At 42.1% G+C, this 72,089-nt stretch overlaps 1 protein-coding gene across 1 annotated transcript; it reads right to left on the bottom strand.

The window, feature by feature from the left end:
- Positions 1-39,365: 39,365 nt before the first annotated feature.
- On the bottom strand, positions 39,366-67,461 carry LOC140724651 (extracellular calcium-sensing receptor-like). The gene is made up of 5 exons (XM_073039076.1): positions 67,295-67,461; positions 58,242-58,533; positions 50,942-51,169; positions 40,357-40,480; positions 39,366-40,273 (listed from the first exon to the last, which is right to left on the bottom strand). The coding sequence occupies exons 1-5, from the start codon at positions 67,459-67,461 to the stop codon at positions 39,366-39,368; spliced, it is 1,719 nt and encodes a 572-aa protein (XP_072895177.1).
- Positions 67,462-72,089: the final 4,628 nt, after the last annotated feature.

The following is a 72,089-nucleotide window of genomic DNA, read 5'->3' as shown; positions in this document are numbered from 1 at the left end:
TTTCCGCCGAGATCTTCCCTCTAGGTCAAGTAGTTTACCTTCTTGTTGATTTAGTATTTTTATCGTCTTACTTAGTATCCGTTCCTCGTTTTGAACGTGATCTTCCACCTTCTCATTTTTTTGCCAGCGCTATTTTTTGATGAACGTTGGCGAGCTCTGACTTAATATCATGTAGCTGCTGTTTTTATATCTTTCTGAAACTCCCTTATCTCTTTCAAAATTTCGATCATATTTGCCGCTTCGCCTGAACGAGGCCCAGCGTCAGCCTCACTAGCACGCAGTCGGGTAGGAGAGCCGCTCGCTGCACTCCTCTCGGCCTCAGTCTCCACAGTGTCGCTTTTTTATTTCCATTCTTTTTCCCCATTATTGCCCCTTTTATCAGTTCAAATACTTTTCGAAAAATACTATATTTGATGGGTTAACGGGGCTTAATACGCGTTTTTCCGGAGGAGCTAGTGACTTAAGCTGGCATTCTCGACGATGACGTCACCGGAATCCCCACCTCAGACCTTTCCTGAGTCTCAACACAAGTTTCAGTATCCTGTGAATCCACAGGCACTTCAACAACCTGAGCACAGGCAATCGTGACATCTGCCTCTTCTAGGCTTTCAATACCAGTCCCAGTTTGTAATTTCAAGTTCCCGTGATTCTCCCAGCTACTCACTGGGCAACTCCCATCCGGAGTAAACTCAACCTTGCCGGTTAAAACAACCTCGGCTGCTAACCCAGCAGACTCCCTCAAGGTAGCGGCATCGTTTTCATCTCGGAATGCCCTTCCATCACGCACTTAAATTCCACATTTGCAAACAGCTCTTTCAAGCTATATAAATCATTAGTGTCAACACTGGACCTTCCAGCTGCCACATCTGTTTCTCATCTTTGCTCTGTTCCTAGACAAATTTTTTCCTTAACAAAGATAAATCTACCTCATCAACCTTAATCTCCTCGGTCTTACTATCCTTTAAATCCTGTTGGTACAGGGACGGTAATAAAGAGCTCGGATAGATCAACGTTTGTCTCGGCAGCCTTTTTCGCCATGATTCTGGTTACTGCGCAGGCGGGGTTAACTTCAGAATCTATGAGCGGGTCCTCAGCCCTTACAGGTTATTCGTGAGCTGAACTGTTGGGAACCCCCCCCCCCCCCAGCCAGGTCATTCCCGAGAAAGACATCTACATCGGGTATTGGGAGTGCAGACCACACCCCTATCGTGACTTGTCCAGATAATCAGTCAAATTTCAAAAATATTTTATGCAACGGTACAGCCTCGGTCCCTTTTCCAATCCCTTCTATCACATTCACGTTACCCGGCCTCTGTCTCAGCACTAAATTCCAACACCTTGCTTAGGATTAAGGACTGAAAAGCCCCAGTGCCTCTCCAGATTCTCACTGGAACTGGGGTTGACCCCTCCTGCACTGATACCAACCCGGGCGAAATAAACCTCTCGCGTCCTTCCTGAACTCGGCTTGACACCTCCTCCCTTAGCGGCATTTCAGCTGGCTTAATACAGGCAGTCGGGGCTGGCGCCTTTCCCTTTCCTTTATCTCTTTTAGGAGCAAAAGACTTAGATGCCTTGTGACCAGCTTTCCTACAATTATAACACGTCAAACTGGGGAACGTCCCTCCAGACTGCTTCTCATCCTCCTTACACTTTCTGCTAGTCCCCGGCTTACTCTCTGACTTAGCCGGTGGGATCTCTCTACCATCCCTATTAACCTTCTGGTGGCTCTTAATTGGAGAAAACTTTACCTTGTGGGTTAAGGCATACTCGTCTGCTAACTTGGCAGTCACGGCAGAGTTTCTACCTCTTTCTCGTCCAGGTATGTCCTTATACCCTCAGGGATGTCAGTCTTTTAAGTGTTCAATCAGCATCAACTGTTTTAGTTTGTCAAGATTCTCACTGGACCCTTTCGAGGCGCACCAACGTTCCCAGTACATTTGCTGGTAAACTCTCACTGGTAAACTCTAAAAACGTGCGGTCCCACGGCGTCCTCAAATGCTGGAACATAGGCCGTTATGCCTCCGGAACCAACTCGCAATTCCTCAGTATAGCCCCTTTTACTTCATCATAATTCTTTGTCTCATCCGCAGACAACGCCGAATAGGCTTGCTGGGCCTTCCCCTTAAGAACACTCTGTAACAAAACAGCCCACTTCTCCTTCGGGCCAGTTCTGATTCACAGCGACTTTCTCAAAATGCAGAAAACACCTATCGACATCAATTTCCTCAAATGGGGCAACCAACGATCTCCTGACTCACCTTGAACCTACTGACGGTGTCTATCATGTGCCTCCCTGCCTGCAATGCTCTTATCCTATCCAGCTCAAGCTGCCACTCTTTTTCCCTTTCTTACCGCTATCTTTCCTTTTCCCTCTTTCTCTCTCTGTCTCTGCCTTTCAGCCTCTTCTCTTTGCTTCTCTCTGCCTCCAGCTTCCTCAATAGGAACTCATCATCCCTTCTCTTTTCCTCTGCATCTATTCTTAATTACCCCATCCGAAAGACTGGGCCTCAAACCCGCTAGGTTTACTTTCAGGAAACAGCTCCAACTCCTCTACCTGAAACAACTCCTTGGATACATAATACTCAGCTATGGCTCTCTGCATTTCCGACCTCCTCGTTGTCTGCTTCACCTTCGAAAATTTCAACCTTTTCGCAATGCTCAGCAGCTATAACTTCCAGGCATCCTCTAATTGCCTCCGAAGTTGGCTCCGCCAAAAATGTATCAATGTCCATTTCTGCTTTTCTTCCACACAAACAAATCAATTAAGGAATTCACCCCAATCAATTCAACAGCCCCCCCCAATTTGCCGTTCAAAATTCCGGACAAAGGCCTCAATTATCACATACCCCGTGAACGGGTTACCAAACCAGCAAAAATGGAATACACGTTGGAGTCTGGTATTACTGTAACTAATAGTGTTTATTAGTAAACTAAGTAATGCAATACTATGAAATGCAAATATATGAAACAGGTTAACCATATAACCATATAAAAATTACAGCACGGAAACAGGCCATCTCGGCCCGTATAGTCCGTGCAGAACGCTTACTGACATAGTTCCACTGACCCGCACTCAGCCCATATCCCTCCATTCCATTCATGTCCATATACCAATCCAATTTTACTTTAAATGACAATACCGAACCTGCCTCTACTGGAAGCTCGTTGCACACAGCTACCACTCTCTGAGTAAAGAAATTCCCCCTCGTGTTACTGTTAAACTTTTGCCCGCTAACTCTCAACTCCTGTCCTCTTGTTTGAATCTCCCCTACTCTCAAAGGAAAAAGCCTATCCACGTCATCTCTATCTATCCCACATGATTTTAAATACCTCTATCAAGTCCCCTCTCAACCTACTACGCTCCAAAGAATAAAGACCTTACTTGTTCAAACTTTCCCTGTAACTTAGGTGCTGAAACCCAGGTAACATTCTCGTAAATATTTTCTGTACTCTCTCTATTTTGTTGACATCTTTCCTATAATTCGGTGACCAGAACTATACACAATACTCCAAATTCGGCCTTACCAATGCCTTGTACAATTTGAATATTACATCCCAACTGATACATACAATGCTCTGATATATAAAGGCCAACACACCAAAAGCTTTCTTCTCAACACCCTATCCACATGAGATTCCATCTTCAGGGAACTATGCACCATTATCCCTACATCACTTTGTTCTATTGCATTCTTTAATGCCCTACCATTTTACCATGTATGTCCTATTTGGAATATTCTTACCAAAATGTAGCACCTCAGACATCAGCATTAAACTCCAACTGCCATCGTTCAGCCCACTCTTCTAACTGGACCAAATCTCTCTGCAAGCTTTGAAAACGTACTTCATTATCCACAACGCCATCTACCTTAGTATCATCTGCATAGTTACAAATCCAATTTACCACCCCATCATCCAGATCATTAATGTATAAGACAAACAACAGTGGACCCAGTACAAATCCCTGAGGCACACCACTAGTTATTGGCCTCTAACCTGAAAAACAGTTGTCCAGCACTACTCTCTGGCATCTCCCATCCAGCCATGTTAAATCCATTTTACTACCTCAATATTAATACCGAACGATTGAACCATCCTAACTAACCTTCCGTGCAGAACCTTGTCAAAGGCCTTAACTGAAGTCCATTTATACAACATCCACAGATTTACCCTTGCCAACTTTCTTCGTAACCTCTTCAAAAATTTCAATAAGATTTGTCAAACGCACAGATACATTTTGACTGTTCCTAGTCAGACCCAGTCTATCTAGTTAATTAAGTGTACCACCTCTACAAATACTTTCCATTAATTTACCCACCACTGACGTCAAACTGACAGGCCTATAACTGTTAGGTTTACTCTTAGAACCGTGTTTAAACAATGGAACCACATGTGCAATCCGCCAATCCTCCGGCACCATCCCGATTTCTAATTACATTTGAAATATTTCTGTCAGAGCCCCTGCTGTTTCTACACTAACCTGCCTCAAAGTCCTAGAGAATATCCAGTCAGGACCTGGAGATTTATCCACTTTTATATTCCTTAAAAGCTCCAGTACTTCCTCTTCTTTAATCAACATAATTTCTATAACTTCCCAATTTGTTTTCCTTACCTTACACAATTCAATATCCTTCTCCTTAGTAAATACCGAAGAAAAGAAATTGTTCAAAATCTCCCCCATCTCTTTTGGCTCCACACAATCGCTGTCCACTCCGATTCTCTAAGGGACCAATTTTATCCCTCACTATCTTTTTGCTAATAATATAATTGGGGAACCCCTTCGGATTTATTTACTTGCCAAAGCAACCCGTATCTTCTTTTAGCTTATCTAATTTATTTCTTAAGATTCTTCTTACATTCTCAGCAATGGTTATCAATGATATATACAGAAGTGTGGAAATAGAAATCAAAACCAAGCTCTTTTAAAGTCTAAGGGTAAATGAATAGTCTTACGATGGTGCAGAGTTAAGTTCAGTTCACTTCAAATCGGGGTAGTTGCTGTTGTACCGTTGGAGAGAGAGAGAGAGAGAGGAGAGGAAGAGAGAGAGAGAGAGAGAGAGAGAGAGAGAGAGGAGAGATGAGAGAGAGAGAGAGAGAGAGAGAGAGAGAGAGAGAGAGAGAGAGAGAGAGGAGAGAGAGAGAGAGAGAGAGAGAGAGAGAGAGAGTTGCCGTCGAACCTTCGGTTATTTTCCTGTCCTGTTATGGTCACCGACTGTGACCAATTACGACCGTTCTTCAGTGGTAGGTTTGTCACCTAGGCAAGGGTGGACACAGAAACAAGCCCCCACCGGTCGCACCTTCACACACTGTGAGCCTCTGATCGATCCCCCCCGAATCGCTCTTCCAGACCCCCACCTTCACGTGGGTGAAAAAATCTCTTTCAGTGGCCCGTGGTGTGTCTTCGCAGACCTACTTTTTATCATCACCTGCTGGACACCGGCCATCCATCAGGCCGTCCTTCAAGTCGGCCCCGCTTCGCTGTCTCTGCAAGAATCCACACAAGCAGGCAAAGAAAGTGTCCTTGAAGCAAAGGTGAACAATCAGCTGAAGCCATAATATTAAATCACGTCTCGCTCTCTCTCTCTCTCTCTCCTCTCCTCTCTCCTCTCTCTCTCTCTCTCTCTCTCTCTCTCTCTCTCTCTCTCTCTCTCTCTCTCTCTCTCTCTCTCTCTCTCCTCATCTGCAGCAGGATGCCCCCCTTCTTCTCTCCCCCTCTCATTAGCAGCATAGTTCACAGGGGGGTCAACTCTGGACCCCATCCGGGCCTGGTTTACCTCACCACAGGAGGGACATGAACACCAGATGTTTGGTCCGAGAACTTTTCTCAAGATTGGGCATAAAAGGCACAATATTTTACCTGGCTACAAAGTCGTAGGGCAGCAGCATTTCGAATTCTAATGGTCGTTCTCGACCCGAACTACTCACTGTTTATTCTCCTCCATAGATGATATGTCTGCTGCTGAGTTCCTCCAGTATTTCGTGTGTATTGTTCAAGATTTTTAGCATCCACAGAATCTCTTGTGTTTTTTGTGACGAGAGTAGAATGTGCTCAGGAGGTAAGATGTTCTGTGGTCGCCCTGTAGTTGTCCGTTTATGGACAAAGAAGGACTGGAAACTTCCAGAGAGATATTATATTCCGGTAACGCTGAATACAAATCTTACGAACACAAATAGATAGATAGATAGATAGATAGATAGATAGATAGATAGATAGATAGATAGATAGATAGATAGATAGATAGATAGATAGATAGATAGATAGATAGATAGATAGATACTTTATTCATCCCCATGGGGAAATTCAACTTTTTTTCCAATGTCCCATACACTTGTTGTAACAAAACTAATTACATACAATACGTAACTCAGTAAAAAATATGATATGCATCTAAATCACTATCTCAAAAAGCATTAATAATAGCTTTTAAAAAGTTCTTAAGTCCTGGCGGTTGAATTGTAAAGCCTAATGGCATTGGGGAGTATTGACCTCTTCATCCTGTCTGAGGAGCATTGCATCGACAGTAACCTGTCGCTGAAACTGCTTCTCTGTCTCTGGATGGTGCTATGTAGAGGATGTTCAGAGTTATCCATAATTGACCGTAGCCTACTCAGCGCCCTTCGCTCAGCTACCGATGTTAAACTCTCCAGTACTTTGCCCACGACAGAGCCCGCCTTCCTTACCAGCTTATTAAGACGTGAGGCGTCCCTCTTCTTAATGCTTCCTCCCCAACACGCCACCACAAAGAAGAGGGCGCTCTCCACAACTGACCTATAGAACATCTTCAGCATCTCACTACAGACATTGAATGACGCCAACCTTCTAAGGAAGTACAGTCGACTCTGTGCCTTCCTGCAGAAGGCATCTGTGTTGGCAGTCCAGTCTAGCTTCTCGTCTAACTGTACTCCCAGATACTTGTAGGTCTTAACCTGCTCCACACGTTCTCCATTAATGATCACTGGCTCCATATGAGGCCTAGATCTCCTAAAGTCCACCACCATCTCCTTGGTCTTGGTGATATTGAGACGCAGGTAGTTTGAGTTGCACCATATCACAAAGTCCTGTATCAGTTTCCTATACTCCTCCTCCTGTCCATTCCTATAGCACTTTACACTATTGTTGCGTAAACACACAATGAATCTTAACAGAAATGCAATAAATTCAAAAGATGCTGCCAATCCAGAGAAATACGCACAGAATGCTGGATGAATTTCCTAGGCCATCCAGTAATTTAAAAAAAATAAATCCGACTTTTCGGCCAAATAAATTTCATCAACACTCGTCATAACATAAGTGTACTTGGAATCTATCAGTAAAATTCATGCATATTTCCGAACGGTGATTGAATACTTAGGTAAACTAACCTCTTCGGCCTAGGCGATGTCTTTATCCCTATATTCTCTGGACCGCCATGTGCAAATCTAAGCTTTTAAATGTTGTATGCCCCACCCCAACCCCAAACAGCGCATTCCAGTCTAAACCATTCTCTCAATAAATAATTTATCCGCACATCTAATTTGAACTTTCTCCCCTCACATACCTTAAATGTTGCGTTGTACTAAACATTTAATAATTATTTGATAAGGTACCCCATACAAGGCTTATTGAGAAAGTAAGGAGGCATGGGATCCAAGGGGACATTGCTTTGTAGATCTAGGACAGGCTGCCACAGAAGGCAAAGCTTTGTTGTAGATGGGTCATATGCTGCACGGTGTTCGGTGACCAGAGGTGTGCCTGAGTGATCTGTTCTAGTACTCTTACTCTCTGTGATTCTTATAAATAACCAGCATGAGAAGTGCAGGGATGGATTAGTAAATTTGCTGATGACACAAAGATTGGCTGTGTCGTAGATAGTGCGGAGGGCTGTCAGAGATTACAGTGGAACATTGATAGGATGCAAAATTGGTCTGAGAGTGGCAGATGGAGTTCAACCCGCATAAGGGTGTGCTGGTTCATGTTGGTTGGACAAATATGATGGCAGAACATACTATTAACGTTAAGACTCTTGGCAGTGTGGAGGATCAGAAGGATCTTTGGATTCGAGGACGCCCAAAGCAGCTGCGCAGGATGACTGTGGTTAAGAAGGCATATGTTACTTTGGCCTTCATCAATCGTGAGATTGAGTTTCAGAGGCGAGAGGTAATTTTGCAGCTATATAGAACCCTATTCAGACCCCACTTGAGTACCGTGCTCAGTTCTAGTTGCCTCACTACAGGAAGGATGTGGAAATGATAGAAAGGGTACAGAAGAGATTTACGAGGATGTTGCCTGGATTGGGGAGCACGACCTATAAAAACAGGTTGAGTGACTCGGCCTTTCCTCTTTCGAGCGATGGAAGATGAGAGAAGACCTGATAGAGATGTATAAAGTGATGAGAAGCATTGATCGTGTGGATTGTCAGAGGCTTTTTTCCCAGGGCTGAAATGATTGTCACAAGAAGACACAGGTTTAAGGTGCTGGGGAGCAGTTAGAGAGGAATCGTATATATATATATTACGGATTGATTGGTGAGTGCGTGGAATGGGCTGCCAGCAACGGTGCTGGTGTTGGATACGATAGGATATTTTTAGCGACTTTTGGATGTGGTACATGGAGCTCAGAAAAATAGAGGACCATGGGTAAGTCTATCAATTTCTAAGGTAGGGACATGCTTGGCACAACTTTGTGGGTCGAAGGGCCTGCATCGTGCTGTAGATTTTCGATGTCTCTATGTTTCTATTTCTCTCCTTGGAACATAATACGATCTGTCAGGTAGTCAATTCAACAGGGAGTTGAAACATCAATGCTAACTGAATTGAGAATCTGTCACAGTCTGACAATTCCGCTTTTACACTCAACTCATAAAAGTATCCGCTCTGATAGAATCATGGTTGGGTACAGCAACTGCTCTAACTTGTTAGGTATAGCAACTGACTGCAAAAAAAAAACGCAGCCTGTTGTCGACATTGATGAACGTATAGAATCTACTACTCCCGTCATTGGTACAGTTCCCGCTCTTCCGTAAAGGAGAAACCAGAAGGAAGGACCAAGCCCACTTTTGTTTTTTGTAGCTTCCTACTTGGTCCCCGTTCCCAAACCACCCAGAATCCTTTTCACTTAGTTTCACTTATCACCTGTCAGCTGGTGCTCCTTCCCATCCCCCAAATTCCTATTCTTGTTTCTTTTACCTTCGCTACGAGATATCGAAGGGACTTAATGGGTCCGGTTGGATGTGGACCCATTAAAATGTTTCGAATCAAAACGTTGACTCTTTATTCTCTTCCACATATTCTGAATGACCCGCCAGATTCTTCTGGCGGTTTGTATTTTTTTAGTTTAGAAAAAAACGTCCATATTTTATCGTCTGCTGTCATTTACTTTCCCAATGATTATATATCTCTAAGAATACTCAAGATTTTTTATGAAATAACCAGGAGTACAATATTTTGTATTTCAGTGCAAAAAAAAACTGGTGCAGAAACGACATCGTAAACTCCATGCCTAAAGCACGTCACTGAATTCCCCTTTTGTCTACTTACAGATTTCCGAATCCGGCGCAGCGGTACCTAGATTGCCACGATGCCCAGCGAAGGTGGAACGCAAACTAAAAATATACATACTTTTCCAGGATCATTGAGAAGGTGAAAAGTAACAGGATTACTATTCCACTAACACCAGATTTTTAGCGATTTTTTTTCTTTTGTTAATCGCAGAGAGGAAAACAAAGTGATGAATAACAAACAGCTAGGTTTTTGAATCCGCATGAGACATATTGCGAACGTTAATTCAACAACTTCAACTGGATACTCTAAGTTAAAATTGCTACCACAACATACTAAAACAGCAGCACTAAAGTATGATAAAAATAAGCAAAATTCCACATGATTATTAGCTCTCCAATAAGAACAATTTCTACGGGACAAAAGGTTTAAGGATTGCAACTTTAGAAGCGGTAAACTCACGTTTTACACACAGTAGTTTTCGAGGAAGTGCTAAATGAATGGAAGTCATGAATTAGATCCAAATGCAAGGTGAATATTCCGCCGAGGATGATATCGCCATCCTTGGACAAATCGGGCATATTATGTTCTGTTTGACGTTTACAGAGGATTCCATGTATTTCTGGTGTTGCGGCGAACAACAACAAGGACACAAAAGGAAACATTGATCCGATGCAGGGACCTGTTATGAATAAGTGAAAGAAGGTGGATTTATATTGTCCGATTGAGGATCTGAAGATATCCCAAAGGAGACTACAGCTGCTACAATTTTTGCAATGTAAGAGCTCTCCGATGATGACACGCTACACGAGGGGCTCATATACTAATATTGGTACATCTGTGTATCAGCTGGGGAATTTCACTGAGAATAAGTATTAAATCCAATAATAGTAAGAATATTTTTACTCCCAACAGGGAAAAAAGACTTCCTAGTACAATAAGGGTTTCGACATTTTGAGTTTTGTACTGCTAATAATTGACACCTGATATGTAATTACGCCGCTAATCACCTGGTCCCATCAGGGGTAACTAATATAATTTCTAAATTAAATACTAACGACAGAGTACATTTATACTTACTTATTACATCATTGGAGAGACTGAAGTTCAACTTAAAATTTGTCTCTGCTTTTCAAAGGAAACAGAATCTCCGCAACAACCAATCCAGATAACAGCATCCGCAAACTCTTACATTACCAAAGGTATCCAGGTAACAGGAAGACATGAAAATGCAAGATGACCAGTCGTTTTGAGGAACTAGAGCGTGAGTTTGATACGGAATACGACTACTGCTCTGGAGGTAGAAAAATCTCGGCCAGTACCACTCTCAACAGAGGTGCTTCGGAAGGTTCTTCGGCCTGTACTCTATTCGTAGAGACGTAGAACACTACAGACCGTAAACATACATTACGTCCCATCCAGTCCAGGCAAACTATTAATCTGCCTAATCCCAACTACCTGCATTTAGACTAGAGTCATCCAGACACCTCCCAAATGCGCACCTAGAGCTATGGAGTCTTAGAGCAACACAGCACAGAAATAAGTCCCTCAACCATCAGGTCCACCGCTAAAAATATATTCTGCCTACTGCTATCGTTCTTATTCAATTCCAGCATAATTTCACATCTCCTGTACTTAATACATTGATTTATGAATATCAACATGCAAGAAACGTTTTTTCTTAAGACTCTATCAACTTTTTACGCCACTTTCAATGGATCACGGATTTGGTTTATCTGTTCTACTTCTCAGTGCCCAATCACTGATCTTGTAAGTGCTACCATGATTAGACCTCCCAAAGTGCAGCACCTCAGACTTCACTGCTTTAAGTGGCATCTGCTATTTTCGGTCTAATTTAAAGCTGCTACAAGACCTCTGCAAGCTTTGTTAGTGTTCATCGCTGTCCAGTACACCCACAAGCAGTGTCATCCGCCGAACTGCTAATCCAGTTTACTATACTGTCCTCCAAATCGATGGTATAGATGACACATAAAAATAAATCCAAAACCAGTCCCTGCGGCACAGAACTAGTCAGAATTCGCCAGTCATCGAGACAATGATCTACTACAACACTTCGTCTTCTCCCACGAAGTCAATGTCTAATCGAATTTGCTAACTCATCTTGAAATCCACAGAACTAAACCTTCTTAAACAAACTTCCATGCGGTACCTTATCAACGGCTTGCTGTACATCATCCACTGTCTTACCTTGAAAACCTTTCCTGGTAACGTCCACCAAAATCTCTATACATTGGGTTAACCACCACCTACCACGCATAGACCCATATTGAATATCCGTAATCAGTCCATGTCCATCTAAATAGTTATGTATCCGGTCCCAATAATGCCTTAGAATAGCTTCCTCGCAGCTGATTTCAGGGTCACTAGCCTATATTTTTCTGTCCTATTTGTAGAACTTTTCTTCATGAATGAAACAGTATTATTTATCTTCTGATGTTCTCGTACCTCATAGACATCTAATGATGTTTTATGTGTTTCTGCGGGGGCCCCTGCAATTTATCTATTAGCCTCCCATGGAGTCCAGTGTGACACAGTGCCACCCACTGGGTATTATTCAGACCCAGTTTTCCTAAAGATAGGCAAGACCTCTTTTCCTGTAATCTTAGTATGATCAATGCACTGGCAGCGGTTCTGCCTAACTTCTATAGACTCTGTGTCCGCCTGCAAGAATTCCATTACAGACACGTCCCAACTACATCAGGTTCACACACATATACCCATTCTCATCTTCCAGAAGATAATTTCTCAACCCTATTCTATCTTTTCTTTTCTAAATGCGTAAGAGGCCTTAGGACTCTTCACTTGACGGCTTAATTAAAACCTTGCTTCATTTTGACTATCCTCTTACTTTCGTTAACTGTCATATTTCATGTCTGATAATACTCCACAAGTGTATTATTTGTTCCCGTGTGCTTATATCTACTATGCACTTCCATTTGTTTCTTAACCAGGGTCTCAATAAGTCTCGCGTACAAAGCATACATAAACTTGATTAAGAACACGAAACTGTACACATTTGACAAGCTATATTCCACCCATCCATTTTACAGTTTGGGACTCCCAACAAATATGTTAAAAGTTAGAATCAACTAATATCTTAAAATTTCTTATGACAATATCTGAACATATATCTCCGACAGATTGCAGAATAGTATATAATGTAATCCGATTAATTTCTCCATCAATTTCTTATTCTTTAATTGCAAAAAAATAGCCTGTATATGAGCATTCTACGTAATCCGGTCTGAGCACATCTGTGTCATTTTCCAGGAATGGTAATTTCAACCCTTGACTTTTCATCGGTCCAGCTCTATACTCCAAAAAAAAACAACGGAATCCTAGAATATAACCATATAACAATATAACAATCACAGCACGGAAACAGGCCATTCCGGCCCTCCTAGACGGTGCCGAACTCTTAATCTCACCTAGTCCCACCTACCCGCACTCAGCCCATAACCCTCCACTCCTTTCCTGTCCATATACCTATCCACTTTTACCTTAAATGACACAACTGAACTGGCCTCTACTACTTCTACAGGAAGCTCATTCCGCACAGCTATCACTCTCTGAGTAAAGAAATACCCCCTCGTGTTTCCCTTAAACTTTTGCCCCCTAACTCTCAAATCATGTCCTCTCGTTTGAATCTCCCCTACTCTCAATGGAAACAGCCTATTCACGTCAACTCTATCGATCCCTCTCAAAATTTTAAATACCTCGATCAAGTCCCCCCTCAACCTTCTACGCTCCAATGAATAGAGAACTAACTTGTTCAACCTTTCTCTGTAACTGAACTGCTGAAACCCAGGTAACATCCTAGTAAATCGTCTCTGCACTCTCTCTAATTTATTGATATCTTTCCTATAATTCGGTGACCAGAACTGTACACAATATTCCAAATTTGGCCTTACCAATGCCTTGTACAATTTTAACATTAATATTAAGCTGCCAGACCTGTTCCTCCTGTCAACAGTCTCACTAATAGCTATATTGGCACAATTCACCTTGATAATGCATACTCTCATCAATACCTGCAATACAGATGCTTTGAAATGTACACAAATCAGAGCAGTAGTTCCACTATGTTCACCTACTTGGTTCATGACTTTGCCTGTTGGCTTAAAAAAATCTCTCCCCAAAAGCATAACTATATCTGATCTGGCACTCTGGCTCCTTTCTCCCTGTAAATCTAATTTAACCCGTCTGCATGCAGTAAAACAAAAAAATATATCCTCAAGGATATTACTCCGCTTCTAGTTGAAGTAAAAACCGTCCTCTCTCTACAGGTTCCACATTCTCTAGAAGAAAGCCCAAAAATCAAAAGGTTTGAAGCTCTCCATCCTACACCAGCTCCTAAGCCACGCGTTAACCACTGTGATAGCCCTACTTCCGGCCTCATTGAAACAGGTCACGGGAAGCATTCATGTCAGCAGAAGCCCGAATTTCCCGTCCTTAAATTTAGCATCTAGTTACCTGAATTCAGCTTGCAGGATTTCATCACCTGTCCTACCCACATCTTCCATACTGACGTGGAACCCACCATCTGGCTGTTCAACCTCTCATGTAAAAATGATTGCCCATGGGCAGAGCAAATGGAAAGAAACATGCCATCTAGTTCTCTTCCGCAGAATCTCAGTGCCAGAGACCTGACTGCGAAGGCGTCCCTCTGCAAAATCATCCCACCTCCCTTACTTTCCAAAGCTCTGTCCCGTTGATAATGGGAACGACCTCACTCTACTGGCGGCCCTCCCCACTCTCCCTTCCTAATGATCATGTAGTTAACCGTCTCCTGCACACTGGATATAGCTACCTCCATCTCTGTACTGTCGATGCACCAGTCAACCTCACGAATAATCCGGAGTTTGTCCATTTCCAGCTGCATGTCCTTGACACGTTCGTAAAAGAGCTGATAACTTACAGCTGCAATAATTAGGGACACTGGAAGTCTCCCTGACTACGTCAGGGCGAGAGAGGAGAGTTCCACTATTCTGTCCGACTTATCACTGTACGAAACTGTGAAAAAATAAAGAAGGAAAAGTAAAGTGAAAAATATCTACCCACTCCCTCCGCCTTTCCTCGAGAGAGCCTCTGAGCAAAACCCTGAAAACCTTGGCTCATTCATACAATGTCCCCTGAAATAATGGCCACTCTGCTTAAACGATTTACTTTTATACAATATTGCCCATTTCATAATTTCGTAATGTCGCATAGTTCATAGTTTCCTTGGGTGATTAGATGGGTGGAGAGCCTCCAATGCCCTGCTTAATACCTTTGAACTCCCTCCTGCTTAGCAAACCATCATCTGCTAGGGAACTGTGGCACACAGAATGTCTGCTCTCCTCTCGGCATTCGCACGAGTCTGACGGCTGTCTCTGCTTTAACAACAGTTGCAAGTTTCAGATGGCACATTCTTACTGAGCTCTGTCTCAAATAAGGAAGAGTCGTCGTACAGAACAGGGGAACACCAGCGAAGGAGGAGCCAAATTGTGCGGGTTTCTGAAACACACAGTCTGGTGTTCATGCTCAGAAAAACAGAGTGTTGACTGTCAAAACTGTTTTGCTAGGACATCCCAAAGACAGGGGAACAGACACGAGATTTTCTGGGCACGAGAGAGACACCAAAGTGGAAAGTTAAGTTCCTTGTGCCAGGTCCCGGGATGTCGCGGATCGTGTCCATATCATTCTTAAGGGCAAAGGTTAGCAGACAGATGTTTTGATACATATTTGCATCAATGACATAGGTAGACAATGTGATGAGATTCTGAAGAGACATTTTAGGAAGCTTGGAATATAGCTGAGAAACAGAAGCTCAAGGGATTTGTTCTCCTGACCCGCTGTGGCAGCTGTCAGTAAGGGTAAGAATAGGATGCATTGGTAGGTGAATGTGTGGCCAAAAAATTGGTGCAGCAGACAGCTGTTTAGATTCATGGATTATTGGAACCTCGTCTGGGGAATGTATGATCTGCACCAAGAGAATGTGTTACACCTGAAACTGAGGAATTAAAAATCCTTGCAGCCTGGCTGGAGTTCTTCAGGATGTTTTGATGAATTCACCAGGGTGGTGAGAACCAATGTGATAGTGCTGAAGATAAGATGGTTGGATGACTGGTGGCAAAGTGTAGTGAGTGACCGACGTCAGGACAAAATTTCAGTCAACACAATGAGCTGCACTTAAAAAAAAGGTCAAATTCGAAGAGTTATATATCAATGCGCGCAGTATAAGGACGGAGGTCAATGAGCTTGTAGCACAGTAAGATATTGGCTTGCATCATTGAATCGGCGCTGAACGAAGATAATTCCTGGGATGCTTCTTCCAAGCACACACATTGTATCAAACGGGTAGGCAGGGAAGAAGAAAGCATAGCGTTGTTCTTTTGTTAAAAAAATGAAACCAAAATATTTAGAAGTATCTAACATAGGGTCAGAAGGTGATGATTTGTTATAGATGAAGTTAAGGGTTAATATACACAAATGGGAGTTTTATGCAGATATCCGGACAGTAGTATGGACGTGGTCAAAAGGTTATAACGGGAGATAGCTAATCCATACATAAAAGGCAACCTTCACAATAGTCATGGGGATTTCCGGTAAGAAGGGAAATGAGGTTGGTGATCGATTCAAAGAAGCGTGGTGTGGGGTGGATTCTGGAAGGTCTACACGGTAGGTTTTAAGAGCAGGTCCTGGTTGAGCCCATTGGCGATCAGCCATTCTGCAGTGGATGTTATTCAAGGAAACGGAATTGATTGGAGTGCTTGGCCGCAAGTGATTATAATATGTGGGAACGCACCCTGAAATTTCAAAAGAATGAGCTAAAGTAAGAGCTATCTGTATTACCGAACAGTTAAGGAAGTTAAAGTGGACATGACAGAGGAGTTGGCCACAATTGTCTTGAAAATTACAAAACGGCTGAAATTTCGGAAACAATTCGGAAGGAAGAGGCCGTTTACATCCCAGAGAGGAAAAAGTATTCTGAAGGCAAGATGACCCAACGATGGTTAAAAAACAAGTCAAAGCCAAGATCAATGCTAAAGATTAGGCATATAATGGAGAAAATATGGTGGGAAATTGGGGGTATAGAAAATTGTTAAATACACAGATACAGCAACTAAAAAGTTATGCAGAAAATAGATTTATAATTCGAAAATAAGATTTCTTATTATATTCAAGTGGATACCAAAATTTTCGTCAAATACATAAAGTAAAAAAGAATGACGAGTATGGATATTGGACACTTGGCACATGATGCTAGTCAGGTAGTAAAGGGAAGGGGCCGAAGACACATGAAATTAATAAGTACTTTGCGGCAGACTTCACTGTGGGAGACACAAGCATTATGGTGGAATTTTCAGGTGTCTGTGGTACTGAAGTGTGTGAAATTAGTGGTGCTAGATAGAACGCTCTGAAGAAATTGAAATGCATGAAGGCAATGATGTTAATTGGACTAAATTGTGGATACCGCAAGATTCTGAAAGAGATGTATGTGCAGATTGTGATGATTATGAATATTGCATCGATTATTAAGATTTAGTAAATTCTGGAATGGTTCTGGAAGTCTGCAAAGTCGTAAATGGCAGTCCATTCATCCAAACAGATGACGAAGAAAAGAAATGAAACATTACGCAAGATTGTCTGACCTCAGTGGTTGAGAAGTTTTTGAATCGACTGGTAAGTATGTGCTTCCGGTGCGTAGATGCAGATGGCGAAATAGGCCACAGTCTGCAAGGTTTCCTCAACTGAAATTATTGACTAACAGATCTAGTAGAATATGCAAAAATCAGGGTAGACATCGAGAATCAGTTGATTTTAGATTTAGGAAGGAAGTTGATCAGCAATAGCTTAAAGTTAGTAATCTCGGCATTGCTGCCAGTGCCACGTGACAATGAGTGTAAGAATAACGTGTCAGTTAAATGTGTAGCTGAGTAATTTCTGTATAATTAGTATCTCCTCTGGGGCGTGTGTGACCTATACACATGTGACGGGCTGCACTTGAATCCGAGAGGGACCTATCTCGTTAAGGGTAAGTTTACTAGGGCTGTTGTGAGTGGTTAACATACTACGGCAGTAGGACGGGAAGCTGTATAATAGAGCTAAAGATGGATCTGGATCTGGATTACAAATAGATGGTGTGTGTAATATGGATGCAATGAAGGAGAAGCCAATGATCGTCTACAAAAGCAGACGAGCAAACTGTTAAATTGTACACAAACAAAGCAAGCAAAAGAGAGATTAATGCAACTGATAGGGCCGTATTTAGATGCTCTCAACATTTGTAACAAGGTCGACGAAAGCGTGGCGCAAAGGCATTGGTTGATATGACGGCGTAGGCAACACGGAATCGTGCCTCGAAGAAGGTTATATCTGGGAGCTTCACATCAAAGAAAATACATTCAATGTATCTAAAGGAATGGCAGGAAGGCATAAACGGTTGTGCCGCTTTGTTGGTAAGAGATAGAATTACATATTTAGAAAGAGGTGAAATCAGGACAGAGAAAGTTGAATTTTTGTGGGTAGGTAAAGAGCATGCAAGGACAAAAAAAAAACACTATTGGTATCATATGTAGGCTTCAAATAGTAGTTAGGTGTCGAAACTTACAAAATCATATATATATGTGTGTGTGTGTGTGTGTGTGTGTGTGTGTGTGTGTGTGTGTGTGTGTGTGTGTGTGTGTGTGTGTGTGTGTGTGTGTGTGTGTGTGTGTGTGTGCGCGTGAGCGTGTGTGAACACAAGAATTGTTCCATACGCGATTTTAGCTTCGAGTGTAAATCCTTAAATCCCCCATTTCTCTCACCTACGGAGGGCTTTCTGCTCCTTTTCCCAACATAAGATATATGATTTTTTAGTATCAACAAGGTTAAGTTAGACGATCATAGAATACAATTTTATGTATCCGGTGATGTTGTTACAAACATATTACAAAATAAGCAGAAGTATATACATTAAATGCAGACACAAGCAATATCTACACATTACTGTATCCCAATTTAGTCAGAAGGTTCCCGTGTACGGCGGAAAAAAACACACGATTAAACCATTCAAAACGCAACAGCTCAGTTTAGGACCAATCATGAAAATTAATCGGGGATGACATTGAAGTGTGTAAACTCCGGGCAACGGACGGAGAATGATATGGCAACGTTTGTGTTTGTGTGACTCTGCGTTGTAATGAGTGCGTTTGCTGAATGTTCTCCGTCTTCCCTTTCAACATTGAATAGGATTCAATGAAACCTGCAAATCCCGCCCTCACACTATACCCACCCGTCACACATTCTTCTGAATTCCACTGAATACCGACCCACAGCTATCAAACGTTCCTCTTATGATAAGCTCTTCAATCCGAGACGCATTTGCGTGAAGCACCGTTTAACCCTCTCCAAAGACTGGATATCCTTTCTTAGATAATGAGCAGAGGCTGTTCGCAATACTCCAAGTGAAGCATATTACTGCCTTACAAAGCCGGAACATTGCATTCTTGCTTTTAATTTCTCGTCACGTCGAAATGTATCCTAATATTGCACTTGACTTCCTCACCATCGAATTAATTATAGGGAATCGTACACAAGTACCCATTTGCACCTTAGACTTTTGAAAATTCTGGCCAATTACAAATACACTCCGTTTTCATTTATTCCAGCAAAGTGCATGGCCATACACTTGCTCACACTGTATTCCATCTGCCACTTCTTTGCCCGTTCTTCCAAACTATCTAAGTACACTCTCTACTTCCTCAAATCTGTCTGTATTTCCCCCGTCTTCGTACCGGCCACAAGTACGGCCACGAAGCTATCGGTTCTATCAGCCGATAGAACACTAAACGGAAACGTAGCCGTCCCAGCAGGTAACCAAATAACCTCCGGCAGGGACACAGAAAATGCTCACTTATTTCTCATTCCTTGCTGCCTGCCATACAGTTACTGCTCTATAAAAACTAGCTTGATTGTCTGTTTGTTGTTTTTCTTTAATCCAGTGTCATCATGAGAACATGGGCAATTAACTTCTCAAGCAAGGTGCATATGCAGCGTTTTTTAAAAAATCTAATTATACAACATTAATCGATTTAACTTTTTCTATAATGTCTCTTGATTCTTTAACGAATTTCCATAGATCTGTAGGCAAATATATTCAACTAAGAAAAACTTTCCGACTACGCCCTGTGTAAGTATGTGCCATCAGGTGACCTGAAACGGCATCCCTAAAAATCCACTCTAACATGTTCACAACCACCAAGTTAAGACTATCTGGCCTATAATTTCTTGTTTTCTGCACTCTCACTTCTTGAGACGATGAGTAAGCTTAGCAATATTCAGTCCTCAGTAACCATGCGAGAATATCTTCCGTCCTGAACAATCATTACGAGAGCCTCCACAATTTCTTCAGCCACCTGTGTCAGAACACTTAATTGTAGATAATCTGGTCCAGACGACTTCATACCTTTGATTATCCCAAGAAACTTCTCCTTCGTAAAGGCAACTTCATTCACTTCTTCTGCCGGGCACATTTGCATGTTGCTAGTGTCAATACAGTCAAGATTGATTCAAAATAAGATTCGGTTGTTTTGCTGCTTATTTCCCCCAATTGATATGTAAGAAAAAAAGCTTGGACAGGGATATCGATGAGGGGGGTTTGGACGGATATAGCCCAGGTGCAGATCAGTGGGACTAGGCAGAAAATGGTTCGGCACAGCCGAGAAGGGCCAAAAGGCCTGTTTCTGTGCTGCAATGTTCTATGGTTCTATCATCATTCCAGTGGTGCGATAACTACACCTAATATGCTTTATATGAGAAGAAACTGTTGGTCTTTAATATTATTGTCTAACTTAACTTCATATTCTAGAGTTAACTTCTTTATGACTGTTCAGTTGCATTCCGTTTTTTATGCTTAAAAAATCTCCAGTTTCACGCTAAGTTTTGCACGATTATATGTCTTCCCTTTGGATTTCATTTTGGCTTTGACTTCTTTTGTCAGCCACGTTGGTTGCATCATCCTGCTGTTACCATATTTCTACTTTGTGATGTATCTTCCATATGCCTTCCGAGTTGCTCTGCCGTTATCGCTGCAAGTGGCAACTCCAAACTATTTTGATTAGCTGGACTCTCATGCATCTGTAATTCCATTTTCTCCACTGTAATACCAACTGATGCAAATACACTTCAATGTGCATGTACTAAAAAAACTTTGACGATATAATTTTTGACTATATTAGAGTGCCTGACCGTTCTACTGTTTGCGATCGAGCTGTCACTATTTCAAGTATAAATGTTCTCTCTAATCACATTGAAGTTTGTGTCTAATTTAAAAGTGACCAAGTTTAATTAAATTCCCATGGCATAGTTGTTATTTTTTCAAAAACACTGGTTTACCTTAAGTGTCATTTATTTAAAAAAACTGAAAAAACTTTATTGAATAGACTTTATTTCTCACATCCTTCACATAAAAAAGGAGTAAAAACCTTTACGTTACGTCTCCAAATAAGCGTGCGATGAGCATCATAGTAATTTATAATAACGTATATATAATAGAACTGTCAGGGTAACAGATAGATACACTCAACTCACCATTAATTAATCAGTCTGATAGCCTTGTGTAAGAACCCGTCCCGGAGACAATTGGTCCTGGCTTTTATGTTACGGTACCGTTTCCCGGATAGTAGCAGCTGTAATAGATTGTAGGTTGGGACACTCGGGTCGCTAGTGATCTTTCGGATTCTCTCACCTGTCTGTACAAATGTCCTGAGTCTTAGGAAGTTCAGAGCTACAGATGGGCTGGACTGTCCACACCACTCTCTGCAGAATCCTGCGATAAAGGGAGGTGCAGTTTCCAAACCATTAACTAATGCAGACAACACACACAAAATGTTGTTGGAACGCAGCAGATCAGGCAACCTCTATAGGAAGAAGCACTGTCGACGTTTCGGGCCGAGACCCTTCGTCCGAACTAACTGAAAGAAAAGACAGTAAGGGATTTGAAACGAGTGGGGGAGGGGCAAGTCCGAAATGATAGGAGAAGACAAGAAATGGTTGGGTGAAGCTAAGAGCTGGAGAGGTGATATGCAAAAGGGATACAGAGCCGGAGAAGGGGAAAGGTCATGGGATGCCTAGGGAGAAAGGGAAAGGGGAACACCAGGGGGAGATGGAGAACACGCAAAGAGTGATGGGCAGAGAGAGAAAATAAAGGAGGGGGGGGAATAAATATATCAGGGATGGGGTACGAAAGGGAAGAAGGGCATTAAGGAAAGGTATAAAATCAATGTTCATGCATTAAGGTTAGAGGCTACCCAGAGGGAATATACAGTGTTGTTCTTCCAACCTGAGTGTGGCTTCATCTTGGCAGTAGAGGAGGCCATGAATGGACATATCAGAATGGGAAAGTGACTTGGAATTAAAACGTGTGGCCACTGGGAGACCCTGCGTTCTCTGGCGGACAGACCGTAGCTGTTCAGCGAAACTGTCTCCCAGTCTGCCTCGGATCTCAGCAGTATATAAAAGGCCGCATCGGGAGCACCGGGAGAAGTATAGCAATCCAGCCGACTCACAGGTGAAGTGTCGCCTCACCTGGAAGGTCTGTCTGGGACCCTGAATGGTGGTGAGGGAGGTATTGTAAGGGCAGGTGTAGCTCTTATTCCGCTTGGAAGGAAAAGTGCCAGGAGGGAGATCGTTAGGAAGGAATGGGGGGGGGGGGGAGTGACGAATGGACAAGGGAGTCTAGTAGGGAGTGATCCCGACGGAAAGCAGAAAGAGAGGAAGGAGGGGAAGATGTGCTTGTTAGTGGATCCCGTTGGATGTAGCTGAATTTACGAAGAATTATACGTTGGACCCGGAGGCTGGTGGGGTGGTAGGTGAGGACAAGGGGAAAACTATCCCGAGTAGGTTCGTTAGCGGATGGGGTAAAAGCAGATGTGCGTGAAATGGGAGAGATGCGTTTGAGAGCGGAGTTGATAGTGGAGGAACGGAAGCCTCTTTGTTTAAAAAAGGAAAATATTTCCTTCGTCCTGGAAAGAAAAGCCTCATCCTGAGAGGAGATGTGGCAGAAACGGAGGAATTACCAGAAGGAGATGTCACACTTGACTGGTCCCGTTCTCCCATGTCTCATCATCTTGCTGGTCACATATCTGTGGAATGACTTGGGGCTTTACTTAGCCCTAACCACCACGGCCTTCTCATGGTTCTTTCTGGCTCTCCTAATTTCATTCTTATGCTCCTTCCGACTAGCATTATAATGATTGTTATCCAGTTATTTGATACTTTCCTTATTTTTACTTTTCTTCTTAACTAGATTTACAACACCATTTGTACACCAAGGGTTCTGTACCCTATAATAATTTCCCTGCCTCATTCGAGTGTACCAATGCAAAACCCCACGCAAATATTCTCTGAGCATTTGCCACACTTCTTTCATACGTAACCTGAAAACATCTGTTTCCAATTTATGCTTCCAAGTTCCTGTCTGGTAGCCTCATATTTTCCCTTACTCCAATTCAACATTTCCCGAATGTTTCTGTTCCTATCCCTCTTCAATGCAATGCTAAAGGAGATAAAGTTCTGATAACTATCTCCAAAATGCTCTCTCACTGAGAGACCAGACACCTGACCAGGATCATTTCCTAATGTCAGCTCAAGTACAGCTTTCCTCTTGTAGGCTTATCTACATATTGTGTCAAGTAACCTTCCTGAACACACCTAAAAAACTCCACTCCATCCAAACCCCTCACTCCAGGGAGATGCCAAAAGAAACATATTGGGGAAATTTAAATCTCCCTCCAATAACAACGCTGTTATTATTGTAACTCTACAGAATGTCTCCATATCTGCTGCTCGATATTCCTGTTAAACAACACCCCGTGGAGTTATTGACCCCATCCTTCCTAACTTCTACCACAGAGACTCCACAGACAAACTTTCCGTAAGCTCCTCCTTTTCTGCAGTCGTGACTCTATCCCTGATCAACAGTCTTACGCCCCCTCCTCGTTTGCCTCCCTCTCTGTCCTTTCTGAAGCATCTAAAGCCTGGCGTTTGAAGTAGTCATTCCTGCCGCAACATCATAGCTCCAAGTGCTGATCCACGCTCTAACCGCATCCGCTTTGTTCATAACACTCCTTGAATTAAAATAGACATATACTAAACCATTGGTCTGAGCACGCAACTTCTCTATCACCCGCCTGTCCTCCCTTTCGCATTGTGTCCAAACTTACTCTATTTTTGCCAAACTCCCTTTCTTCGGTCACATCAGTTCTGTTCCCAGCCCCCAACAATTCTTGTTTAAACTCTCCCCAATGGCCTTAGCAAATCTCCCTGCCAGGATATAGGTCCTCTTGGGATTCAAATCCAGCCCATGCTTTATAAGTCGCATCTGCCCTAAAAGAGGTCCCAATGATTACAGAATTCTGAATTCATACCCTCTGCTCCACTCCCTCAGCCAGTCATTTATTCTCCACCGCACGTCTGATACTACATCTCATGGTTTTATGTTCTTATGGAAATTAAAGCCTGAACTCTCAGATCTAGATCGATTGTTGTCGATAGTTATCCTCAAATTTCTGGCATCTCTATTGTTGCTAAGTATGAATTAAAATATCAGTGCTAGGATGTGGAAATCACATTTGTAAATCTTTAGTATATAATTGATGTTAGGAATGGAACGGCTGGTGAGCCACGACAGATGTGTGCGACTGGAGGCAAAGATGGATTACCGCAAGCGAAAGCTCGAGCGGGTACAGACACACCAAAAGCGAGACAGCCGACAAGGTCATACAATCGAATAATGCATATGAGCCACCTTATAAATTCATATTATGTATTATTATAATTGTGTCCTTTATCTTGTATTTGTGAGCTGCACTTTAGCCAGACTAACGATTATTTCGTTCTATACTAGACTTGTTTATTGCAAATGACATTAAATAATCTTGAATCTTTGTTATGCTCTCTCTCATTAAATTCCTTGCCGTGTGATTTGTTTCGACTTTACACTTTCCATCTTACCGTTCCATCTCAATGCAAATCATTCATATTTGCTTTTGCTCTTCTTCTCATTTACATGCTGATAGAAGACGTTTATGTTTGTTTTGATTATTAGTTTACACACCAGTTTTTTGTAGCAGTACTTCCTTGCATCATTCTTCATTCCTTCCGTCTGGGTATAAAAAATAATCTTAATCAAAGTTATTGAATATTGATGATGCGTTATTATATATACAATTTATTTAGTTACTGAGTTATTTAGAGATGCAGTTTTGGGCTTGTACTCACTGAACTTTACACGGCAACACGAGTATCTCATTTAACCATACCGAATTTTGAAAGGACATGGTAAGGTCATCGTGCAGAGGAAGTTTCCAAAGATTCGGGTATCAAAAACTAGAGGGCACAGTTTCGGGACTGAGTGAGATCCTTTAGAAGATAGGGAAGGATGATTCTTTTTTTTGTTTGACAGACTGCGGAAGAGGGCAAATCCGTGGGTATAATTAAGGCGAGAGTGGACCCCTTCCTTTCCGAAATTTCCGTGCGTGAACCTCCTCTGGTTTCTCTCCAATGCCATTTGGAGATATAGGGCCCAGTGCTGTAGATTACATTCCAGGTGGGGCATGACTAGGGTCTGATGAAACCTCAACGAAATGCTTTTAATTTTATATTCCATCCCCTTTGAAATAAATGCTAACATTGCATTTTCCTTCTTCAACACAGATTCAAGTTGTAAATAACCTTCTGGGAGCCTTGCAGGAGTACTCCCAAGTCGCTCAGCTCCTCTGATACTTGTCCCTTCTCCCCACTTAGATAATAGTCAGCACTATTGCTCCTTGACCAAAATGTATCATCATATTATTTGCTAACGCTGTACTCCATCTGCCAATTTTTGCCCATTCTTCAAATTTTCTAAGTCTTGGTTCAATCGTATTGCTTCCTGAACACGCCCCACCCCTTCGTCTATCTTATTATCATTATATAGAAGGTAAAATTAGTACTTATATCCAGTAAGTCGTTGAGGTGCAAATGTATAAATGGACTTACATGTCAGTACAAAGCAGCTGAGGGAAAACCATCTCACAATTTATTTGACAGATACTTTATAGCCCACATGGTCCTCCGTACGTTATAACCTTCACTTTTCTCATCTTGTTTTGCATATGTACTATGCAGTAAGAGCCTTATTAGGTAGATATTGCCAATTAAAAGGCAGTGTACAGTGTTACCATCTCTGAAATTTCACCCTTCTTTTCCGAAATTTCTGCCGCAATTCCCAACTTTTTGATCGTAAGTTCATCTCCGTAGATCGGTGTCTGCAACGGAGCCTCATTCTCTGGGGTCAGTGGTTGCATGTTCAGCATTCTTCTTCATCGTCGTCTGATTGATACATATTGGCTTTATCTCCAGGGAAGATAGAAAGCGGGCGATTTGTTCAACAAGGCAGGATTGCACAAATGAAACCGATAGCAAAACCCCATATCAATATTAAAGTGATAATAACTCCAAAATGCAATAGTGTTCCGAACCAACCACTAAAGATGGTTTGAAACGGCCAGCAGCCTCCTGGACGATTCTGGAATTCTTCTCCGATCTTACTGATCTGTTTACACTTTTCTAGATATGCTTCGCTAAGTGGGTTATGCTGTCATAGTCATCAGGAACATACCTACAGCATTCCGGCCCTCTAACGGCACATATTTCTCCTTTCTCAGCCAAAATAACATGTAAAATCATCCAGTTTTGCAAAGCCAAATTTCGAGTGACATCATCAGTTAAACCTCCAATCTGATTTTGCGTATTATGGCGGCAGTGTTACTTGCTGCTTTCTCAAGGGCTGAGGTGATATTAGTCAGATCCCGTGCCGTTTTCGCTATACTATAACAAGAAAAGGCTATCATCCACAACCTGACCGTGTTCGTAATCGCCTGTTTCTTACACAAAGGGTGAGAGGGCTTAGGTCATCAGAGTAATGCACTATCGTCACCCCAAATGATGACATCCGTTCCTATTAATATAATTCGAGCAGTACCTCGATCCCCACATGTCCGGTATGTGCCATTTAGTAACCACGGAGATTTTTCAAAATCGCTATTGCCACCCCACCATGCAGAAGTTTCCTTTCAGATCGTATTGATTCCCACGAATCAAACTGTCTTATCTGTCTGACACCGACCCATCTCAGCTGTTTCGGTAGCTAACATAATGATTGTTAAATTATAGTGAATCGCGTATAGTGAATTGGAACAATTGCACCCAAACACCGATAGTCCATTAAGCTTCTTAGCTTGATCTGTTATCCATTCTTTCCTTTCACCTGGCCAGTAAATATGCAGCCAAGGCCTTGGTTATATCCTGGAAACATTCCCGTTCGATTTCACTGAAGGTAATTAGCCATAGAGGTAAACACCACCTACATGTGAAGGACTCCCCATAAAAATCCACTGATTTGACATATGATCTTAAGATAAAGGAGAAACAGTTGGCTATTCGGCCCATCGAGGCTGCACTGCAATTCGGATCATGGGCTGATCCAATTGTTCTAGTCATCCGCACTCTCCTGCTTTCACCCGATACAAATTGATGCCGTGGCTTATCAAGTACCTATATATCTATGCCTTAAATCCACCCAATAATAGCCAGCCACTCGTGGCAACAGATTCCACAAATTTACCACCCTCTGACTAAAGTAATTTCTCTGCATCTCAATTCTAAATGTACGTCCTTCAATCCTGATATCCTGTCCTCTTGTCCTGCATCCCCTGCATGGAAAATAACTTGGCCATATCTAATCTGTTCATGCCTTTTAACATTTGGATCGTTTCTATGATATCCCATTTCATTGTCCTGTACTCCTGGGAATGCAGCACAAGAGTTGCCAGACGTTCCTCATTCGGTAACTCTATCATTCCTGGAATCATTCTCGTGAATCTTCTCTGAACACTCTCCAATGACAGTATGTTCATTCTAAAATAAGGGGCTGAAACAGCTCACAATACGCCAAGTGAAATCTCACGAGTGAATTTTAGAGCTTCAAAATCACATCCCTGCTTTTAAACACTATACCTCTGGAAATGAATGGCAACATTTTGTTCGGCTTTTTCTGTCATGACCCATTTGGCAATTCCCCATCTTGCTTTTACCTCCTTATTTTGCTGTTACCTGCTGTAACCGCCAAGAATGAATGTAGCGGACACGGACCCCGTGCAACATCCCCTCGCCAGCCAGGGAGACCTACTGTGCGACCACGAGCAACTGCTCAAAGAGGTGACGGAAAACCTTTGTGCGCTGTCTACGAATGTGAGGAAGGTCAGTGAGCTGGTTGACACGGTAACCGCTTCCCTTATTCCTTCCCTTCCAAGAACCCCGACTGACCAAACCGCACCGTCTGGGATTGCTACGCCCCTTGGCTCGGCAACAGAATCCCCTCAGGAGCCGTACGTACCCGAACTGGAACCCTACGCTGGGGACCTAGGGAAATGCCGGGACATCTTACTACAATACTCTTTGGTCTTTGAGTAACAGCCACGTACGTACACCTCGAACAGATCAAAGATTGCGTACATCATTGGGCTGTTTTGAGGGGATGACTAGGCATCGGCCACCGCGATCTGGGACAACCGACCAGAGGTCTGTTCCTCCTTCCCCTCCTTCGTCTCCGAAATGAAGAAGGTCTACGAACAGCTCATTCGCGGTAAGGACTCCGCTAAGCGCTTGCTATCTCTCTGTCAGGGTTCGCGAAGCGTAGCTAAATACTTAATCCAGTTCCGAACATTAGCGGCCGACTGTGGGTGGAATGACGAGGAACTACGGGACATGTTCCGACAGGGCGTCTCAGGTAAGATCAAAGATGAATTGACAGCGAGGGATGACGCGAACAGCCTGGACTCTCTGATCTCTCTGGCCACCAGGCTAGATAATCGACATCAAGAGCGTCTGAGAGAAAAGACCAGTCGCCTCGCACCTAGGGTCATCCCACGTCCCACCTTACCATCTTCAGAGAGCTTCCCTTGCTTAGCCTCTCCAAGTGTAGCTCCTGCTCCGACCGTCCTCGCTACCCTGGGGGAGAAAGCGATGCAGATGGGAAGAAATCATCTCTCCCCTGCCGAACGATGTCGGAGGCGGGGAGCTGTGGATTGTTACTATTGCGGCCAGCCGGAACATTTCCGGGATACCTGTCCTCTGTGGCTAAAAGGAAGGGCTCACCAGTAGAGAGGGGTATCTTGGTGAGCCGGACGACACTCCCTTCAGTCACTGGGACCCGGATGCAGATCCCGGCTACCGTGAAATATCGACAACAGCCCCTGACCCGAATCGCCTTGATGGATTCCGGTGCCGAGGGAAATTTGCTGGGCGAGGACATAGCCTCCCGGGCCGAAATCCACCGGGAGCCGTTAAGTACCCCTCTGGAAGCCCGAACGCTGCATGGAAAACTGCCGGCTCGGGTTACCCACTGAAATCAGTGCCTGGCCTTGATTTTCTCCGGAAACCATCCAGAGGAAGTAGGATTTAATCTTATCCATTTCCCACAAGCCTCTGTAGTTTTGGGATACCTCTAGCTGAACCACCACAAGCGCCACAACTCGATTGGCCTACCGAGAGATTTTTTGCCACGCCACCTGTCGTTGGTCGGTTCTATGCCCTAGGGAGGCTATCGAACCTCGCCTGTCTTGGAACCGCTCGACTTGTTCGGAGTCCGCGCAGTATACCATGACCTGGGAAAGGTATTCAGCAAACAAGGGCTCTTTATCTGTCTTCCGTATGATTGCGCTATCGACCTACTCCCCATGGCCTCGTTAATCAGCAGTCGTCTTTATAACATATCCGACTGGACAGCGAGGCCTTGGAGAATTGCATTATTGCATCCATCGTGGTGGGCATTATTCGACCTTCATCTTCCACGGTCGGCGCTCGTTTCCTCTTTGTACAGAAGAAGGATCGGTCGCTTCGTCCCCGTATTGATTACCGAGGCCAAAACAATAAAAGAGTTAAAAGTAAATACCCATTATCCCTCATTTCAACCACTTCACGGAACCACCATCTTCTCGAATTTGGATTTTCGTAGCGCCTACCATCTAGTCAGGATAAGGGAGGGAGGCGATTGGAAAAAGACCTTTAATACACCTTTGGGCCACTTTGAAAACTTGTTTATGCCGTTTGGACTTTAATCGTTTCGTGTTTGTCTACCAGGGTGATATCTTATTAATTTCTAGAAGCCCCTAGAAACACATTCACCTTGTCCGTCTAGTCCACCAGAGACAGTGGGAGAACAAGTTATTTTTGAAGTTGGAGAAATATTAGTTCCACGTCCCTTCAGTCAGCTTCCTGGGCTACAAAAAGAGCGTCAGTAAGTGCAGATCCCGAGAAAATCCGTGCGGTGGAAGAATGGTCCAGACCCACGACCCGCATGCACCGTCAGTGGTTTTTGGGGTTTGTAATCTTTTACTTGTTGCATGACAGGAAATTAGACGTGCGTTATAAATTCCTTAGTAATTTGCAAGTAGTACTAAGTCCCAACAAAAAGTCCTCTGATGCACCTGCATTTCTATTACGATTTGCACCCTACCATATTTTCTACTCCATCTGCCAACTATTGTATGTAGGTCAGGCAACTCCTTTTGAGTCACAGAATATTGTAACGTAGTGGTCTGAAATTCTGCCCTGCCAATTTTCCCCACGCAACCGGGAAATTTAATCTGCCACGGGGTCAAACTTTTATCTTGACCTTCGTACAATTACTATGATATCCTGTCCCTGCAAGAATCGCTCTTTGGCAGTTTCGAACCAATTCGACATATTATGTTACCTTCACCTCCATCTTCATCCATAATCGAAACCTCATCGGCGATACAGAGAATTTGTATTTGAGGATGAAGTGGGCGCTCTCATATACGAACCCCAGGTGTCGAAATGACGATAGGATATAGGTGAAACTTTACCACATGACACATCGAGTCTCCGTAGCCGTTGAATCATGATTGCATTTCCATCACCTCATCAATCCTACTTCCCTGCCTTATCCACTTAACCTTGATGCCGTGGCAAAGCAGGAACTTATCAAACTCTCCCATAAAGACACTAAAAGATCTGGCCTCCTCAGGCGCCTATGGTAACAACTTCCACAAATCTACCACCGTCTGGCTGTAGACCCTTCAACGCATCTCTGTTTTCAAAAGTCGCCCTGCCTTTCGACTTGGTGCCCTCTTGATCGTGAACTCCCCCCGCCCCCAATATTTGAAACATCCTCTTCACCTTAACACAGTCTGGGGCACTCAACATTCGAAACCCTTCTATGAGATCCCCGCTCAACCTCCTAAATTCAAATATCATAGACCCAGAGCTATCAAACTTTCCTCGCATGATAACACTTTCTTTCCCGAAATTATGTTTCTAAAAATGTTCAGAACACTATCCAATGTCAGCACATCTTTTCCTAAATGGGGAACGCAAACTGATTATAATACTCAAGCCGAGGCGACACCAGTGCCTTATAGAAACTCAAAATCACATTCCGGCGATTGTTTTCTGAACATCTTGCAATAAATGTTAGCATTTCCCCTGTATTCCTCAGCACCAAATCAAGGTGCAAGTTAACTTTTAGAGTGTTCTTCAGAAGAACTGCCAAGACCAATTGCATTTCAGTTTTTCTTTTATTTAGTTTTTTTTTTACACCGTTTACCATAAAGCCCTTCCAAACGTTTTGCCAGCGTGGCTTTCCTTCTTTGCAAATCTCGCTTCTTAAAACTAACAGTAACTCACAGTATGCCAGACCTTTGCATCTCATATGAAAGAGGCCCCAGGTTTTGCGCAAATTCCTGTGGAAAATAATTTATTAAGGAAATCAAATTAAAGTTTATCACAAATAAATGGAACACAGCTTTGAAGTGACTAGACAATAACGTCATTCCCTTTAATCAGAGGGTGATAAATCTGTGGAAATAGTTTCCAAAATCGGCTGTTGAAGCTGTCATTGGGTACATTTAAGGCAGTGATAAATAAGTTCTTGATTAGGCAAAGCATCACAGGGTATGGAAAGAATGCTTGGGAGATAGGATGACGGGAAAAATTTGATCAGCCATGATGGAATAGCGGAGCAGAACAGATGAGCCGAATTGCCAACATCTGTTCCTACTCAGGTCTTATTACCGAATAAGTGAAGAAAGGTTTGCAAAAAGTGCTATCACTAGGTCTTCCAAAAATGATATTCATACCCATTATTTCATACATTCACACGAAAGTAGATTCCATAAATCCAAATTAAAATAAAAATCAGTCTTGTGTACATTATCTCACACTGCAAAAGAATCCAGACACACTGTGTCTCGTCTGTCCACGACAGACAATCATAGATCACCATTCATCCTTGAAGCTACGTTCGATTATTGCAAGCAGGCTGATTACCGAAGGCCGAATCGTGAAACTTTTGTTATGATAATATTGAAAGTTAATCGAATCCTTAGATCCAGTAAGTCATTAAAGTGCAAAGTTATAACATATTTTACATGTTAGTACCGGACAGGTGAAGGAAATCCAATATATGCTTTAATTATCAGAGACTTGTGAACCCGCACACCTAGTTTTTATTATCTTCACCGCCTTAATCTTGGTAATGAAGCTGTGTAATGCACTATACATTGCTAACTAAAGGAAGGGGCGTGGTGTTAACAATGCAGATATTTTCGTTTTACAATTATTATTTTATTTCGTAACAAGGAATTATGGACCAATAATTCTGGCATAATTTGTGGGAAAATTATTGTAAACTATTCTAGAGAACAGGGTATACAAGAATTTGGTTAGACACACACAGATTATAACCATATAACAATTGTAGCACGGAAACATCTCGGCCCTTCTAGTACGTGCTGAACGCTGACTCTCTCCGAGTCGCAATGATCTACACGCAACTCATAACCCTCCATTACTTTCCTGTACACCTGTACACCTATTACTTACCTATACACTTTTTTTAAAATGCCAAAATCGAAACTGCCTCTACCACTTCTACGGGAAGCTCGTTCCACAGAGGTACCACTCTCTGAGTAAAGAAGTTCCGCCTCGTGTTACCCCTAAACTTTTGCCCCTTAATTCTCAACTCATGTCCTCTTGTTTGAATCTCAACTACTCTCAATGGAAAAAAAAGTCTATTCACGTCAACGTTATCTATCCCTCTAATAATTTTAAATACCTCTATCAAGTCCCCTCTCAACCTTCCACGCTGCAAAGAATAAAGACCTAACTTGTTCAACCTTTCTCTGTAACTTAGGTGCTGAAACCCAGGTGACATCCTAGTAAATCTCCTCTATACACAATTTTGTTGACATCTTTACTATAATTCGGTGACCGGAACTGTACACAAATCTCCAAATTCGGCCTTACCAATGCCTTGTACAATTTTAACATTACATCCCAACTCATATACTCAATGTTCTGAATTATAAAGGCCAGCATACCAAAAACTTTCTTCTCCACCCTATCCACATGAGATTCCACCCACAGGGAACTATGCACCATTATTCCTAGATCACTCTGTTCTACTGCATTCTTCAATGCCCTACCATTTACCATGTATGTCCTATTTGGAATATTCCTACCAAAATGTAGCACCTCACACTTATCAGCATTAAACTCCATCTGCCATCGTTCAGACCACTCTTCTAACTGGCCTAAATCTCTTTGCAAGCTTTGAAAACCTACTGCATTATCCACAACGCCACCTACCTTAGTATCATCTGCATACTTACTAATGCAATTTACCACCCCATCATTCAGAACATTAATGTATATGACAAACAACATTGGACCCAGTACAAATCCCTGAGGCACACCACTAGTCACCGGCCTCCAACCTGACAAACAATTATCCGCCACTACTGTCTGGCATCTCCCATCCAGCCACTGTTGAATCTATTTTACTACTTCAATATTAATACCTAACGTTTGAGCCTTCCTAACTAACCTTCCATCTGGAACCTTTTCAAAGGCCTTACTGAAGTCCATATAGACAACATCCACTGCTTTACTTTCATCAACTTTCCTCGTTACCTCTTCAAAAAATTCAATAAGATTTGTCAAACATGAACTTCCATGCACAAATCCATGTTGACTGTTCCTAATCAGACCCTGTCTATACAGATAATTATATATACGATTTCTAAAAATACTTTCCATTAATTTACCCACCACTGACGTCAAACGTACAGGCCGGTAATTGATATGTTTACTCTTAAAACCCTTTTTTAAACAATGGAACCACATGAGCAATACGCCAATCCTCCGGCACCATCCCCGTTTCTAATGACATTTGAAATATTTCTGTCAGATAGTCAGCATGGATTCCTATGTAGTAGGTCATGCCTAAACAGTATTATAGAGTTTTTCGAGCAAGCAACCACGAACTTGGAGTAAGGCAAGTGCATGTTGTCTGCATTAATTTGAAATGGCATTTGACGAAGTGTCGCAAAGGAGATTTGTCCAAAACATTCAGTCGCTCTGCATTTAGGATCAGGTAGTAAATTTAATTAGACAACGGCTTTGTGGGTGAAGTCAGAGTGTAGTAGTATATCGTTACCTCTCTTACTGGAGGCCTGTGACTAGTGGTGTGCCGCAGCGAGCGATGCTGGGCCGTTACTTGTTGTAATTTATATTAGTGATCTCGATGACAACGTGGATAACTGGACTGGAATATTTCCTAAGGACACTATGATTGGGAGTTTATTGAACAACGAAGAAGGCTATTTTGGCTAGTAGAGTGATCGCAACAGCAGGGAAATTGTGTTGATGAATGGCAGATGACTTTTAATGCAAACAGGTGTGAGGCATTGCCCTTCGGTAGGTCCGACTAGGGTAGATGTTTAGAGCCAACGGCAGTGCACTGAGGAATGAAGGAAGATAAAGAGATCTAGAAATATGCGTCTATAATTCGTTGAAAGTGGCTTCCCTAGTAGATTGGTTCTAAAGGAAAGTTTTGATACATTGGCCTTCGTAATTCAACTGACTGAATACAAGAGATAGGACGATATGTTGAAGTTGTATAACACGTTGGTCGCTCACATAAAGAAAATATAAAACTGTCGTAAGTATACAAAACAAATTTACCAGGATATTGCCCGTCTGGATGACTGAGTTATATGGAAACATTGAAAAGTTTATTAACGCAGCGCTATAGGACCCTGACCAACTTGGAGTATTGTGCTCAGTTCTTGTCGCCTCACTACAGGAAGGATGTGGATGCCCTAGAAATGGTGCAAGAAGATTGAAAAGGATGTTGCCTCTGTTGGGGAACATGCCTTATGAAAACCGGTTTGAGTGAACTCTACCTTTTCTTCTTGGAGCGACTGATGATCAGAGGTGACTTGATAGAGATAAATCAGATGATGAGAGGCTTTTAATCGTGTGATTAGTCGGATGACTGTTCCAGAGTTGAAATGGTTGCCACAAGAGGACACAGCTTTAAGGTGTTGGAGAGTAGGTACAGAGGAGATGTGAGTGGTAAGTTTTTTTTTTACGCAGAGAGTGATGAGTGTGTGGAATCGACTGCTGGCAACGGTGGTGGAGGCGGATACGACAGTGTCTTTTAAGAGACTTTTGGACAAGTACATGCTGCTTAGAAAACTAGAGGGCTTTAGATAAACATAGAAACATAGAAACACAGAAAATAGGTGCAGGAGTAGGCCATTCGGCCCATCGAGCCTGCACCGCCATTCAGTATGATCATGGCTGATCGTCCAACTCAGGACCCTGTACCTGCTTTCTCTCCATACCACCTGATCCCTTTAGCGACAAGGGCCATATCTAACTTCCTCTTAAATATAGCCAATGAACCGGCCTCAACTGGTTCCTGTGGCAGAAAATTCCACAGATTCACCACTCTCTTTGTGAAGAAGTTTTTCCTCATCTCGGTCCTAAAAGGCTTCCCCTTTATCCTTAAACTGTGACCCCTCGTTCTGGACTTCCCCAACATCGGAAACAATCTTCCTGTATCTAGCCTGTCCAATCCCTTTAGAATTTTATACGTTTCAATAAGATCCCCCCTAAATCTTCTAAATTCAAGTGAGTATAAGCCTAGTTGATCCAGTCTTTCTTCATATGAAAGTCCTGCCATCCCAGGAATCAATCTGGTAAACATTCTCTGTACTCCCTCTATGAAAATAATGTCTTTTCTCAGATTAGGGGACCAAAACTGCACACAATATTCTAGGTGCGGTCTCACCAAGGCCTTGTACAACTGCAGTAGAACCTCCCTGCTCCTGTACTCAAATCCTTTTGCTATGAATGCCAACATACCATTTGCCATTTTCACCGCCTGCTGCACCTGCATGCCCACCTTCAATGACTGGTGTACAATGACACCCAGGTCTCGTTTCATCTCCCCTTTTCCTAATCGGCCACCGTTCAGATAATAATCTGTTTTCCTGTTCTTGCAACCAAAGTGGATAACCTCACATGTATCCACATTAAATTGCATCTGCCATGAACTTGCCCACTCACCGAACCTATCCAAGTCACCCTGCATCCTGTTAGCATCCTAAGTAATCCTAGTAATTTCGGATATATGGATATGTTCGCACCAACGTTATGGGCCGAAGGGCCTATATTCTGCAATTTTTTTCTATGTTTCTATGTTCTATGCTACGTCTGCTTTCCTTATTATGCAGAAGTTTGAGAGTAGAGTAGAATAGAGAAAGATAGACAAAATTATTGCAGTATAGATCATCTTAATGCAAGCACTTTTTCTTTACCACAGAGGATTTTTGTGGGAATACAAATAGGGTCATGGGTTCAGAATGAAACGTGAAATAACTTCTTGTGAGCATCGGGATGTACAACTACACTCAGAAATTTGTGGAAGTCGTGGCTGATCTGCCAGCACAAGTTGTACATCCGTGCTCAATTTCAACGTTTAATATAATTTTGGATATATAAAAGGTATAAAGGGCTATGGTGCAGGTGCAGTCTCTTGAGATAAGGCGGTTTAAATGGTGTTACCAAGTAACAGATGGACCGAAGGTCCTGTTTATTTGCTATCTTCTCTATGGGCCTATGTCTATGAAAAATACAGTCCTATGCAAAATCTCTGGACTCACAACCTATACATATATGTCTAAGACTTCCTTGATGGCGGATAGGCTGGTATTGGTGTGTTGGCTGTTTTCCCTCTGTTATGTACCCCTCGGGTTCATATTTTCTGTGGACAACAACTTTAAAATGTCGGGAGAATGAGTCTTGCTTTTGGACACTGATTGTGCTGATAATGAGAGACAGAGAGAGAGAGAGAGAGAGAGAGAGAGAGAGAGAGAGAGAGAGAGAGAGAGAGAGAGAGAGAGAGAGAGAGAGAGAGAGAGAGAGAGAGAGAGAATATATTATTATGATTTCTTCGATAATTGTTTACCTTACTTTACTTCCAAGGACTTTGCATGCTTGTGAGCATTCCTGCTGAGACAGTGAAGCAAAGCCAGGTGATGGACATGTGATGGATGTCTCGTACACTGGCAGGTGAGTTAAAAAGCGAGTCTGCTGAGACACAGGCAGACACGCCATGGGGCAGTGAAAGAGCATTGCGCACCCACAGGAAGGTGGGGGCTTGGAGGATCGATTCGGGGGAATCGATTGGTGGTTCACAGTGTGAGAAGGTGCGACCGCTGGGGACCTGTCGTATGTCCACCCTCGATGGGTGACGGGTCAACCACTGAAGAACGGTTGCTACCTCGACTTAAACTGAACTAAACTGAACTCTGCATCATCTTAAGACTATTCATTTATCCCTAGACTTTGAAAGAGCTTAGCTTTGATGTATATTTCCACACTTCTGTATATATCATTGCTAACCTGCTTTATTTATATATATATATATATATATATATATATATATATGCATTTTATTGTACTGTATTACTTAGTTTACTAATAAACACTCTTAGTTACAGTACCACCAGACTCCAACGTATTATTCCATTTCTGCTGATTAGGTAACCCGGCTAACGTGACAGCTGGCAACGTGACAACTCCCATTGTAGATCCTTCTTCTTCGACACAGTGCAGTTCAATATTATGCAGTGACTAAGCTTGTTAGGGTGCTCTCTGCTGCTCCTTTGTAGAATAATGTGAGTTTTGATGACCGGATAGCTCTCATCAGCGACCTCAGAAAATAAATGCGTTGTTGACATTTTCTGATTGTTAAAATGTATTCTGTGTTAATGCCAGATATTTCAGTAAATCAGAACCCAGGTGAATTTAGGAAGAAACGATTTTTCAAAACTGACAGCCGATGAAGCCCAACAAACTCATGGACCCATCCCATAGCCGTCATTATATATTGCACGTTATTATCGAAAATGATGGATTTAAAATAGTTTCTATTATTGATGGGCGCCTGATTATACGGATGGAGATAGAAAAAAATGAACTGTTCACATGCTTGTCTCCCGTAGATTTGACCAGTCATGATGCAACGAATGGACTTCAAACCTCAACAATTTCTTCCTTTCAACAGATGTCTGTAATGCGTATTAATCACAGTCTTCACTTTTGTGTTATCAATGTACCTGGACAGGTACATTGAAAGGAAAGATTTCGTAGCATATGGACAAAACACCGGTAAATTCGATTAGTTTAGATACGGATCTCCGCTGGCTCAGTGAAGTTAAGCCAGATTACCCATTTCAATGTTGGATGACCCCAACATAATTTGGAAGTGTTACAGTTCCTTAACTAAATTTTTGATAGAGATTCATCCTGAAATATTTGTAATCACTGATTCCTGTGTTTCCCATTAGGCACAGGATAAAAACCTAAGTAGAACCGAATAAATGCAAATTTTAATCCAAGCTTGTTACATGACAAATCACTGTCGCTAACAGTTTTAAACGTGATCCTTAATACAGTAGATATTACCACACCCGTTAATATTAACAATATTATTGAGTCATTACACACTGGATCGATTACTAAGTAGAGTATAAAATTTCACTATTCCAAAACACATGTAAACTTTTCGCCATTCTCTTCGCCAAACAAAAAAGCATATACGTATAGCAAAACATTTTCACTTTTCATAAACCCATATTGACTCCGCACAGCTATATTAATATTTATTCATATTTCGAACTGACTGACTGTAGGATACATTCCAATATTTTGCAACCTCTTCGCATCAAACCAGCACACTGGCAGTTCCCTGCCTTTCATTTACCTGGAAATATTTGCGTTACATTTACTATCTGCAGAAGTCTTTATGAATCTACAATATTTTGGAAGATGTTAACTGATGTACCCACTGAATCCAAAACCATCAGTTTCAAAACTATTTTCTTTAGACCACTCGGGCTTTGGAAACTCTTAGCTATCTGACTAATGTCACCACTACAGCACAGGAAGTATTGTACGTGGATCTTATTACAGTTGTATAAAATGCACTCCTTCGAGATGAACTGTCCATTATATCTCACTCTAAAGCTTTCAGAGACATATTCGATAAGTATTTATTAATCTTCTACTCTTAACCTTCTACGACAGAAGACGTGTGGGAAAAATACCTAATGAATAAGGTATTAATTGACTTCAATAATAAAGCAGAATAAATGCACTGCAATTTTAAACTTCCCAAAGATTGAAATGTATTGAATGAAAAAATATGATTATTTTTGCTGGCAGAGAATTTTCGACAGTACAGTTCAATCATGAAGTAACCACAAACAGAACTGAAACATTACATTAGCTCTTGGTCATGCTCTCACATAGAAGTTCGCACAACCGAATATAATAAATTCACAGCGGACTTTAAATAAATTTAAAACACCTGAGTCCATATATCACAAAACTAGACTGTCGACATATCAGAAATCAATTCAAAATTAACTTCAACGGATGAGGGTTACAAGCACGGATGAAATATTGAAAAGGGGCAGTCGTAGTTACAAGGAATCCCCATTAGCCATCACGAGTTTCTTTGTATTACGCTCCGGTTTCAATAAGATTATGTAGCACTTCGGTAGAAAAATGCAGACAAGCAGACCGAAGCTCGATGCCCAAATAGCAAACACTTCTACAGCCACGGTGTACTTTCCTGGAGAGCTCACGTAAGCTGGAATAAAAGTTATCCAAACAGCGCAAAAGATCAACATGCTAAACGTGATGTACTTGGCATCGTTGAAGCTATCCGGGAGTTTACGAGCAAGGAATGCAAGCAATAAACACACAATCGATAACAGAGCAATGTAGGCCGACATTAGGTAAAAGGCAGTCAACGAGCCCACATCACATTCCAGAATAATAATATCTCTGTAATGTCTCATGTTTTTAACGGGGTATGGAGGTGACACACTGATCCAGACAACGCAAACTACACCTTGCATAGACGTAAGGCCAAAGATGCCCAGGCGCTGATGCGCTGCTCTGAACCAGTTCATCACTTTGCTGTTAGGAGAAGTTGCTTTAAAGGCAACCACGACAAGAATGGTTTTGGTCAAAATGCAGGAAATGCAGATGACGAACAGAACTCCAAAAGCCGTGCCGCGCAACATGCAAGACCAGCTTGATGGCTCTCCAATGAAAGCGAGGGAGCAAAAGAAGCAAAGCAGGAGTGCGAATAGCAACAGGAAACTGAGCTCGGAGTTGTTTGCTTTAACTATGGGAGTTTCCCGGTACCGGTAGAAAATCGCAGCGGTGATCAATGTAAAGCATATTCCTGCTAGTGTAAGCGTCACCAATACAAACCCCAAAACTTCTCCAAACGAAAGAAATTCAACCTTCTTGAGAACGCAAAGTGTTTTTGCATGATTGGACCAGTATTCCGAAGGACACTTGAAGCACTCTGTAGAATCTGGAATGATCATTTCATAAGAAATTTATGTGAACGCAGACGTGCGTACATGGGAGACATTACTGTATAATCTCAGCACTTACCAGTGACGTTACTGATCTCACCATCGGCACACTCTGCACAATCAAAACAACACATCGGCTGCCCTTGTCGGCTGACTCTCCTTGATCCAGGAAGACAGGGTTCTGAGCAAACTGCTCGAGGGATCTGAGACAACCGAAAACATTCTAACAGTATCAATTGGATATGGAAATATACCCATTGAACTGGCGGAACAATTGACAGACTATCATAAAATTATGCTTGAGAAGGATAAGTAAACTAAATGTATAGTGAACAATGGAGTAAAATAATTACATTTTTATTTACCTTATCTGTTTCCTCAATATGTTGTATAAATCTCTCAGAACTACACAGTTTTATACCGCAAGACCATAAGTCATTGGATCATAATCAGGCAATTCTTCCTCGAGTCTGCTCCGCTCTTTCATCATACTTGATCCAGGATCCCATTTAATCCCATTAACTAGCCTTCTCGCATATCTTTGATGCCCTGACCAATCAGGAAACGGTTAGCTTCCGCCAAAATATACACATTGACTTGGCATTGATCGCAGGGTATGGCAGAGCATTCCGCAGAATCTCTAGTCACTGGCTTAGAAAAATTCACCTTACACCCTTTCTAAAGTTTTCACCCTCAGTTTTGATTATGTGCCCTCTAGTTCTGGATACTCACAACACAGGAAGCTTCATCTGCATATCAAAACTTTTCAATCCTTTCAAAATCCGTTAGGTTTCAATGAGTTGTCCAGGCATCCTTCTAAATTCTGGTGAGTACTGGCCAAAACGCTCGGGTTCATTCCGGGAATCAACCTGTTCCGGTGAAGAAAATCCTAACCCTTGGTCTAACCAAGCAGAGTCCACTGACAAGAAGGTCCACCAGCGCCTTTACTTCCTGAGAAAGCTGACGAAATTTGGCCTGTCCCCTGAAACGCTCACTATTTTTTAATAGATGCACTGTAGAAAGCATTCTTCTAGGCTGCATCCCAGTCTGGTATGGAAGTTATCCTGTTCACGACCGGAAGAAGCTGCAGAAGATCGTGAACGTAGCCCAGCACATCACACAAACCAATCTTCTAGCCTTTCACTCACTTTACACCGCACGCTGTCGGAGCAGTGCTGCCAGGATAATCAAGGACACGACCCACCCAGCCAACAGTTTCTGTCCCTCTTCCCTACGGGAGAAGGTTCATGAGCTTGAAGATTCGTATGGGCAGATTTGGGAGCAGCTTCTTTCCAACTGTGATAAGACTGCTGAACGTATCCTGACCCGGATCTGGGCTGTACCTTCCAAATATCCGGACCTGACTGACACTACCTTACTTTCCCTTTTCTATTTTCTAATTACGATCTACAATTTAAAATTTTTATTATGCTTACTGCGATTTCTACTTCAGGGAGCGCGAAGCACAGTAGCAAAATATCGCTGTGCTGATTGTACGCTCTAATATCAATTGTTTGGCGACAATAAAGTAAAGTAACACATTCAATATTTCCGTACGCCCTTGGTCCTCAAGTCCTCGCAACATTCTTGTAAATTCTCTCTGTACTCAGTCAATCTTATTTAAATCTTAACTGTATGTACGGTATCCATAGAGCACGAAATAGTGCAAATCAGAGCATGTCAACGTCTTATACAATTTCTACATAACATTCCAACTCGTGGACTCAAACGCTGGTTTATGAAGGTCAATATGCCAAACATTTCCTTCAGAACCCTGTCTCCCTTCGACTCTCTTTCAATGAATCATGGTTCTGTATTCCCAGATACCTTTGCTGTACCGCACTCCTCAGAGCGCAGCAGCTCACCCAGTAATTCCTACCCTAGTTGGTCTTCCAACAATGGAAGACCTCATAGTTGTTTGAATTAAATTTAACCTGCCAGTGTTCACCTTTTTTACGGCTATTCCATATCCCACTGCAATATTTGACAGTCTTCTTCGCAATCCACTACAGCCCCCAATCCTAACGTCATCCACAGTTTGCTGATCCAGTTTACCACATTATCGGTTGATATAGACGACAGACAACAACTGGCCCAACGCCGACCACTACGGCACACATATATATATATATAGTAAGAGGGGCAATCATTTAATACATCTCCATGGATTCTTCGTGAATGAAATTTATTATCTCATTTTGAATGCCACCTTACTAAGTTTTCTTGACGAACATCAATCTCATGCGGGACCTTGGCAAAACCCTTGCTAAAGTACGAATTGACAACTTTCACTGTCTTGCCTTCAACGGCTTTTCTGGTAACATTATCGAACTACTCTATAATATCTAACGCACAAAGCCATGAAGACTACCTCTAATTATTCCATGTGTAACTATATACTTATATATCCGCTGAATTTGAATATCTTCCAACTTCTTACTTGCTGCTGAAATCTGCAGTACATTATTTTTATTGGTATTAGAACTTGATCTCGGATCTGATCATCCACAGTCTTTTATATACGTTTGTAATTTGTGTCGTACTTCTCATGCACTACATTTCAACCATTTATGTTTTTGGCAAATTTGAACGTATGGCTTTATGTGTACCTTTTCGATACCCGGTTAAAGACTCGCACGACAGGAACTGTTGTATACCCTTCTTCTACTTTGGCGAAATATAAAAATATGTTACATGCTGGGATATGGAGACATGACTAGAAAGTTGCTGACATTACTAGAAGAATACATCTTGTCGGCACTTTTGCGCGCCATACTTCCCGAGGAGATATAAATTGCGGATAATTAGACACTTGGCAAGATCCAAGAAGAAAAAAAAAGTTAGGAAATATTAAAAAGCGCGGGCAGCGTGCGAGGCGGTCACTGTTAGAGTAGATAGTTTTAGATTTTGAGTAAGAAAAGAACAAGTCTTTGTTCGTCTTGCTCTTTGGATCAGAAGACTTGATCTTTGTGCTGATTCGAGATTTCGGCCTGGAGAGGCGTTAGCCATAGCTAGATATTTTCTATTTTATTTATTCTGTCTTTCAAATTACGCAATTGTAGCAGTGGGATTGCCAAACAGGGTAGAGGAATGCCACTATTACTGAAGCAGGGAAGGCATGGAGATCTATAAAGGCCCTCGGAGCTACACACGCAATGATTTGATGCAGCCACAGCTTCCAACAGGCCACTTTAACGAGTTGGAGCTGGAAATGGATAAATAACTTGTCATTCGGTAGGTCTAGGGATTGGTAAGCAAGACAGAGATTAAGCTGCACTCAAGCTGCAGGAAACAGGTAACTGAGTGATCGACAGGAGGCAGAAAGGAGATAGGCGGGCAGTGTAGGGCTGCACTGTGGTCGTGCCCTGCAATATCACGTCTTCCGCTTTGTTAAAGTTCGGGGAAGGACCAAACAGCGAAAAAAAACAGAACTACAGCGTAGCCTAAATATATTGGGACGATGATAAAACGATTGGCGAACGAAACCAAGGCTGTCTATAACATAACTCTGCCGGTACTGGGATAAGAAGCCCGATTAGAATTCTTTAACCAAAAGGAGGGGAGAAATTATTAAAGTCCGAGAGCTGGGAGCATCCTTCGGAAAGCATAAAAAACAGCAGCAGAAGACCCTCTACTTTACCCTTGAGACTTAGACCGGGTACAGGGAAGCTATGGGCCCAACATAAAATACATATTGGAAAGGCCCAAACAGCTCCGGAGCATAAAATTACTGGAAAAAAAAGAATGTTCCACTGTCCTGTATTAAACAGTACTGTACTGTATGGCTACGGAAGCTGAAGAAGGCAACACTCCAGGAATTAACTCATAGCAGTAAGGAGTGCTGGTGAAGACACAAAGCCTGTGTAGCACCCTTGTATTACCTATCCCAAAAAAGGGGCAGAGAAATGAGTGGCATTTTGTGTAGGACCTACGAGCCATTAATTAGACAGTCGTCCTTATTGTTCCATTGGTGCCGGACACCAACATTTGCTAACTTCAATAGCTGCAGGAGCTAGTACCTTTACTGTAGTCAATCGGTGCTCAGCATTCTTCTCTATACCTCTGCACGAGGATAGCCAGTATTTATTTGACTTAATTATAAGAATGAGCAATATACGTGGACGCATCTGCTTAGGGATATACCGAAAGACCTATAGCTTATGCTGCAACAGTTAAAAATGATTTGGCCGAACGCCAGCAGTCTGAATATCCCACGATGATTCAATATGTAGAGAGCATCCTGATAGCTTCATATAAAGGGTCACAACGTCTGACAGATTATTCAAAACTCGAACTTTTGGCGAGAAGAGGGCACAGGATGCCTGGGGAGAAAATGCAGTTTTTCCAAAACACTGTCCAGCACCTTGAATTCTAGCTCAGTGAAGATTCTCGAAGTTTGGGAAGGGGTTGCATAAAATCAATAAAGAAGGTCCCAATCCACAAAACAAAAGAATGGCATTCTTCCTTTCCTGGGCATGATATGGCACTGTCGACAGTGGATTCCCGGATACCGCGCGAGGAATGCGGCAATGAGTACTATTACATTGAAAATGGATCCCCTTTCGGGAATAGACATCCGAAAGTGAAAAACCTTCTATGACCTAAATGTAATGGTAGAACAATCTATCCCTATTGCATTGGATCACCCGTGTACTGTGATAGTACCTCATGCCGTAATGCTGCTGTTAAATTCAGCGGCTACTCAGCATTTTGCCACAGCTAGAAGGACAGGGCATGAGGTGATTCTTCTCTTTCGATCCAACTGTACGTACAAAAGATATCCGGCTATTAATCCAGCTATTTTTGCTCCGTTGCCATCTACACAGCAGGATGAGGATGACCATGACTCTGTGCTCGCAGAGGAAGCCAGTACTGCTCCCCGACAAGATCGGAGAAGCGAACCTGTTGATAAACCTGATTTAATTGTTTTCACAGATGGCTCTTTGCACCGCCCAAGTGATAATTTGTTGCTGGCAGAGTATGCTATAGTAACTCCCTAAGCCGTAGTAGAAGTTTATGCCTTGGCAATTGGAAAATCAACGCAGGCGGCAGGACTCTATGCCGTTACCCAAACTTACTTGCATTTTGGCCGTAGAAAAAGATGCCAATGTTTATTCCGACTCACCTTATGCGTTTGGTATGGCACATGACTTTGGGCAATTGTGGAAAAATGGAGTATTTATCACCTCCTCGGGGAGAGTGGTTAAACAGGCCTACATCTTACTGCACCTTTTAGAAGCTATACAGTTGCCACAGACTTTAATAATAATTAAGTGCGAGGTACACACCTCAGCCGAGAACGAGGTCTCCAAGGGGAATCGGTTTGCAGGCATGGAAGCAAAATAGGTGACCCTTCAGTGGCAACCTGTGCCACAGACTCCTCCGGTTGAATTGGGAGGGATTGTGCTCCCTATGTGTATTAACGTCCAGCAGTTGCAGGAAGCCCAAAATCTTGCCTCACAGCAAGAGAAATGTGCCTGTATCAAATCTGCATGTTACGATACTGAGCTTTGGCATCACCCAGATGGCCGAATAGTGTGCCTGCATAGTTTATTTTTGCCTCGCCTGGAACATGGCCAGGATCATATGGGCAAAGGATGGATGCAGCATACCATCACTCAACCACAGTACGCATCTGAAAATTGACTTTGTACATATACTTGCTGAAAGGAGGTTTAAGTATTTATTGCCAGTAGTAGAGGTTTTCCAAATGTGCCAAGCCCTGTCCAACTAGGAGGAAGGATGCGGATACTGTGGTAAACATATTGATGAAAGAGATTATATCTAGGTTTGGAATTCGTCTAGGGATAAATAGCGAAAGAGAAACCCATGGTACAAATAAAGTAGTGCAGGGACTGAAGGAAGCCTTGGGGTTCCAGTAGAAATTGCATATACACTACCAGCCTCAGTCCTCAAGTATGGTGGAAGGAGCAACGGGGAAATAAAAGCGACTTTGACAAAAGTTTGTCAGCAAAACGGTCTCGGACGGCCAGAGCCACTGCCCTTAGTACTGCACACTCTGAGAAATCAGGAGAATAATAATACGGGACTTACCCCTCATGAAATGATGACGGGGCGGCTTATGGCAACAGAAACTAAGCCTCCCATGACCTGAGAAAAGTTAGCGCTAATAGGATGTGATGCGAAAACACTAAAATACGCACGAGCGTTGGGTCAGGAGGGAGGGAAATTTGTATGAGAGGGTCCGGCAAGCCCTGTCACATTTAACTGAAAATGGCATGCATCTGTATAAGCCGGGAGATAGTATATATGTGTGATGAATGAATAAAGATTCCTTCTCTCCCAGCAGGAAGCAAAACCTACCTAGTGCTGCTGAGGAGCCGTTAAGGAGAAGGAGAAAACTAACTGGATCAATGCCACCAGGTGCAAGTTGCACCACGACGAGGATGAAAGAAAGCACTGAACAAGTGACATCTTCACTGAGACAGAGGAACGGCGTTGAGAGCCAAGAACCAAGTGTTATTGAGAGAATAGAAAATAAATCTATTCTAACCTGCACCTCCTGTTATATACATAGTGACTGATTATTAACAAAAAATTCACGCAATAGATGACTACCACCGACCCCCTTTTACGGCCTCATTGCCCCGATCTGCTTAGCGAAGGTAGATCATTGTGTCGTATCACTATTCGTTCGCCAGGTCTGCGCCGTACAAAGTTAAAGTCATGAGAGACGGTAGCATTACATTATGCACAATCACACATCACGGAAGAAGGGAAAGAAAGAGGCTAGTTTTAATGAAGAGGAATGTTGTACATATATTCCAAATGCCACTGAAAACATAACTGACCTTAGTCAACAGAGAAGTGGAAAGATTGAGGAAATTAGGAGGATAGTGGAACAGTTTAAGAATTTTGCTTCAGGAACGAAATGGTGGGAAACAAGAGAAGGTTGTTCTTTTTCTGCTGGGGAAGCTAGATCTCCCATGGATTAATAATAGTGGAAATGATATGTCTTTCAGAGTGTTGCGCATGTGAAGCATTGTGGTTATGATGTAGTCCGTTAATGAAGAAAGTTTTGTCTGGCCCTGAGGTCCCTATGTCACCCCAAATGGTAAGAGAGAAATTTAGCAAAGAAACCTGGTGGGGTGAAGAGGTGTACTACGAGAATGAAAGACATTTCCCCGATGGAAATGACCCCCCCACTTACACTTACGAGGAAGACGAGGAAATACCATTTGAGGAGTGTTGATTTAAAGATCAACAAGGAGGGAACTGTGCAAGAAAATGTAAAACATTATTCCACGATGGCAGTACTGTCAGTCCTTAGTAAATTGTCAGCTAACTAACCGTGCCTAGCTATAAGTAACTGACTCCCATTCTTTCTTGTACTTTAAGAAGAATGTTGCAACTTGTTTTCCTATGAACTCATTTTTCCGTAATCTGCCTTAACACGGCAGACAGACTAACTTTTAAGCTGATTGTTGCTTCGGATTATCGCCTAGAACATGTTGTGAAACGTATCTGTTCTATTTGTGTACGAACGTTGTTCGTGGCACGTATAATTTGACTATAAACATGCATGTAATCTTTTGTTGAGCACGTTGCGGAGCTCCGTTTTAGGAGTGTGAGCTCTGCAATATATCATGGCATAAAACCTGAAACGATTCTCTGAGTCTGTCTGATCTATTCATCTAATCTGCCTGCTGCTCCTGAGATTTGTTCCACAACAAGAGACATTGATCGTGTGGATAATGAGGGTTTTTTTCAGGACTGAAATGGTTGCCACAGGAAGACTCAGCTTTAAGGTGCTGGGGAATAGGTACAGAGGAGATGTCAGGGGTAAGTTTTTTTTACTCAGAGAGTGGTGAGTGCGTGTAATGGGCTGCGGGCAACGGTGGTGGTGGCGGATACGGTAGGGTCTTTTAAAGGACATTTTGGATAGGTACATGGAGCTTAGAAAAATATAGGGCTACAGGTAAGCCTTGTAATTTCTAAGGTAGGGACACGTTCAGCAAGACTTTGTGGGTCGAAGGGCCTGTAATATGCTGCAGGCTTCTATATGTTTTCATTTTTTTTCTATATTTCTATTTGCTTCGCGAGAAATGCCCGAGGATGGTAATAGATGGTTACCTCTCCGAATGGATGTCTGTAACTTACGATGTGCAACGTTATATCAATGTTCTGGAAAATTATGTGGTAAACTTGATCAGCAAATATACGAAAGGTATCACGGTTGACTGTGTACGGCAGAAGCGTTGCAAACTGTAAAATCTTCCAATTATCTGAACCATATGTAAAAATGGACGGAAAATGGCCGACGGAATTTAATGCAGGCTACTGTAATGTGTATTTTGTACAACCACTTACAACATGATTGGTACGGAACGGAAGAGTGTAGTATAACAGAGGACACAGGTAATACAGATCCACAACTTCTTGAACGCTGCTTAAATATGGTCGCAAATAAGGCTTTTAGTACATTGGTCTTCATAAATAAACGTATATATTGAAGGATCAGGGATGTGTGTTAAAATTGCTTTCCCGGTTAGTGAAGCATCAATCGGAGTATTGTTTACAGTTTTAAACACCTGTTTACAGTAAAGATGTAAGTAATTTTGAGTACAGAGGATATTTACAAGGTCCTTCATGGGAATTCAGGATCTGAGTTGCAGGGCAAGTTGCAATAGGTCAGGACTTTATTCATTGAAAATAGAGGTTTGTGGGGGGATTTGATGGGTGCATGCAAGATGAGAAGCGGCGTAGATAGGGTAAATGCAAACAAGCATATTCCACTGAGTTTGACTGAGACTAAACCGAGAGGTCATGCTTTAACGCAAGGGATGGAATGTTTAAGGGGAACATGAGGGGAAATTTTTCACGGAGTGGGTGGTCAGCGATGCAATTGCTGGATGGGTGATCAATATCGGTATTTAAGTGTCATTTCGATAGACGCACGGATGGATTAGTTTTTGGTTTCTGAAGGCTGTGGTCTAAATGAAGGTTAATTACTGTTTCGACGCGGACCAGATGGCTGGAAGAGAGTGTTTCTGTGCTACAGTGTCCTTTGTTTTAATCCTATGCAGATATCAGCGATTATTGTCGAGAATGTTCTCGATTAATGCAATGTAAAATGCATAATTGAAAGTATGGCTCAGTTCTTATATGATTTAGAAGAACAGTGTATGTCACTATTATTAAAAAAATACGAGGTCAACGGGAAGATATTGAGATCGTTTGTGCAGTTTGAATGTATTGCACGAAAAGAAACAGTAACGAAGTATGACGATGATTATTTCAAAAGTTTTTTTTCTTGTTTCATATGTTGTTAAATCTCTGGATTCGGTGCTCCCGAATGTCGTAGAAGCCAGATCATGAAACGTATTTAGGATAGAATGAGTTAGATGTTCGATGGGAATTGAGGGTGAACGGGAATTGGCACAGAATAAGTTGTCTTCAGATATATATATTCATGATGAGACTGAATATTTGGACATGCTCGAAATGCCATGTGGCCTATGCTCATATGATTATTAACTTGTGTGATTGTATCTTCTATTTTTCTTTGGTAAACAACATTTAACAATCTTGCAAATTGTGTTGTTTAAACCAAACCTGTTTTTTTTTTTTAGTTCGGATATGAGAAATGTTATAGAATTATAGAATAGTTTACACTCTTAACTTGGAGATGTATTGAATTGAGATAAGATACTGCTTCTTATTCACTTATTTGAGACGAGCCATTCGTGATTTAGAAATCAGGATTTCATCGTTTATGTGTAGTAGCTTCCACTGTTTGTGTTTGTACGTGCCTCACATATAGTATTGAAACTAGAAGGGAAAGTCATGGGTTGATGATGAAAGGTGAAATGTTTAACAGGAGCATGACCTGGAAGCTCTTCACTAATAAATTGGCGAAGAGTGGAACGAGCTGTCTGTGGAAATGTTGGATAGAAGTTTTTACTTCAACATTTAATAGAAATTTTGAATAAGTAATGCCTGGTAGGAGGTTCGAGGACTATGTCTCGGGTTCAGCTCCATGGAAGTAGAGAGAAGTATAGTACAGACTAGTTGAGCCGATATCTTGTTTGTCTATGGTGCTAGAAAGCCTAATTGGCGTTAGGAAACATTATTTTAAGATTAGTAAATGTTGCTGTAGGAAGTGAAATTGGATGCAAATACACGCAAGGACATGCTGATATAAGGCTATGCTGTTCGGTGCCATGAGCCTTTCCCAATATTCCGTCTGAACGTGACTGTTCTATGCCCTTCTCACCTCCCATTTTGTGACAGTTCCACATCACTCTCAATTTCTTTCGACACCTAATTAAATGTAACTCGTTATGTGGTCCTCACTGTTTACGGAGGCAGAGAATCCCGGAGACTCACGAATACCTCAAAACAGAAATGTTCATGCACCTCGTTTGAATTGACGAACGACTTGCCTCATGGACTGTTTCACCTAGTTCGGTACTATCTAAATGGCCAACCGAACTGAACATGTACTCTCGGACCCGGATCTTGAAATAAGATTTTCACTTGTTCGTCTAAGCGCTTAAGAAAGCAAACTGAGCTGCCCGGTCTGCAGTTTACGTTGGAGTTAGCCAGAACATGGTAAGTTACATTTGTTTCTATAATACCACCCATATCCCACGGATCTTACATTTCGCTTACTTTAAATGCATGGTTAAAAAATGTCATACCGTATTTCCGGAAGTGCTCCACTTGATATCTCCGATATTCAGCGTTAGTGCATTCCCTACCGGAGCGGAGCCATCATAATATCCGACGCTTACAATGTCAACGCTGCCTTTCAAATTCGTTTGTAAGTTCACAAATTCATATCTTGGCACTGGGTCACCATTTTCATCAAAATGTACGGCTTCTCCACTCTTCGCTGTAAAATTCACGGTTCGGAGGTAGTTCACCATCTAGAGGGTAAGGAAGCAGTCGAGGCTTATCACTCTGCCATGCGTTGGGTTGTGATGGAATCTTAAGTTTTGTTCATTATGGACTGTGCCTTTAAGAATCATGCGTCTAAGAGAGAGATAGAGACGTACAGCGCAAGCAGCTTGCTGCAGAGAGAGAGGGAGAGAGAGAGAGAGAGAAAGAGAGAGAGAGAGAGAGAGAGAGAGAGAGAGAGAGTGAGAGAGAGAGAGAGAGAGAGAGAGAGAGAGAGAGAGAGAGAGAGAGAGAGAGAGGGTCAGGAGCTATATGATGGTCAGCTGATGTTCAGCACACAGGCACTTAAACAAGCTTAACTGTCTCTTTTGTCGCACACGAAAAATGCACGAAGGCTGGTGGCGGAATTGCCAGTGAACTTTTAAGTGCTCACAAGGATGGGGCTGAGGACTGATTAAAAGGATAAAAGGAATCGGTCCGTGACTATCAGTGTGTGTAACGGCGAAGCTATGCAGTTTAACGATTCGTCTAACCTTTGCCTGGGTTGGCAGATGATCACTTGAAGACGGCACTCTTATGTTGATCAAGTTTAGCTAAATTAGAAGGTTTATAGGACATCGAGAAGGATCGACGACACCTGTTTACTCGGATTACAAATCTCTCTCTCTCTCACTTCAATCGCGTGGACTGACCTGAATTTCCTTACCACACCATCCGAAGTCGTTATCACTTACCACCTAAGCTTGAAGCAGTTTGGGGATCTATATATTTACACTTATATATGCCTGACACTGTTAGCTCTTGATTTACTGGGTGCAAGTTACTATATGACCTTGCTATCACTATATAAAATAGTGTTTTTTTAACAGCAAAACCAGACTGCGGGTGTGTTCTATTGCTCCTTATACTTTCGCAGTGTTGCGTGTAGGTGACATAAATTGGTTTGCTCGTCCGGGATATGAACAAATTGTTTGGAGCCATTATAAAATTGTTCGGGGCTTAATTGATTGATTAATGGTCGATCCGATTAGGGAAAATGCCTTTTGATTTGCTTGAGTCAGAAATCAGCATCAATGGAGGTTGAGGTTGGTAGGTTTCTGTCAGAGCCAACCCCTGAAGAATTGGATGACCCTATGAGGGCCGTGCTGTTGGGAGTCGCTCAAATGTTAAAACTTAAGGTGAACACTAAAACGAGGAAGGCCCAGAGGAAGGCCCAGATGCAGACGTTAATAACACAGTATTTTATAGCCAAGGCAATGTTTAATGAGGATGTGTTGGAAATGATCGCAGAAGGGAAACCTACTGAGGCTGAGCTTCAGCTTCAGGTAGAAAAGCATCAAGAGGCGGGCTGAGGATAGGTGAAGAGAGCTTGAGTTTGAGCTAAAACAGCTTGAGGTTGACGAATCCGACAGGCAGAGGCAACATGATGCTAGAGCGGCATGGAAACAGAGATTAGTAACAGAGAGACAGAGAGAGTTCGAGAATGAGAAATGGCAGCAAAGAGATCAAATACCAGACCTTTGTGATAGGTTTAGAGAAAGTAAGTTGGCACCTCCATTTGATGAAGTAAGAGTTGATAAGTACTTTCTGCATTTTGAAAAAGTGCCCCAGTATCGGAAGTGGCCGGAAGATAGTGAGCTGTTTTGTTACAAACTGTAATTAAAGGGAAGCCCAGCAGCGTATTCTACTCTGACAGTTGAAGAGGCAACTGATTATAAAATACTGAAAGATGCTGTGCTTAAGCTTTGCGTGTTGGTTCCGGAGGCGTACAGACATTTTTTTTTTGAGATTTGAGGAAGTCTGGGAGCCAAACGTATGTGGAGTTTGCCTATGAGAAACTTGTGTACTTCAGTCGTTGTTGTACCTCAAAAGGAGCGAATGAGGAAATTAACAACTTGAGATAATTAATTTTGATGGAAGAATCTGAAAGTTTGTGACCCTGGTGAAATAAGGACTTATTTAGATGGGAAAAGAGGCTGCTACCCTTTCAGCATCTGCTAAGTTAGCAGACGAGTTTGTTTAACCCATAAGGTTAAGTTTCTCCCCGAATGAGTACTTCCAAGGGAGTAGCTGAGATAATCAGGGTGAATTGGAATCTCAAACTCTGACTAGTGATGAAAGCGAGGTAGAGGAGGCAGTCCTAATTGCCGGTGTACAGGTTGTTGAAACATCTGTAGATTTGCAGGATGCTGAATGTTTTATTTAAACTCCGTTAAAGCCCGAGATGTCCGATTTGGTTGGAACGCCATATAGTCCTTTTGAGTCAGATGGATTGGTGTCAGTGAATGAGGTGTTAACCCCGGTGCCAACGGAAATTGATGGTTCTCAGTCACTTATATGGGACAGTGTGCTAAAATCTGATGATGAGACAAAACCTGGTGGGGAAAAAATTACTGAAGGTACTGGGAAAGATGTTGTTACTGAACCTTTGAATAAGGTGTTATTGAAGTCTGGATTGGATTCAAGACCTTTGACCTTGCTGAAAGTACATTTGTCTGCTGAGACAGTGCACAATGATTTGTGTAACTATATTCTGGAATTTAACGATAAACAACCTCAAGGTTGTGTGTTGGAGAGTAAGGGATTGAAGTATTGTTTTGACCTGGAGAGGCCATCTGTAGGGGTTTACTATGAAAACCTGCGGAACCAAAGGTTCTGGAGTTGGGCGAAATCACTTATTTGGAACTTTTTTACAAGGAAACTTTGGTCAGGAGTTAGCACCTATAGAGGGTAAAGTTTAAACAGTCCTTGAAGATCCTATGCGAACTGGGAAGCAAGCTGATCACGTGATGGTTAAGTGTTCTGTTTTGAAGTGGAAAAGATAAAATGTTTCATCAAACGCCATTTTGAAAACAACAGGATCTGGTTTTTCAGGAATTTGACTTTTTTGTAACAAAACATGTGAAAGATAAAGACAATATTATGTCTGGATGAGACGTTTAAGAAATAAATATAAACTAGTATAAACTAATCTTTGTATACGCTTCTGAAATGTGCTACATGTTAATCATACTCTATGGCTGAAAACAATTTTGCTTCTTGATCAAAAATTTTCCCGAAAGGAGGGTGATGTGCTGGATTCTTAAGTTTTATTATTGTGGACTGTGCCGTGATGAATCATGTCTGAAAGAGAAAGAGAGACGTCCAGCGCAAGCAGCTTACTGGAGAGAGGAACAGAGAGAGAGAGAGAGTGAGAGAGAGAGAGAGAGAGAGAGAGAGAGAGAGAGAGAGAGAGAGAGAGAGAGAGAGAGAGAGAGAGAGAGAGAGAGAGAGAGAGAGAGAGAGAGAGAGAGAGAGAGAGAGAGAGAGAGAGAGAGAGAGAGAGAGAGAGAGAGAGAGGAAAGATACATGACGGACAAGCTGGTGCCCAGCACCATACCGGTATTTAAGCGAGCGTAACTGTCTCTTTCACAGGACAAGCAGACGCACGAAGGCTGGTGGCGGAATTTCCAGTGAACTTTTAAGTGCCCACAGGTGTAGGGCTGAGCATCGATTACGAGGAATCGATCCGTGACGACCAGTGCGTGTAAGAGCGATCCTGTGCAGTCTACCGGTGTGTCTAACCCTTGCCTGGATTGGTACCTTATCCCGTGAGATGGCGCTCTTATGTTGGTCACGTTTGGCTAACTTAGAAGATCTGTGGTACATCGAGGAGGATCGACCACATCTGTTTACTGAGATTACAAATTTCTCTCTGTCTTGCTTCAGCCCCGTGAACTGACCTGAATTTCCTTACTACACCATCGTAAGACTGTATCACTTACCACCTAAGCTTAAAGAAATTTGGGGATCTATCTGATTAGACCTATATATGCCCAACACCGTTAACTCTTGATTTACCTGGTGTACGTTACTATATGACGTAGTTACGAAATACTGTTTTGTTAACAGCAAAATGGATTCCAAGTATGTTCTGTTGCTGCTCTCTTATTTTACAAGGTTCCGTGTATGTGACACGGATCATGACATTCAAACCAGTAACTGATTCAAAGGTGCTGCAGTGTAAGTACCACAAAAGAAGAGACGAATATTAGAGAATGCCGACAATCGGAACTGCAGTAAAAATTCTGATGTGAAAAAAGTGAAAAAAAGTACTTGAGGAACTCATCAGGCACGGTTGAAATAATGGTTGAATTGGATTGACTGTCTATAGACCTTCACAGATAGTGCCTGAGCCCGGTGAGTTCTTCTAGTATCTATTCTTCGGCATTGATGATAGATACGGGTCAGTAGTATAGCGTACGAGTGTGTACGGAGGGCGACGGGTGTTTATGGAAAAATGTAATTGCTGTGCATCTCCAGATATAACCACTGAATAAAAAGCTGTAGACTGTAGATCGAAGGTAGAGAAATAAACGACGTCTAGGTCTCCACGCCACTGCAAAACCGAAGGAGTGCAGCTTTCTTTAATGTATATTGAGTTAGAATGTGCCTCCCCGTCACCAATGTCGAGAAATAAATTCCAGATGGATCTACTTACGGAAAGAAGGAAAATATCAGATATCGAAGACAGAATTAAGCTTTATGTCCCATCGGCTAATACGGCCTTCTCTTTTGCTAATCATCTCAGCATTACTTTCCAGCGTTCTCCCTTTCATCTAACATGTCCAAAACAATCAAGAGTATAAAACTACCAGCTAATACACTGGAGTAAGTTCAACAGGATGTACTTTACGGAAAGCAGGAAATATGCACCAGTACACTGACCTTATTACATCCCTTAGCTAATAACTTCGGCAAATAATCGAAGCGTGAGTCACATTGTTCTTGTTGAAGTTTACTTTTCTATTGCTAAGTTGGTCTATTGAACATTTTTAACAGATTGGCATGCGATATACCTGAGCCATCTACTAAGTATAATGGTTTTTGACTTCGTTGCTAATTGTTTTCAGTGTCTGATTACCCGCACATGAAAATCGAAAGATATTAATTGCACACTATTGCTGCTGTCAGTTAGATGTTCACGATGGCAAATTAAGTACAGACCTACCTGCCAAGGCTCGAAATTTGCAAGTTGCGCGCATGTGTTGTTGATAAACGGTCCTTCCCCTTCAACACAGGTTAACATGTCGTGGAGTGCGTGAGCAATGGAGTAGACCGCTGTATACACGTGGTATGAACTCCCGTCCATGATCGCCGGTAGATAGCTATTTGCTATCCTTTTCATCTGTTCCTTCCCTGTGCATTGCCGATATTGAGATGAAGAATTCTCCGATCTCGACCCGTTGTATGTGCTAAAAGAACAGGTGAATATATTTTCCCAAAACTCCATCACCAAAGCATTGCCTGGAAAGTTTGAAGGATGGATGTTTTGCAGATAATCTCTGAGGTCATCTATCTCAGTCCTTCGAGTGGCCGGACCAATTGTCCCGGTGAGATAAATTGCACTTTCTGCAGGCGGAAGAAAGTTTCTTGTCACCCACGCCTCACTTCCAACCCATTGTATACCGGTTACATTTTGACGCCAAATCTCTTTCAATAAAATTCGCATATCACCACCGTCAACAAAGGCCACTACGACTTTAGTAGAGGCCTGTTTAATCACCTGTACAACGTTGGTGATTTTTCTCTGCCGGGTCTGTCCTGTAAAAGGACTCAGAGTAGGCAATGCAAACCCCTAACTTTTTCACATGTTCCACAAATCCCTGCATTCCAAAGTTACCATAATCGCTATTACTTCTAATGGTTCCAATCCATGTCCAACCAAAAGTAATCACTAGTTCAGCGAGAAGTTTGGACTGGTACTGATCGCCTGGGATAGTTCTGAAAAAAGTGGGGTATTCTCTCTTATCACTGAGGCAGGAGCAGGTGGAGTAATAACTAACCTACAAAGAAGAAAGTAGACAGATGAATAACTAGATCAGATGTCAAACTGTAAGTGACTAATATACCGTTCGCGTTTCGTAGTGAATCATTTTGTTTTTATATAACTCTAATACTGAATATAAAACACGAATATACAAAAGATGTAACAGTAATTGCAGCTATAAGTTACAATGTGCCACAAAATACTTACTTATTGCATCGGTAAGAAACATATTACAAGATTAAAACCTCTAATACCAGATGGCATACATTTAAGCTCTGAAGGGCTATGTTAAAAATAGATTTGCGTAGCATTTTTTTAATGCAGAACACGGGAGTGCCTACAATCGTTGACAAGGAATGGTGTTGTAGGCAATTGGGTCAATGCGTTTTTGAGAGTCTTGGGCGCTCAGAAGTGCACAAAATAGAGTTGTGTGGACAAAGCACATATGCAAATAGTAGTAGTTTAGTTAGCCGCTGAACTAATAGTTAAATTAGTTCAGCGAAACACCATTCTGCTCGGTCGTTAATATTCTATTACAGCGAAATCGAAAAAAACGAGTCAAAGGTTTGTGTTTTATTTACACAATTTATTACTGTGAATGACAAATAACGCGCTGATAGATATATGAGGCCCTCGTCGGGGTCGAGTATTGATATTCCGTCCCAACTATCTATTTGATACACAAGCCTGTACACAAGGCATAAGAATATACAAAATCAGTGTTTGCTCATGCGGCAGGCTTCCATTTCCACGAATCTGATGAATTCAAAAGAACGGCAGAGGTCGATACCGTTTCGCATCAACGACAGCGCGGGAGGTGCCATTCAGCGTTGAACGCCACATAGGACGTCTTAAGGACTCCAGTTCAAGATATGTCTTTCCTATGAGAGGGTCTATTCACAAGGCAGCGACGGTTTCAGATCTCAGTTTGTTATCTCTTAGCTCAGCTTCCAACCACGGCTAACGAGCCCCATATGCTCGAAGCCACTGGTTTTATGGTGCCAATAACCCTCATGCTATTGGGTGTATTTAATAGATAATGTGAGCTTACCCTCACAACCTCTATGGGCTATTACAACCTTAAGGTATCAATGCTATAAAATATCACATCTACTATTAAAATTATATTTAAACTTAATACATGAAATAACTTTAATTTGTGTGAGCATCTAAAATTAAGGCTCATCCCTATTTCAACGCAGTTCTCACATGGCAAGTGTATGCCTTGTGACGCTCTTAATAAGGAAATGTACCGCCATACTAAAAATACAGTCATATATTTCACATATTACCTGCGGAATCCCGAAGGGACCCAATGTCCTTGCTGTTACGATCGAGTTTGTCGACATATCGCATCCAACAATAGCAGCGACGTTGGATGAACCTCTACATTTAAGGGATTCAACTGAGTCCTCTTCTCCGGTGATCAGAGCCAGCGCTGCTTTCGAGGCCTTCGCAGTGGAAGAGCAGTCGTCGTGGATTGAATATCCGAGTGTGATTTCCGGGAGGAGATTCTCATTCCGGTTTATTTCTTCAATGGCAAAAATCATTGTTTGTGCCAGTCGGAAGCTCTCAAAATCAAAACTGTAGGATAAACGTATGATAAGGTGATAAAAAGTATGTATATTCCAGATGTAATCATAAATCATGTCAATATTTAAATGCCAATGTTTTCTTATTGTTGAAAAATAGTGTTCTCAGCCCTGAGCTCGGCTCGGGACGCACACTGTGTATCGACCAGCTCAAGCTAACAAACACATCTTATCTCCAAGTAAACGGGAGGGATCGCATCTCACAGTTCAACTCAGAATTAAGCAGACAACGGGAACAATAAAGCACGAAAACAATGTTGGAATAACTAACAGGTTGGGATGTGTCTAGAGTGGGAAGTCAACAGCTCGTTTTGAGTGAGATATTTTAACAAGACTGGTAAGGACGCGTGCAGCACCGCAGTTTCTAAGAGCGGGAGCCTAGCAGCCTCAACAATTCTCATGAAGGGGATCTTTATTCGCGATAACGGATCGAAGCGACGTAAGTTACTTGTGAAGAATAGCAATAGGAAGTATGTCTGTGAGGCCGGTGCTCTGTGCTAGATGTTCGACGTGGGATCACAGGGAGACTCCCAGCCTCCCTGATGGTCACATCTTCACCAGCTACGCCGAGCTGCAGCTCCTTTGCGATCGAGTTAGAAAAATGGAAAGGAATTTCCATGACGTTCTCCTGGTCAGATGAAGTGAGGAAGTAATAGAGTAATGACACTGGAGCCTTGGGAGACAGATAGGTGGGTAACAGTCAGGAAAGGGAAGGACAAGAGTCAGATATTGGAATGTACCCCTTTGGCTGTCCCCTTAACAATAAGTACTCATGTTTGAATACTGCTGTGGGGGGGGAGGGGTTATCTACCTGGGGGAAGCAACAGTGGACGAACCTTTGGGACAATATCTAGCCCTGCAGCTCTAAATGCAAGGGAAAGGAAGATGATGCAGCAATAATAGGAAACTCTATAGTTAGGCAGCCAGATAGGTGATTCTGTGGACGCAGGAAAAAAAAACGGATAAGAGTTTTCCTCCCAGCTGCGAGGGTCCAGGATGCTTCTGATCGCGTCCACGACATCCTGGAGTGTGGAGGTGAACAGAGTGAAGTCGTAGTAAATATTCGTAACAACAACGTGCGTAGGAAAAGGGAGGAGTCCTGAAAACAGATGACAGGGAGTTAGGAAGGAAGTTGAGAAGCAGACTCTCCAAGGTGGTACTCTCGGGATTATTTCCTGTGCCACGCGACAGTGAGTTAGATAATAGAGTGAGGTCGAGAAGAAATGCGTCGCTGAGGGATTGGAGCATGAGGCAGGGATTCAGATTACTGGTTCACTGGGACCTCTTTTGGGGCAGGAGTGACCTATACAACAAGGACGGGTTGCACTTGAACCCGAAGTTGATGGATATCCTTGCGGGGAGTTTTGAGGAGTTTCAAGAAGAATCGCTGTGCTGTGAGAAATGACCTAGAGAGACGGAGGAAGAGAAAGGTTATAGAGAGTGTGAGAAGAAGGAAAGGCAGCTCATAGAGAAGGGATATGCTCAGACTGATCAGTACTTGAGGGTATGATGATGTTGTGGCCTTTACAGCAACTTGGATGGTTCTGGGGCTGGAATGTTGCTTGGAGTGCCAAGGTTTAGATGTTTCAGAAAGGACAGGGTGGGAGGCAAAACAGGTGGGAGCGTGGCACTACTGATCAGTGGTAGCGTCACGTCTGCAGGAAAGGAGAAAGTAATGGAGGGATTGTCTATTGAGTCTCTGTGAGTGGAATAAAAGGAAAGGACGAGGTCAATAACTCTATTGGTATTTTTTATAGACCACCCAATAGTAATGGGGCCATCAAGCAATAATGGAACAATAATAACCGGCTTGTTGTGGTGGGAGATTTTAATTTCCTTAATATTGATTTTCATCACCCTAGAGCAAGATCCTTAGACGGGGTAGAACAATTTAGATGGGTTTAGCACGGTTTCCTGACACAATATGTAGATAAGCCTACAAGAGGAGAGACTGAACTTGAGAAAGAGGATAAGAGCGAATAGGGCCAATCAAATATGGCTGCACAAAATTTTGTCTGGAACCTGGGAAGATAGCGGAGGTACATAATGAATTCTTGGCTTCAGTATTCACTACGAAAAGGAACTTAACGTTTGTCGGCATGACTTAAAAGGGACTGAAAAGCTTGAAAATATACGTATTTAAAAAGAAGATATGCTAGAGCTTTTGGAAAGCATCAAGATGGTTAAATCATCAGGACCGGACGAAGTATACCCCAGCCTACTGTGGGAAGCTGGCGTGGATATTGCTGAGCTTCTGCAAATGATCTATGCATCATCAATGCCCACAGGAAAAGTTTCCGGAGGATTGGAAAGGTGCAGATGTTGTTGCCTTATTCACGAAAGGAAGGAGAAATAGTCCCGGAAATAATAGACCAGTGAGTCTTACTTCAGTATTTGGTAAGTTGATGGAGAGGATCCTGAAAGGCCGGATTTATAGAAGCATAATATGATGAGGAATAGGCAGGTCAAAGGCAGGTCGTGCCTTACGAGCATGATTAACTTTTTTATTGATGTGACTAAACATATTTAGCAACATATATAGAATAAATGAATTTCAGTAAGGCATCTGATAAGGTCCCCCATGCAAGACTTATTGAGAAATCGAGGAAGCATGAGGTACAAGAGTAACTTGCTTGGTGGATCCAGAATTGCCTTGCTCACAGAAGGCAAGTAGTGGTTGTAGACGGGTCATACTCTGAATGGAGGTCGGTGAGCTGTGCTGTGTCTCAGGGATCTGTTCCGAGACCCCCATCTCTTCGTGATTTTATAGCTGACCGTAAAGCGGAAGTGGGCGGATGGCTTAGTAAATTTGGTGATGACATAAAGTTTGGGGGTGTTGTGATAGTGTGGATGGCTGACAGATGTTACAGTGGAACATCGATAGCGTGCCGAAATGGGCTGAGAAGTGGAAGACGGAGTTCAACCGAATTAAGTGTGATGTGGTTCATTTTTGTAGATCAAAATTAATGGTAAGACTCTTGGCAGTGTGGAGAATGAGAGGAATCTTGGGGTCCATGTCTGTAGGACACTCAAAACTGCTGTGCAGGTTGACTATGTACTTAAGATGGCATACTATGAATTGGCCTTCATCATCCACGAAACAAGAGGCAATGAGGTAATGTTACAACTGTAAATAACCTTAATCAGACCATGCTTGGAAAACTGTGCCTAGTTCCGGTTCCTCACTACAAAAGGAATGTGGAACATATAGAAAAAGGTGTGCAGGACGTTTACAAGGATGATCCCTGAATTGGAGATCACGCTTTACCAGAATAGATTGAGTTCACTAAGCCTTTTCTCCTTGGAGTAACAGAGGATGAGACGTGACCTGATATTGTTGAATAGGCTAACGAGGGGCATTGATTCTGTGGATAGTCAGAGGCATTTTCCCAGGCCAGAAATGACTAACACGAGAGGGCACAGTTTTAAGGTGCTTGAAAACAGGTACAGAGGGAAGGTCAGGAGTACGTGTTTTACTCAGAGAGTAGTCAGTGCGTGGAATGGGCTGCCAGCGACTGCATGAGGAGTTAGATACAATGGCGGCTTTTAAGTGGCTCCTGGATGCGTACATGGAGCTATGGTTCACCCGATGTAATTTCTAGAGTAAATACATGTTCAGCACAACATTGTCAACAGAAGGGCTTGTATTGCGGTGTAGGATTTCATTCTTTCTATGTTTATTCTACTGCCAAATTGTTGCCTTAGCCTCTGAAACTTCCAGAACTTTGTGTCCTACTCAAGATTTGTAGCTTCTACACTGTCCCCAGTCTGCATAACGAGGACGGATTGTGCTCAGGCAATACGATGTTCTGCGGTCGCTCTGTCAGTTTATTGATGGAGAGTAGTCGGAAGCTTCCTTCAGAGAATTTATTTTCCGGTGGCGTCGAATGCAATGCATATGGAACAAACATTTAAACTGCGTATGGAAGCACACATAATAAATCATCATATAAATTTACTTTGCCATGTGATTTTTTGAAATGTTAATATGCGAAGACAGTTGAACAATTTAGTTCAGGAAGAAGATCAACAACTATTGATGATGTGCCGAACTAATTACAACAGTAGTTATATGCGAATTGTAGGAATCATATCTGCTTAAACAATGTCCCTATCCATACCACCCGCATTATGTACCTTTGAAATCCTACATATCGTTATTTATTTGCTTCCACCACTCCTGGCAGCGTATTCCAGGGACCCGCCAACTTCCTAATAATAAATACATAATTAAATAAATAATATCCGGTCATCTACTTTCAGCATAGCTCCTCTCACCTCGCTGCCCTGGTATTAGATATTTGAGTCTTTGGACAATTTTGTTGTTTGTCTCGTCTATGAATGTTTCTCATAATTTTATAATCTTCCTTCCTATCAACGTCAATATACCTGAGAAATCGAGCCAAGTTCGTACAACCTTTCCTAACAGCAAATGCCCTATAATGCAGGCATTATCTTGGTAAACATTTTTTGCACCATTTCCAAATCCTGTGTATCCATCATCGGAAAACCCGAGATGAATGAAATACTACAAATATTATCAGACTGGAGTTTTAGTCACAACATAAGGAATCGGATACGCGTAATAACTCGTCTTTAAATAGTAAAACCCCATTAGAGTAGCTCACTATTCACTTTAAAAACAATGTCGAATATTAAAATCCAGGACAGGTAAACACCAATTTCAATGAATATCAATGTTCATTATAGATAAACCGTCCTTTCAACTGTAATTGTGCATTTTCATTGCACGAATGCAATTACTATGCTTGAAAAGCAATTTGGCAAGTAATAGAACAATACATTCAGAGTATCAACAGGCATGCGGTCGGCATTGACCAGTTGGCTGGTAGGACCAGTTGCCAGCCTCTGTGATTTATAATGCTGTGGCTTCGAACATTATATAGGTTTTTTGCCAATCAAGGTGGAAGGTAGAACAACATTATAACAATACTGAGAAAGTGACATAATTATGAATGTTCCCTCTGACAAGTGCCCTTTTTTAACGATGCAACATAGAAACCATCCTAATCCGATGAAACTCATAGAAAATAATTGAGGAATTCTGCAGTCCCTGGAACATCTATCAAAAAAGTACAGTCGACGTTCTGGGCTGAGGCCCTTCAGCAGGACAACTGCTTCTCCCTTACTCAGATGCGTCACAGTTTGGAATAACAAATGCTCTGTTCGGCAACACAAGACATTGCAGAAAATTGTGGATAGTGCTCAGCTCATCATGGAAACCAGACTGCCCTCCATTTCTGCCCTTCTTTCTGCCTCATTAAGGCAGAAAACATCAGCATAACTCCGCACACGGAGACATTCTTGCTTCATTCCCATCCTATTGCGCCGGAAATAATAAGAATGAGAACACAATAAGACCATAAGACTCTATGATATAGGAGCAGATCTAGGCCGCTTGGTCTATCGAGTCTACTTTGCCATTTCATCATGGCTGATCCATTTTTCTCTCAAACCCAATCTCCTGCCTTTGCTGTTTTCCACTCCCTCGAATCCGTATCCACTCAAGCACTGACTAATCAAAATTCAATGAACCTCTCCCTTAAGTATACACAGATATTTGGCCCCACAGATTCACCACTCTCATATACTAATACTACTATTCCTCCTCAACTCCATTTTACTGGATGTCCCTCTATTTTAAAGCTGTGTCGTCTGGTCGTAGATAGTTCCACCATAGGAAACATCCTATCCGCATCAACACGTACAATGTGGCACGTTTTTATTATTATAAAAATAATATATGTTCCTTTGTTACAAGAAGATGGAGACCTAACCTCATAATCTACCCTGTTATGGGCTTGCACTTCATTGCCTTGCCTATGTGCCCTGTATTTTCTCGATTACTGTAACACAACATAATGCATTTTGCTCTTGTTTTCCCTGGTACTAAGCCAATGCAAATTTTAATGAAATAATGTTTACAGAATTTATCATGATGACACAAATATCAATCTAATAAGAAGCGTACTTTGACAACACCAAGTGGTGATAAATTATTTCAGAATTATACACAATTGAGTAGGTGTAACAAACGAAGATCATATAATCTTTCATGATAAGCGGTTTTTGTCTCGGAGGATGGGCACAGAACATTGGTCTTTGCTATACTTTAAAATGACGCATCCCTGAATAAAATCGTTGCAATTGTGTTTGCACGTCAGAGTCGAAATCATGCTATGAAACCTCTCCCTGATATCTTGATGAATGACAGTGTCATTTTAAAGAAAGATAAAAATATACGAACTGCTAGTGGAACCCAGCTGGTGAGGCAGTATGTGGTCTTCGTGAGGGTGTTGATCCCAAACATTACCATCTGATTTCGTTCCACGAGATCTTACCTGACCCGCGGAGTTCCTTTAACAGTGAATGTAGGACCAATTAGTGATAAAAGTGGGGAGATGTGCCTGGAGGCTGTGGAAGTGAGCGTGATCCTCAATGAATACTTTTCTTCGGTATTCACAAATGACAGGGGACCTGATGACGGGGAGGACAATATAAGTGAGGTTGAATTTCCGGAGCACATTGATATTAAGAGAGAAGAGGTGTTGGAGTTTTCAAAATACATTAGGACGGATAAATCCCCGGGTCCTGACGGAATATTCCCCGGGATGCTCCAGGAGGCGAGGGAAAAGATCGTTGAGCCTCTGGCTAGGATCTTCATGTCCTCGTTGTCCACGAGAATGGTACCGGAGGACTGATGGGAGGCAAATATTGTCCCCGTGTTCAGAAAATGTAGTTGGGATTGTCCGGGTAATTATAGACAGTGAACCTTACGTCTGTGGTGGGAAGGCTGATGGAAAAGATGCTTCAGATGCAATCTATGGGCATTGATCTGATCTGGGACAGTCAGCATGGCTTTGCGAAGGGTAGACCGTGTCTAGCAAACCTGATAGACTTCTTTGAGGAGGTGACCAAGCAAATAGATGACGGTAGTGCAGTGGATGTAATCTACATGGAATTTAGTAAGGCATTTGATAAGGTTCCAAATGGTAGACTTATACAGAAAAACAGAAGGCATTGGGTCCAGGGAAGTTTGGCAAATATATTCAGAATTGGCTTGCCTGCAGAAAGCAGAGGTTCGTGGTGGAGGGAGTACATTCGGATTGGAGGGTTGTGTCTCGAGGTGTCCTACAAGGATTGGTCTGGGACCTCTACTTTTCCTGATTTTTACTAACGACTTTGATGCGTGGGTAGAAGGGTGGGTTGGCAAGATTGCAGACGACAGCAACGTTGCTGGTGTTGTGGATAGTGCAAGGATTGTCGAAGATTTAGAGAGGCATTGATAGGGTGCCGATGTGGGTGGTGAAGTGGCGGATGGAGTTCAACCCAGAGAAGTGTAAGATGGTACACTTTGGAAGAACAAACTCCAAGGCAGAGTACAAAGTAAATGGCAGGATACTTGCTAGTGTGGAGGAGCAGAGGGATCTCGGGGTACATGTCCACCGATCCCTGAAAATTGCCTCACAAGTAGATAGGATAGTTAAGAAAGCTTATGAGGTGTTAGCTTTCATAAGTCGAGGGATAGAGTTTAAGAGTCGCGAGGTAATGATGCAGCTCTATAAATCTCCAGTTAGGCCATTCTTGGAGTACTGTGTCCAATTCTGGTCGCCTCACTGTAGGAAGTATGTGGAATCATTGGAAAAGGTACAGAGCAGATTTACCGTGGTGCTGCCTAAGTTTAGGGAGTATGTATTATGATCAGAGATTAAGAGAGCTAGGGCTTTAATCTTTGGAGAGAAGGAGGATGAGAGGAGACCTGATAGAGGTATACAAGATATTAAGAGGAACGGATAGAGTGGACAGCCAGCGCCTCTTCCCCAGGGCACCACTGCTCAATGCAAGAGGACATTGCTTTAAGGTAAGGGGTGGGAAGTTCGAGGAGGGTATTAGAGGAAGGATTTTTACTCAGAGAGTGGTTGGTGCGTGCAATGTACTGCCTGAGTCAGTGGTGGAGGCAGATACACTAATGAAATTTAAAAGGCTACTATACAGGTAAATGGAGGAATTTAAGTTAGGGCGAGGGTTATAGGGGTGGCAGGTTTTAAAAGCCGGCATGTCATTGTGGGCCGAAGGGCCTGTATTGTGCTTACTATTCTATGTTCTGTGTTCAGTCCATTTGTATTAACTGCTGACTCTAGCGTTTGCCATCTCCACTGATTAAAGCTCTCTCATGAAATACTTAACATGTTTTATAGAATACTCAGCACAAGAAATGTACCATCAGAGTGGACAACCAGTGCAGAGCAGGCCAGGACAATTAGATTTTAATAGTCACACTGTTTTATGTAACCACATAATTCTTAAACGAGCATCAAGCAGGTTCTTCAGAGAAGGTGCACCGCCAAACGTTTTTTAATAAGATCTCTGAGCTGATAGGCAGACACAATTATATTGTTCACTACAACCATATGATGAAGAAAAGTGGCGGATACTATTCCCTTTAAAGCCGAAATCTTTGTGCCATGATCTCGCAGCAGCAAGTGTTGAATAACTAATACTTATATTTCTGACGACGGAAGAAAGCAATAACTCAATTATTTCCCGTTGATGTACCATGATAAAATTACTATTCAACTACGCCGCCGAGCAGCAATAAAGGACAATGAGAACGGTACAAAAGATTCTTTGCTCATTATTACCTCTCCATTTGAAACATATACTCAATGGGTAAAAACGATTTCTTATGGACGGAATGTTGTCAAAGTGCTGGTCTCCAAGAGTTAACTCACCTTTTGCACCCAGTACTCTTCGGTGTTAACATAAATGTATGGAAGTCGTGAATCGGATCCAGATGTATGGTGAATATCCCGCCAAGGATGATATCACCTTCCTTTGCTAAATCAGGCAAACTGTTCTTTGCACGACGCCTGCAGACGATCCCATGCATTTCTGGCATAGCGGCGAGTAACACGTAAAACAGAAACGTAGACATTGCTCTGTTGCAGGGATCTGTCACGGTCGCAGAAAATCATGGATTTATATTGTCTCCAACAAGATCTGAAGTTCTCCCTGAGCGGTTTAAAGATTCAGCTATGTGTATTAACATAAGTACATATGACACCTGGGGAATTTCAATGAAGAATAAAATTATATCTAATAGAAGACTGCAAATTTGCACTCCCAGCAGGTTGTATCCACTTTCCAATTAAATAAGAAGGAACCCCGAGAGTACGAAGCTTTCAGGCTTCCAATAAATGACACCTGATTGTTAATTAATTCATTAACCACCCGCTCTCATCAGGAAAAATTAAATATTTTTTAATGAATTTACAATTGCAGAAACCGACAATAAGGCAAGAATGTTAAAGACAGAATGTTACAAAAACAGTATATTATGCCCATTCAAACACAGGAAGTACCTCTCCACAACTGAGTGCATGTACATTAGGTATTTGAAGAAGAAAACAGCTATCACCAAAGTACCCTACCATCCATAACAATTTTATTCCGGCTACTACCATCGGAGAGAAGCTATAGAAACTTTAGGTTGCATGGCAACGAGTTCAGATCCTGCAGCCATCAGGGTTGTGAAGTAGCGTGGCTAACCTGAACAGATTATACGGTTCAAAGATCAATTTGCAAGGTCTCTATGCAACTTATGTTTGTCACCAGGTTTGGAATTGGCCCAGGTGAAGAGTGAGAGACACTGAAGCGAGTCGATATTTCAGAGACTTTAATATGAACAGTGTTAGAGGGACAAGAAAAGAATAAACATTAGGCCAAACAGAGCAATAAATAAGCTCTCGAATGGAAAACGAAGCCTACAATACGGCTGAAAAGAACAACTAAAAATAAAACAAATGCAGAGTCAGTGGACTCCACAGTCCATTTTCTCAGGCAAGGATGAAAGCAAACAAGGAGCGAAGCGTTACTGTGCTGTGTCCAAGGACTTGAGAAATACGACGACGGAAGGAATGGAGTCATAATGAAATAGTAATTAGCTGACACGTCCATATTCACGAGTGGATTTGCCGTATCTGCTGCGCTGCCGAATCCGTGGTTGTGACATTGTTCTCGGTATTATTCTCATTTGAACCGATTCTCTTTTTTTCACTTTCAACTTAAACGTGTTTGTCTCTTTGTTCCCAAAATGCAACAGGTTTTAGTCAACAGCTAATTCGGATACCATCATCTCCCGTCTGTTGCTTCAATAGCTGGGTCCAGACATCCTGGTGAATTCACACAACGCACCAGTCTGAAAATAAATAATTTATCAGACAATCATGACAAGGAAGTACAACAATAATCCTATGTTAAACACGGAAGATGCCTGAGATACAGCAACAGCTCTCCCGCGATTTTACTCAACACTGGTGTCCCACAAAGGTGCACCCTCGACCTTCTACTCTACAAGGAAAATCTAATGCGTTATATCCACCTCTTCTTATTTACCTGCCTTTAGGGTTAGATCCCGAATATTTCAAATACATTTGTCGATCTATTTCCATTTCATGAATACAAATTGAAACTGTGAAATTGTGCATACGTTATTTGTCATAATGTTGTTTCACAAAGCGTACGTTAGCTTTTCTCAAAACGAATTGTGTTAGAAAAAGTAATATCCCAGTTTGCTTCCTCGCTCTCGCTGAGTTGTCCCATGTTTTCAGTTCCCTTATTCAGTCTAACATTTTCAGTCTTTTACTTTTGAAACAATATGTCAAAACTGCTGTCCTTTTCACAACCTGAGGTAAACACCAATCGATCCAAAAATCTTTTCCCCAGTGCTTTTACCGAACATCTTTCTTCTCTTTTATCAAGAGCTTCTATTCTCTCAGTGCTTGTTGGTCTTTAGATACACTGCTCTTCGTAACTTATTATGAATGTCGCTCTGCAGAAGCACATTTTCATACACGACCCCGATGTTGGTTATTTACATTAACATCGGGAAATTCATAAACCTTTGTTTTGCATGGTGAAAAAACACTCCCAAAAATTATTACCGTTTTTGTCATTAAATGTCTCCTGATCTCAGTTTTGAGTTGTTGTTCTAGACACCTCAGGCAGGTGAGACTCCTCTGCTTACATTCTAATTGTGTACGTTTAATTAAGAACATCTTAGATTCCCTTCAACACCGGAAAATCTGGACCTTATCGTTTCAATCTTTTCTACTGCAGTAAATCGGTCTTCTCAGGGCATTTCTGGTGAATCCTCGCTGCATTTCCTCTTTTTGAGAAGAGGGCAACACAGGTCATTATATTCACCTGTGCCCTTTATGATTGCTGGGAGTGCTGTATTTTACTCTTATGATTAAAAAACACAAGAGATACTACTGATATGAAATTCCAGAACAACTCACACAAAAAGAAGAATGAACTCAGCAACTGGGACACCATCTAAGCAAATAGATAAACAGTGGACGTTTCGACCAGGAACATTCATCAGGAATGAAAAGTGAAGGGAAGAAACCCGATACAAAATGTGTGCGATATGTGTGGAGGAGATGGAGTATAACGTATCTACTTATAGGTGAAGCTAGGTTGGTGTAGGAGTGGATGAAATACATCCTGGGAGGTGATAGATGGAAATGGTAAAAAAAAACTGATGAAGAAGGAATATGGTCAGAGAGCAGAATGGACCATGACAGAAATTAATGTAGTAGGAGCACCAGTTGAATGTAATCGACTGTTGAGGAGAACCAGAGGGAGGAATAGTAAGGAAATCCTCATCCTGGAACACATGCATTGTAGACGAAGGAACAGAGTAAAGGGAAACTTGAGACAGTTTAGGAAGAGGTATTGTCAAAATAGCCCTGGAAGTCGGTAGAAGTCGGAGGCAAATAGGCAAATAGGTGCATGAAACAGCACACATGCATTTGTATGTGTAGTGAAAAATGAGATGAGTTGTTAGCATTAGTACGAATTAAAGGGCAGGATGGAAGATTGAGGCAAAGTGAGAAATAATTTAAGGACAGGGCGGGAAAAGAAAAACTTCAACGCACACTCCGAAGTTGGGCATATTAATGTAATTGCCTTTGCTTCGAACTCCCACTCTGCCTTTAAATACACATTGTCTATTTTTAAAACCTCCCTTCTCTTTCACGATTTCGATCTCTATGCCATAATCTCTGGATACAAACCATCTACCGATATATTTTTATACACCTACCGGTTCCTACGCCTGTATTAACTCTACCACTACCTTCCCCGTCCCTTGTAAAAACATAATTCTCCTTTCTAAGCACTTCGTTTCCAAAACATGTGTTCGCAGAATGAGATTTTCTTTTCCAGGATATCATGGTCCAGTTTCTGCAAAGAACTGGGGTCAAATATTTTGAGACCAGATATGTTGATGTCTCTGTTGGAGTCGTCTACTATCTCTTTTGCTTACGATCCGATCTCCTGTATATTTGTTGAGACACTGTGTAGATTCTGGGACTATCTTTTATAAGACCATAAGGCCATACGATATAGTAGCAGAAATAGGCCATTCGGCCCATCGAGCCTACACTACCGTTCAATCACGGGCTGATCCAAGTTTTTCGTTCATCCCCACTCCCCTGTCTTCTGCCCGTACCGGTTGATGTGCTGGGTAAACACGAACCTATCTATCTCTGACTTAGGTGCACACAATAAATTGGCCTCCAAATTCCAAAGGTACACCACCCTCTGACTAAAGTCATATCCGCATTTCTGTTCTAACTGGAGATCTTTCAACCCTTGCCCTCTTGTCCTACACTCCCCTTCCATGGAAAATAGCTTTGTATATCTAATCTGTTCAGATCTTTTAACGATAGGAAGATTTATTTGACATATTTCCTTCATTCCCCAGAACTCTAAAGAATACATCCCAAGAACTGCCAGAATTCCTTCATATGGTAACACGTTCATTCCTGGAATCATTCTCGTCAATCTTCCCTGAACGATCTCCAATGTCAGTATACCATTTCTAAAATAAGGAGGTCAAAACTGCACTCAATAGTCCAAGTGCGATCTCACGAGTGCCTTATAGAGCCTCAGCATCACACCACTGCTGTTATATACGTTACATCTATAAATGAATGCCTTCATTGCATTCATGTTTTTTTATTACCACAGTCACAACCTAGATCTTTAGGCTATTCTGCACAAGGACTCACAAGTCCCTTTGCATTTCTACATTCTGAATTATAACCCCATTTTAATAACGATCTGTTCGTTTATTTCTTCCACCATACATTTTCCACATTTCATTTCATTTGCCACTTCTTTGCCATTGCCTAAACATTCTAACCCTCTCTACAGGCTCTCTTTTCCCTCAACACTGCCCGCTCCTCCACCTACCATTGTATCATCGGCAAATTCAGACAAAAATCCGTTCATCGCATAGTCCAGATCACTGATATTCATCGAGAAAAGCAGAGGTTCCAACACCGACCCCTGTGGAACACCACTGGTAACCGACAGCCAGCCAGAATCGGATCGCTTTATTCATATTCTCTGTTCTCTACCGATCAGCCAATGTTCCACCCACATAATTAACTTACTTCTAATTTCAAGGCTCTTATCCTGCTGAGCACCTTGTCAAAGGCATTCTGAAAAGCCAAG

The sequence above is a fragment of the Hemitrygon akajei genome, chromosome 3, assembly GCF_048418815.1.
Source record: "Hemitrygon akajei chromosome 3, sHemAka1.3, whole genome shotgun sequence".
NCBI lineage: Eukaryota > Metazoa > Chordata > Chondrichthyes > Myliobatiformes > Dasyatidae > Hemitrygon > Hemitrygon akajei.
Note: the sequence above shows the minus strand (reverse complement) of the source record. Positions and strands in the feature narration are given on the sequence as shown.

What these genes read in the sequence shown, in the direction of transcription:
- LOC140724651 (XM_073039076.1), bottom strand. Translation starts at nt 67,461, where the DNA reads ATGCCAGAAATGCATGGGATCGTCTGCAGGCGTCGTGCAAAGAACAGT. An exon ending in GTCCCTTCGGGATTCCGCAG is followed by an intron (nt 51,170 to 58,241) that starts GTAATATGTGAA and finishes CTTACCCTCTAG; the next exon opens with ATGGTGAACTACCTCCGAAC. An exon ending in TGAGATCAGTAACGTCACTG is followed by an intron (nt 40,274 to 40,356) that starts GTAAGTGCTGAG and finishes TGATCATTCCAG; the next exon opens with ATTCTACAGAGTGCTTCAAG.